The 72,089-nt window shown below is 36.2% G+C and overlaps 3 protein-coding genes across 5 annotated transcripts in view; 2 read left to right on the top strand and 1 right to left on the bottom strand.

The window, feature by feature from the left end:
• Positions 1-1,272, bottom strand: part of LOC116164042 (TWiK family of potassium channels protein 7-like) — a gene marked incomplete at its 5' end in the record, with an annotated part of 25,654 nt that extends 24,382 nt beyond the window's left edge. Inside the window, one exon of the mRNA XM_031478168.1 lies at positions 1,185-1,272. Coding sequence (XP_031334028.1) covers positions 1,185-1,272 — 88 coding nt within the window. The remainder of the gene's footprint in view (positions 1-1,184) is intronic.
• A 30,965-nt stretch (positions 1,273-32,237) lies between these two features.
• LOC116163332 (protein scalloped) lies at positions 32,238-68,264 on the top strand (the record flags this gene model as incomplete). 2 transcript variants are annotated; one of them, XM_031477219.1, is given in 10 exon segments in its annotated part: positions 32,238-32,356; positions 38,834-38,972; positions 64,055-64,185; positions 64,448-64,585; positions 64,891-64,931; positions 64,985-65,168; positions 65,218-65,280; positions 65,336-65,502; positions 65,557-65,791; positions 67,065-68,264. In XM_031477219.1, coding segments are annotated over 10 exon segments (1,331 nt in total), but the record flags the coding sequence as incomplete, so codon positions are not given.
• Positions 68,265-70,892: 2,628 nt separating this feature from the next.
• The window catches only part of LOC116163323 (RUN and FYVE domain-containing protein 2-like), a 13,225-nt gene continuing 12,028 nt past the window's right edge, over positions 70,893-72,089 (top strand). Inside the window, exon 1 of one of the 2 annotated variants that reach the window (XM_031477207.1) lies at positions 70,893-71,107. In XM_031477207.1, the coding sequence (XP_031333067.1) occupies positions 70,918-71,107 (190 nt within the window). In that variant the 5' untranslated portion in view covers positions 70,893-70,917. The remainder of the gene's footprint in view (positions 71,108-72,089) is intronic. The other variant, XM_031477209.1, reaches the window with a different exon arrangement.

The following is a 72,089-nucleotide window of genomic DNA, read 5'->3' as shown; positions in this document are numbered from 1 at the left end:
GAATAAGGAGCAAAAAAAAAGGAAAATGTAATGCTAGTTTATAGAAGTAGTAAAATTTGTTCGTTTCAGAAAAAACTGTAAAGTAAATAAGGTACATTTTTGTAGGGAGGCCAAAAAGGAAGACCACAATAACCCTCCACATTTATTATGATCTTTAGGACATCGTGATTTTCTCATAAAACCTGAAGTTCGATTATTTTTACGTGTCACAACTTATTCTTGGTTCCAAAAGATCGATCTTATTCGTCGCAGTGCAGTAGTTAATACCTACTCGTAGCAACATATTGTCATTTCAACGAGATATGTGATCGCATGGTAATTTAAACGGCTGGCCCACAAACTGGCATACTCCCTAGACACAACTTACTGGGCTGCATTATAAATGTTTACTCACTATCAGATGTAGGGTACATACGCTAAAATGGCAGAATGTCTGAAAATCGATAAAGCTTCCTCAATTATTTATGGCAATAACTTTGACAACCCTTGCAAAATTTCCAACACAAACATTGTTAACACATAAAAGTTTGTAAATTTTAATGTGCAAAAACTGAAAGAAAGTGCGAAAATTTTTTTACTCCAAATCATACAAAATTAAGGGGTACCTAATTTTTCATCATTTGTATTACAAGTTCGTATCAAGTATAGTTTTTATTCGCCAGCGTTGCGGATGGATGAATGTAAATTTCGGGAATGTTTCTGCGGCACGAAATTTTTCGAATAATTTATTACCGAATCCGCCTTTGTTTTTTCTCGCGTTCGTGCTCTAAAGGAAGTCCGCATTTATTGGCTGTCAAATAACTAATTAAAGAGGGAAAGCTGTTTTGTTTCGCTTTGCAATAATTAGCGAATATAGATGTAGGGTTCGGTTCAGTTCTTTGGATGATAATGGTTGCCATGCCATTTGATACATAAATGGGTGCACAGTTCTAAGTGTTTACTTAGAAGTGTGTTTGCCAAAAAACGAGTGTAATATACGGCGCCGTGATTTCTCCGAGTTACGAAAGAATGCCATTTAAAATATTTCTTTTATGGCAATCCCCGCAATAATTTATATACGTTTTTCACAAAGAAAAAGTTTATGATAATTACTTTCGCATATAAAAGAAGCTAGCGCGACTCCGCAGGCTACGCGTGCTTGCCTCTCAGGCTTTATCGAATATTTATAACGGTTCATTCCTTACTACTTAGAGATATGCTGCGCTGACCATAGGCTGGAAACTTTGAATTTGTCAATAAGTTGTTATTCACTGTATCGTCTGAAATGTGTAATTTTTTTCGAAAATGTAATCATTTAGTTAATAGATTCTTTGTTTAGTCTCCGTACAACCACAGATTTAAATATACTACAGATGGATCATGAGATAGGCGATTGTGGAAACACAACAAACGTTCCAGTTGCTAGCGCACCTACATGAATTTTATTAAATCGAAAGTTTTAGTTTGCGTCTCAGCTTAAAATAATCAGCAGGAGTCTGTATATAACGATGGCATAGAAGGTTTTTACTATTGATGGTGCTGAAAAGCAATATGATATGAATTTTTTTCTTCGTAATTAAAACAATGGGTCTTTGTATTGAGTGTTTGTGTTCAATTACGACCTTGTGTGGGCGTATCTGTGACCGTTCTCTCTCCTTTAATTTAAATTAATAAATCCAAGAACAATTTTTTTCTATAGAATGGTAGTTTCAGTTTCAGCCTGAAAATTAAAATTCTGTAATCAAACTACTATCAATGGAAAGTTTTGATATGTCTAATGTCTATACGTTCATTCAAGGCATCGCCAAATGAAATTGAAACCAGGTGTAAAATTCTTGCAGAACAGCTTTTTATAACTACTCGAAAACTTCACTCGTTATCTGTTTGTTTATTTTAATATTGCAGTGGGGTAAAAAATGACCCTTCCCTTTTTTGACGGGAAACATCAAATACATGTTTTGAGGCACCAGGAATCCGAATCAAACAAAAGCTCGATGATGTATACAGGGTGATTTATATAAAAGTTGTATTTTTTTAAATAGAACTCACCTATATTATTGCATATTTCGATTACTTGGTCAATTTTAGGGTGACTTTATTTACACATGAATCATGATAGCTAAAATGAATGGCTGAGCGTCATTATTTCAAAAAATAGATGTCCCGTAAAAATTGAAAACGAAGTTTTCATAAAACTTAGAAGGCCATGACGCTGCAGTATTACTAATCATCACGTGTGCTTATACCTACATACGCCGAACAGTCAAAGTTAAACTTTTTTTGTGCTAAAAGAAATCACTGTCAATTTTCAAAATTTCAATCATAGATAACTTGATTTTTTTAAATGAAACTACCAAGTTTTTTATTGCTTCAAATGTAGGATTTGATTACCTTTCTAACGATATAAGCACGCCGTATTTACCTTTTATACATATTTTTGTAATTCAACCATTTCTAATAATACACAAGGTTTGTCGATTTTTAAAGCCTCTCAGTAATTAATAGGCCGTTAAAAGTTAAAACACCTATTCTAATAATTATAAAACAGGGAGTTATATTTAAAAAAGTGCAACTTTGATTTAAATCACTCTGTATAACAATTGCAATTTCGTTGAAAATATTTTTAGGTTGTAGCCTGAAGAGTCGTTCAATATGCCCCGACAATGAATTTTAAATATTCTTTTCAAATCCTAAGTATTTAGTAACCGCGCACTAAGCTGCTGTATTTCGGAGAATTTCATATATATTTTTTTGTAATAAAACCAAATTTGTGTAGGTTGAACCAAGAAAAATAATCTCTTTCAAATAACTAAATAAAAAATTTAGCGCTACTATGTATTTGAAAAAAAAGTTTATTTGTAATAAAACCTAGCATAATTTGTGTAGGTTGTACACAGAAAAACAAAGTCTTCCGAATAATTTAATAAAAATTTTGCGTTATTGCTATTTAAAAAAAAATAGTATGACGTTTACATCCTTTATGCCTAATCTGCCAACGTATGTACGTACATACGTAGGTACATACGAGTTAAAACAGACAGTAAAAATTTTTATTCTTTAAAAGTTGCTTAAAATGATCTAAAACGTTGACGTTTGATGAAATTTTGATACGTCCAAAAACGGTAATCGCAATATAGCCACCCCGCGCTTTTTGACAACCCGTACGGATTTACTAATATCTCAAAATATATCGAAGTACTTTCTGCACTATTTTGTTCCGCATTATCATGCAGCCTTAGAAATTCATGACTATACCAAGAACAGAACGGTGGTACATATCGTGGAAATTGTAACGTCTACTGCGGTACTTCCCCAATATAGGGTCTCAACTGGGATGCGACATTTTCGATCTCACAGAAATTTGGTATCTGCGTCTCTTTAAGGGAAAAATAACGAAACCAAAATTGTTTTTGAAAATTCGAATTTTAACTGCAATTCTGGACCAGACATAGGCCTACGGTAGTTTTTAGCTCATTTTTGCAAAGTAGGATTGATGTCAAAACTCTAATTGCATCTTCATTTGTTCTTAATAGAAGCTCTTCATATCACTTTGGTCGGCTGACTGGCTGGTTGGATGGCTGCCTGGCTGGCAGCAAATGAGGGCCTGTAGACAATCGCATGTAGAAAGACGAGGAGTGTACGTGTCCATACGGGGTCGTGTAATTAACAACTTTAGGGACGGGGCTACATGATGTGGGGACGGCGACATCTGGGCGCCATCCCCACGCGTGGTTTACTAACGTGATAATTTTTAGTTTTTCCTATCTTCTTCTACAGTTTTGGTCGAGGTCGAATCCATAATCGCACGTCAAGATACAATTTTACAAGTCGTACGACAAAATTGTGTAATGTGAATCTTGAAATATTTGGTTATGGCAACTCGCAAGTCGCAAGAAAAATCGTAATCAAAATCACATAACGTAAATTGCACTTATAAGAATCCCCCATTTACACGCTTCTAACTTGTATTTGAACTGACCACAAATTTTTTTAAAGTTTCGTCAATAAATTACCAGTGGAACTGAGAAGAAAAAATAACTTTTTGTCTCAACCAGCATATATAAGGAATAAAATCATTAATCCGCATGTGGGCAAAGGCGAAGAGTGCATTTTCAAATTTGTTTTTTCGATTTTAACAGCCCTTATGGACATTTCATGCCTTAATGAGAATACAAAAATGAAATAACTTTTCTGATGGAATGACACCAATACCATGTCTGTAAGTGGTGTAGTTCCGGAGCCTTTGTGACTCAGACAGACAGACAGGTAGACATACCAAGAGCGCCAAAGTGTGCACATTTTTTTTTGAAAGTGAAAGTGTACTAAAAACGGAACTGTCACGTTCAAAACGGGACGTTTGGTCACATCTCACATTCGACTCATATTCGCTAACTTGACATAAATTCTCAGAGACGCCTATTGTTAGTTACCTATGTTGTTTCTCACAAAACAGGCCTAACACCTTCTCTGATTAATTAATACAAACTTCGTCTACGTCATAATTGTGCTTTTAGATCGTCTTATCATTAAAAATACTTACTATAAAAATTTAAATACGAGCACGGAACACGCCAAGCTAAATCGCACAAAATACCGTACCTACTTATAATCAAAAATAAATCAATTATACGGTAAACATCCTGCATAATTACAAATCTTGTTGGTTTGACAGAATAAGGTATAATCAGTCGTCGGTTCGCCCTTCCGAGTTCCGATATAAAGGAATGTGTATGTGTAACTAACATAAACGCATGCTAGCAGAAAAATTGCGAGTGTAAATGGGGAAGGTCAGTTACATACAATACAACATTTGTTGGGCTCTGTGTAATCGGATACCCCTGTTTATCGCAACAGTTCTTGTCTTTCTTATTGCAGTTGTAAACCACGCGCAAGTTATTCATTCTACAGCGCTTCCTTGTGGACGAGGAATAACACTAATTTAGTTTGGATTTAACGCACCGTTGCCAGAATTTAACATGGCATGATCCATCTGTAGTATATTTAAATCTGTGGTACAACACACGTTTTCTTTCCCACATTCATATATGCAATAACTTAGCCAGAAACCCAATGAAACTGTCAAACGTAAAGCGGACTTAGAGCCGTATCGATCAAAAACATTAAGGGTACCGATGTTTGTTAGAATCTCGATTACGATAAAGGAGAATTTGGGTCATTTCCGTGTATCGTTTAAGCGCACTCGTTATTCGATTAATCTACATTACTAAGGTGAGTACCTTTACTTGCATTTTATTGTGTGTATGTAATTAGTCTCATCATTCATAAAAGGGCACATTCTTAGAAATGTTATGCATACGAAATATATATGAGATTAGCAGAGTTATTAGTGAAGGTATCCTCTTGTCTTAATTGTTAGAGCATGTTGATCATTAACTTAGGGGTGTGGTGTTGAACTCTATGCCTGCTGAATATGATTTTGTGTGTGTGCAGTTAATTACTACTTTGTCGTTAACTGGAACAGGTTATGGATCCGGCCACGTTGGAAAGTCGTAAGGGGTACATCGGGCACAGGACAGTCTATAGCTGGTGGTCTTGGTCCGGCGTTGTGTTAAACCATTATTTATCTCGCTGGCCCGGTCGACGCTGGAAGGCTCCTTATCACATGGATAACACGTTCGTCCTAAGTAGAGGTGACTAGTCTTTTGTGTGTGTGACGGTTTGGCGTATATGCAGTAAGTGCTCTGGGCCAAGTTAAGGGCGCGTGTTGATCCTTTGATCGCTGTAAATGCTCCGTACTCCAGGATGCGTCGAGCGCTCAGATTGGTGTAAATACTTCCTGCCTGAACCACGCGGACCCACCGTGTTGGGAGACTACTGTTTGCCCTCTTTCATTGTGAAGGTGAATTATCGTACTGAAGGTGCTCTGTAGTATATGGAGAAGAGCCCAGGCACTTTTATTGCGCATGATGTCTAAAATATCATGTTATCCATGTAACAGAGACTTCGCATTAATTCTGGCCAATGAAATTACTAGATTATACTAACTTGTAAAATTTTTACAGGTCAGCTGTCAGTTTTACAAGTCAGTAGCGTTTAAACATGACGTTTACCCGTTTGCGTTTTGTCTTATTAATCAACGTTTACAACTGAGTAACAAATAAAATGGTTTTAATTTCCTAATTTAATATTCGTGTACCTACTTATATTAGGTTTGTGCTGCATATAACAAAAGGTAATGTGCTTAGCTGTAACTGTAATTATAAAGGGTTTTTTAATAGGGACGCTTGAACTTTGACACGCATAGTGGCCATCTTGGTAAAGTGATAGCTGTCAAATTTGGCATGAATACATATTTAGTGCTGTCATTTCACCATGGAACGCTACACGCGAAAATTAATGGAGGGAATCAAATGCTTGGCCAGACGTAGACCACGGGAACCAAAAGTGGCCTCTAGCTGTGAATAAAGTACCACACCACTTCCGTTATCATTAGCGTCTCACTTCAGTGGCGTAGAGATATAATTTTCTTTCCACTAATAGGAATAATAACAAAAAAACGTATAGAAGGAGTAAAATACATGCTCGTGGTAAAGTAAACAAAATAGACAAGGATGGGAAAGTATGCAGATTTAATATAATCATTGATTACAAATCTAAATATACATCGATGTGTTCCAGTAGTATAATTAAGGCCAGTTTACTATAGCCACTACAACTTGACAACTCCCAAATTGTTCCTGTAGTAAATTTGTTATTATTTCAGTATAGATTTCTTATTATCTATAGTTCTTGGCGTTGCTGACGGAGGTCGTGCAGAGTTTCTCTTTAATTTCTTTCGACGAACGCGCTTCTTTTTACAAAGACGAGATTCGATTACTTGCTGAAGAATACACGCAATTACCGTTACTCGACAATATTTGTCAGCCTTTTTGAGATTTTTATTGATGCTGTATCAGTTTAGTGAAGTTTTTCTCTTGTTATTTGGCTTTCGACACTTTGCTGGCTCATTTACGGATATATTTTACAAGATTAAGGCTGTTTTCCGTATGTTAACAAAAATTACGCAGTTACCTTATGACTTTGAATAATCATTTTTAGACTTCTTACTTCTGCTTTACTCTTTTCTTCATTATTACCTATCGGATTGTGCTTTCCACATCGATATTCTTGTGTGGTAACCGTCAAATATTAGATTTTCTCAATATTGCGGAAGTTACATTTGTGAAGGTCCATCACCATCTTATCAATTGAAGAACGCCATAGATGAGTTGAAATTAATTCCGTGATACCGCCATTACTCGTGGCCGACTTCTATCCAAGTTTATACCTTGAGATTTCAGGATATTGCTGTGTTATACCAATATTAGCAACCGTTGCTTTATAAATCAACTTTGGAAGTTACCGAAACTGTATCCAAAGCCGATATCTGCAAGTTTTAGTTACGTTATTTGTTTACTCCGCTTATTTACACTTGTTTAGATTGCACTACTATTGCATAGAAATTTATTTTTTTTGCATCGTAAAGTATTTTTTTCGAATTTAACGTTACGTTTAGGCATATACCTACACTTGGATAACCCGTGGTTGATCAAAATTTTGCTTTTGCTAGTGTAAACTCATTCGACTTATTTATTCTTTCTGAGTATAAATTACAGTTAAATATACGATTACCTCTGTGTCAGACGTTAGCATTGCTATTTTGCAATATATTATGTGCAGCGCGATTCACTACTCCTTTTATTGGTTTGTTTGTGTTGTGATCTGTTACAAATTTGCAGAATGCGCCCTTCTGAATTCAGACGGCCGATACGACTAGAATTCAAAGGTAATTTTTTTATTTCGCCGAGTTCTTGATATAACGTTTAATTACTACTGGTTTCGATACAATCGAATTATATTTATTAAGTTGATATTTACTTAACAATCCGTTATTTTCTGCGGAAGCCTGCTTTGTTAATGTTAATATTTTCTCTGACGACGTGTTGGTCCTCTTTTACTAAAAAATCAATTTAAATTCAAACCTTGACATAGTAGATCTACGAGTATAATGAAGAGGGTTGCTATCCTCTTTATTAACAATTTACAAAAACAAAGATAAATTGACCCAAGCCGGGGGATTCTCATTATTTAATAATAAATTCAATGAAAAAAAACCTAATCGTCGTCTAGGTGAAACCACGATCACGGAAACCCATATAGCCGCTATCCTCTGACCAAAACTAGCACGCGACTGTTATTGTAACAATTATAGATTCATTACATACATGAAGCAAGTAAGAAGGCGCTTAGGACGAGATTCCGTGGAATAGAAAAACTTCATTATTATACGATTTTAGATAAAAGTTCAAATACTGTCACTCAAAATTAGGGGTCTAGGACACTTCACCGAATGCCCACAACGCCGACACGATTTTTTGAAGGTCCATGTCGCCGACTAGGGACACTACGCCGACCGTGCCCACATCGTCGACAAGTGTGCAAGGGACACAACGCCGACCATGCCCACTTCGCCGACGGACACTACGCCGATCGTGCCCACATTGCCGAAACGTGTGCAAGGGACACTAAGCCGAACGTGACCAACAACGCCGACGGTTCGAAAATCCAGGCCCCTCATACTCTGTCCAGTGTATGAGTTTGCATTTTAAAAAGTTTAAAAAACATGTCCTAAACCTACAAATAACCTAATATCCAAAGCTGCTTTGCTTCACACTCCGTCCAGTTTGATTAAGAATTTTCGTATGAGTCTGTAGTTCGAAAAAAGTTAAAAAAAATATTCTGAACCTACAATAACCTAACGTCAAAAGCTACTTGGTGTTGCACACCGTCCAGCTTGATTAAGAAGTGTTGTATGAGTCGACGTTATTATGGTCACGTTCGGCTTAGTGTCCCTTGTTCACTTGTCGGCGATGTGGGCACGGTCGGCGTAGTGTCCGTCGGCGAAGTGGGCATGGTCGGCGTTGTGTCCCTTGCACACTTGTCGACGATATGGACCTTCAAAAAATCGTGTCGGCGTTGTGGGCATTCGGCGAAATGTCCCGGCCTCAAAATTAGATGATCTGATAGTAAATGTCAATAACATATAAAAAAAAATTATTAGCCCACAATCAGCCGCTTCAGACGCGCGGCGATGTACTACATGAAACTCAGTAACTTTATTCTACTAGTTTTTAGGGTCATAGAACTTAATTTCGCCTGTTTAAACACTTCCACTATTCTTCGTATTTACGGTAATAGTTTCCAATTATCTTTGTATATTATAACAGGTTGGCGGCGACTAGCCTATAGATACTTCAAATTCGCCATGCGAGAAAGAATGATTACAAAACTCGTCTGCAGGTGACGCGGGACTTTGGATAATGTTTAGAATCAATTCATTTTTCATGATACGTACGCTCTTGCAATAAAGCGAATGACATTTTGTGGTTGTGATTTTAAGGAAGTATCGAATTCTACTTGCACCGTTTAGTCATCCCAATCAGCCCGTAAACATTTAAAGCCTGGGTGGTCTGGTCATTGAGTGGCAATAAATTAGTACCAGTAATATATACCCAAAAATTTGGAGTCTCACAGAGGCTCCGGTTTACGGATAGCGATTAATCCCAAGACGAGTACCCTACCGAAAGATAAATAGGGAAACCGCCAATATTCGTACGGCTATAGAAAGGGTATATTAATACCTACCCCCATCACGCTACTGGGCGAGTTCAGGGATAGTCGCTTTGTCGTTCGGGTAGTTTCACAGAAGAAGGAGCGCAGTAGTTCGCGTACCCATCATTATCCCTCTCTCCGAGAATTGGGCCTACCTTATCGTTATCACGAAGATCCAACTTCGGGAATCCTACCTACGTGTAGGGGAAGGTTTTGCATGGTATGTTGTGTGCAGAGTTGGACTGGGTAACTGGGTCATCTGGGTCACTAAATTAAACTGGGTCGCTGGGTCACGTCATACTCTTTTCAGTTAGACCCAGTGACCCAGTTTGACCCAGTGACCCAGTTTGACCCAGTGACCCAACTTGAGCCAGTGTGACCCAGTATTAGTTCTCTTGAATGAAATTGGGCTACGTGCTTGTTGCCGAATATTATTGAGGAAGTTTTTTTTAAAATTAAAGTTACTTGAAATTGTTTTGGATGATACCTAACAATAATTTAATTACTGGGCCACCGGGTCAAGACGGGTCACTGAGTAAAGCTGGGTCAAGATGGGTCACTGGGTCAAGCTGGGTCACCGGGTCAAGCTGGGTCACCGGGTCAAACTGGGTCACCGGGTCAAGCTGGGTCACCGGGTCAAGCTGGGCCACCGGGTCAAGCTGGGTCACCGGGTCAAGCTGGATCACCGGGTCAACTGGGTCACCGGGTCACTGGGTCACCGGGTCACTGGGTCAGTAAACTAACTGGGTCACCGGGTCACTGGGTCACTCTATGCTTGACCCAGTCCAACTCTGGTTGTGTGTATGTGTGTTAGTGCATCTTGGGCAGCGTATGCGCGTATGAGTGTTTGTTAGTCGATAAGAAATCTGGTCATATTGTATTCTTGTTTATTTATATTTAAGTACCGGCATTAATTGTAATAAATTCTATCCGCCTTTTGCGTTACGTTAGTGAGTGTCTTCCGGTTACTGGAGTCGTACCCGCTGATATTATATCATAGTTTCGCCGTTCCTCTGTATTGTCCAAACGGCGTGGCGCCCTTATCATTTCCTTATTACTTTGCTACGGGTTGCACCCGATCTTGTTACTTCCGATCAGCAGGTACAATTCGGTGGTATCCACCCCGACTCCCTGAGCTACTGGGCCAGTGACACAAGAGACCGTTACAGTATGGTCAGAAAATCTTTAATTCACGCGTTGTAACGGTTTTAATTCTTCTCACCGTTCATTTTCTCTATGCTACGGATTCTTACAGGCCGATATTAGGTTACGCCACTGGCATATTGCAAATTGGGAATATTTTCTATGTTTTTGCGCATGTGCGTTACTCCACCGACACGTATTAAGCGGTGAATATTTCATTCATTGGTGCTAGCTTTAAAAACGAACAGGTGTGATGGCGTCTTGAAAATTTTCATGGGCATAATATAGTTACATATCGCCGAATTGCGGATTTTCGAGTCCATGAATAATCGATGTTTTGGAGATTGGTTTGTTAGACCATTTTATCCATTTACCGTTACGGGATCTGAATACATTTGCTTGACATAACGCACCTGTTCTTCGCATCACCTAAGCCAGAGCTTTGATTGCCGATAACCTCGAGGCATCTCGTTAATTAACGAGTTTTAAAAAGCCCTCTTTTTAATTAAGAGGGTTTTACTTTTTCCTGTTTTTTTTTTTGTATCGCACGTAATTATCTCATGTCAAACTTGTGGTCACGCATGGTTGGTTTCGCACTGCTGGACCTTATTGTCATCCGATTGTCCACCTAGAGGCCGATTGTAGCGGTTATTACCCGAGCTGAGGGCTCCCGGATATCCTGAGATTTGTAACCACGGGGGTGGACAACCGACACGAGGAATCTTAAGGGGAGCAGGAACACCACGTAGCCGCCACGTTTCCGGAGAACGGTGAAATAAACTTAGCCTTTCGATATTAGTACTATTTGCCATTGCATAGGCACTCCTAATGTTAATCTTAAGCGAAGGGTTACGCTCGCTTCTGGGGCACTTTACCGATCGGAGGTACAAAGTAAGGGGATAGGAATAATTGGTACATTTACGGGTTATGCTGCTGTGGATCCCGTTGAATTTGTAAGCGCATGAGTACTCATACCGCCTTGTTAACTAAGCAACCCCGTACCACGTCATTAAAGTGTTTAGCTTATAATTAATGCCTAGAACTATCAATTTATGCAACACCGTTTAATCCAGGCTGCTTGGCCACTGCCGACCTCATTGGGAAGAAGATGTTTAGCTTAATTTAACCCACGGGCTTCGCATCGGTTGCCGCTCACTAATTTTTGCATGTGATATTACCTGTGGGTTAGTCATTAGTTGATCTACTTTAGTAGTCGATTTTATACATATTTATTGTTACTTGTTATACTGTGTGTTGGGGTACCTTAAATTGATTCTGTGATTATTTGCATGTGTAATTGCAATACTGTTGGTTACAAATTATACTATCACCGTTGAAGTTACCTCCAGTGTTTTGGATTATTGCTCGTTCCTACTGCTGCGGTATCAACCTTCCTTGTTCAGGTTGAACCGAAGACCTTCTCTAGTAGTGAACAAGGTGGCGCCCATTTATTGTTTGAGGTGGTAAGTCAAATCGTTAGTCCAACGCCCTACCCTGAGTATTATAGTTTCGTGTGGTTTAATTTAATTGAGCCGCTAGCTGAGGCATCCCCTTTATTTAACGTGGGGTTTGTAAATCAGCGCCACTCAAACTTAGCGTTACAGCGTTTAAACTTAAACCTCTATAGGTAGTTAACTTAACCCTGTCTCATTTCTCTTCTCTTGGTACAAATATACACCCCACGGTTATCTACAGGAGTCACCGGCAAGTTAGGCATTTACCAACTATCCATTCAAGTGTGTTCATTCACAATTTCAAGTAGTCGTTACCGAAAGTAAATCTTTTCGCTCTTAAAACCGGAATCCCGCTTCCGGTGCTATAGTAGTAAATTAAGTAGGCCTACATAAAATTTTATTAGGCATAAGACTCCTTACACAAAACTGGTGTTTTACCGAGTGTATATGAAGAAATTTCATTTACGAAGCAATAATAAATCCACATCACATTGGCATTTTTTCTTCAGTGTCGTATTGGTTTATTGCCAGACCCAACTATCAATTTTCCTTTAGCTTATATCGTAAATTTAAACCTCGAAAGGAAAACTTATACAATTTAAATGAGACGTAAAGTTGATCTATTGATGATGATAGAAATTTTGGTAGATAAAAATGGAAATATAAAATAGGGGCCTCTTATATACGACGTTGTTTGTTGGCCTCTTAAAAGTCGTAGAAGGCAAATATAATGTTTTCCTTCGCCAAACAAAATTGTTTTTTTTTATGTTAAAAGTGGTAGAAAATGTATCGAGTTGAGGTGTTAGAAGCTTACTTGTTCCCTATACAAAAGTCAACAGAACTCAAACTTTTTATAACACTGAAAGAGCGCTTAATCTTGTTGATAAATTCGTAAGGGAATTCTAAGGGAATTAGGAAGAAATCAGATTGAGAGTTTTCTTACCTTTCCATGCCCTCCAGTTCCCAGTCTTTACCTGGCATAAAACTGCACATGAAGAACAGTAGGTGTACCGTACAAGGAGGCTTCGATAACAAAGAATTTGATTGTAAGTGGACTGTAATTATGAATTACTTCCAAGGCCTTGTTTATGCTGGGAATGAAAGAATATAGACACATAAATAAACGTGTTTATTATCAAAAAATACAAAGTAAATGAATTTCTATTGAATATGGTTGACGTAGGCACGACGGCTACTAGAATATGGTAAAGTTACGAAGGGATAATGTAAACAAAGGAACTTACGTGTTGTTTCGAAGTCCATTAACAACGAAGGCGATGTTGCAATGGCGAAGATTGCTCTATTCTACGAAGTTGTCGAATTTGTCGATTTTGTTACAACGAAATCTTCTAATTGATGTTCGGTGCTTTGACGTTCTGCTTGTTAATAACGATGTTGCGAACTGCACGGCGACATCTTGACCCGTTGGGGATCGATCGAGATCTATATGCGAACGACGAAGGCTAATCGGCCATTGGTTAACGGCGACTTCTCAACGTAGTTGAGTCGATGGCTTCTAAGCGAAGAATCGGACGAATTCTGCGCGACGAGTACACATATTGCGCTTCTGCGGCTCATGCGCGCACACGTAACAAATACGAATATATACAGGCAAGGCAAAACGGTTATGTACAGGGTATTTTCATTAAAGGAAAAAAGTAAGGATATTTTATTCTAGTTTGGGGACGCAACAGTAGGTACTACGCAAATGATACATAAAGTAACTACAAACACACATTTTTAAAGGGAAATTATTTCGTCTTTACCATTATTGACAAACAAGCAAGTTTAACTCAAAGGAATAATGCAGTTCATCTCTATTAATTTCTACGATATGAAGTAAATTCTATCTTCTGTTTCTTCTACTGCCGGAAATACTTTCTCTCGTTAATGTTTATGTCGGTGATATCGTTGTCAGACTGTAGGTCCATACAATAATAAAAACTTACCCCTCCTCTTTAAAATCCCTAAAATTTTTTTGAAAGTTGCTTAAAATGATGTAAAACGTCGACATTTGATGAAATTTTGACATGTCCAAAATGGTGATCGCAATAGCTACCCTAGCTCATGCTAGGAAGCTAAAAATATGAAATATACCTATATGATGTCATTCTTTGACACGCTCCGTTTTGAAAAACTTTAACTCCAATCAGTGTAATTACGCTACAATTAATAACGTTCGCTTAAAGCGTCACCTTTTAATACACAACTTTCTCAAAAATTTGATTTATTATCAGTGTAATTACGCTACTCGCGATAAGCACAACTTAAAGCGGCATATCTTAAAACATGCCACATTTATGGAATGTTACGTGCAGCCTGTGCGACTAGGTATGGCACAAATTGTAAGAAAAATTTAAATCGTCATTTGTTAAAGCCCGATACATCGAAAAATTCCTATTGTTTATTTTGTGGACAGTGTAATTATCTCACGAAAAGTAAGGCTGTTTTAAAGCGTCCTCGACGCAAGGGACTATCGACGAGTTATTGTACAATTGTACGAGTGCGCTAGAAATTGAATGATAAATTGTGATCTTTTTGTAATTAGAAAATTAAGGTGATTGCGTGTTCAAGCTAATTCAAGACAGCCTCGAGTTTTTAAGAAAAAGTAAGGAGTAATATTTTCAAGTCTCTAAAACGGCATGATAAACTCCATGGACTTTAAAATTGGTAGAATTTCACTTACCAACCTGCTAGAATCATACTATGTTTACAACACTCTCCCAACTACATACATACTCCATTTGTAAATTACACCAGCGCCTCTAGTGTTACTCTGAAGAATATAGCCGTTTACGTATACGATCATTGAATTTCTAAATCTTGAATTCAATGATACGGTACATACACTCGTTAGCTGTTAGCACCAAAGATGTCTCTTACGTCACTATACCTTGTGAACAAATTTCAAAAGATGCGAAACGGTTTTTACAGTGTTCGCCAATGACAAGTGTATTAAAAAACTAATCTGGTTTATTTATTTCCTGGGTATCGTAAAAACGACTATACAGGGTGGTGACTTGCGTAACGCATCATAGGGATTTCAATGTAAAATTCATAACATGCGATTATTGGCTCCCCAAATGATTTTAGAGCAAAAATGTATTAAGGTTTTTTGTAGAAAAAAATTTTTTACGCCTATAAACCGTATTAATTTTCAATTTTTTACATAATAAAGACGGAAAATTGGAAAAATAAAACCCGCATCTTTTTCAATAATCTGCGATGCCATGGAATTTTCTAAAACAAAAAGATATCCAGTTGTCAATTAGCAGTAGATCGAAATGGATTTTATGATCCACTTGGTTACTGTCTTGCAGTTACTGGTGACTTATTCGAACATTTATTGTAAATTGTTATGTTAGGAAACAGTTTTTAGTAATTTGGTCTTTCTTTATGTTGAATTCGCTGTTCTAAATATAATACTTTTTGATGGAATTTGACTTGTTTTATAGCAGACATTCCATGGCATGACGGATATTGGCATAGTTTTTGTTATAAAATTCCATATGGCATCGCAGATTATTGCAAAAGATGCGGGTTTTATTTTTCCAATTTTCCGTCTTTATTATGCAAAAAATTGAAAACTAATATGGTTGATTGACGTAATAAATTTCTTTCTACAAAAAACCTTAATACATTTTTGCTCTAAAATAATTTGGGGAGCCAATAATGGCATGTTATAAATTTTACATTGAAATCCCTATGATGCGTGACGCGAATCACCACCCTGTATACTTTGAAGATGTATACCTAACGACGGAAGTACATTGAACTAATCAATAAAAGTGGTCACTTTATCTATAACTTAATAACTGCAATAGAGTCACTTTAGGCTCCTACGAAATTACATAAAGTTTCACGCCGAAGTGTATGATCTAAAGTACATACTAATTGCGCGTTTCAACCTAACCATTAAAGTTTGTTACAGTTTCTGATTTTACGATGCACTTTGAGAAAATTACATACACAGTTCCGCACACCTAGCTATAACTGTTGCGTTATTTCTAATGGTCATTAATACTGGAACTGGAATTGCTTACTTGAGTATGATTTAATCTTCTAAATCTTTGAGCGTAAGTAATAGTAGCAAAATAAGTAACAACCCTCATGTATAAATCCCACTTCTGATTATTTAGAGGACAACCTGTTTGCTTTTGGAAATTCAACTGAAGGCATGGATTCGGCATATCCAGGCGCGTTTATCAATTTAGCGTAATTCTAATTACCGGCATGTTCAAAATGTTATTCATCGATAATTTGATCAACTCTTATAGTTAAAACTTTACTAAATATAATTAATTTAAGAAAACCTTTGTAGTAAAATATTAAACGGGTATTGATCGTACTATTTTTTATTCCCGTCTCGTGCTCTTAGTCTGCAAAACTAAACTCTTCGAATTTTTACGGGACGGTTCTTTCCTTTGCTCTTGTCCGTATAAGAACTAAATCAAACGGGGAGTGACTTTTTTTAATCATATTATGCATTTATTAATTTAAAGAATTTGTGATATACATTGCGTTCGAGATAAGCGGGTCAGTTGGGGAGGTAGGTACGAAACATTTGTGAAATATAATTTTATATTTGACATTACGATCTATCCGATTGCATTTTGAAACTGACGGTATCACTTCCGGCTTAACCGGAAATCCAACTTTTGTTTCTTTGGTTTTTCAGGTGCAATGTCTATGTTTTTTTAGAGATTTGAAAAGACCAATCAATCTGCTGTACGACAAAATAAAATATACCGGCAACTTTAGCCCACGTCTACAGGCACCCCACTGGGCCTGGGTAATCCTACCGCCCGGCGAGGTATATTTAATATCCCTTAGTTTTGTCTGATGTATGTATTGTAATACCAGGGGGAATGGCTCGATTCCATTTTTGGTTACTCATAGCGTGTATGTAGTATGCACTCCGGTTTCGAGAGGGCTCAAAGGTGCTGTACATTAGATGTAGCTGTAGGCTTTGTTCATTATAGGACTACTCCGAATTAGGTTTTCCTGCAGTTTTCCTAATTCGTAAGGTAAATGCCGGAGTAGTATAGAACCACTTAAGGCCTTCTGCAGGGGTGCCGTATTGGTATTAGCTTCAATATAATTTTAATAGCTATTGCTTTTGGTGTTCCTTACCCATAAAACGCCCTCAGTGCCTGCTGAGGACCCATTTATTACACAACGTAGGTGTCCTACATAACGACCACGATCTTAGTGCACTTGGAGTGGCCCCCGAGTGACAGATTCTCGCGGGAAATGTAAGCGAGAATATTCAAATAAGTAGCCATGTTAGTTTGGCATTCCCGCTACTACAGAATATGGTCAAATATCCCGGCGTGACTTGAAGTTGGCGTTAGACCGCCAAGATAGTAGGAGGCTAAGATCATTACAAAATCACATCCACCTGTCAATTAAATTAAGCATTTACATTTGATAACAGATAGAAACCAAACAAAATTTCCGGAAATTCTGCGCTAAATAAAATAAAAATGTAAACAAAAACAACCTTGACCGCTTTCTCGTATGACACAATAATCCCCATGCCGTTACGTAGACCAACGACAAATTAATAAAATTTAATTATAAAGGTTAATTACATAAGCAGACCGCCCTTGTCCATCTTAATTAAGATGTCCGAAAATTTCAACCTGCTAGACGAAAAAACACAGCAACAAATTTTTTGACATCCTTTGGGTAAAAATATTTAGGTCACCAAAAAAACACATGTATCATTTCTTTGTCATTGAGCAGTCGAGTTTGATCTTTTGCCCAACAAAATTGGAGCATAAATAACAACTTTAGCTGATTTAGGACAAAAAAGTGATGAATCCCAAAGTTAATTTTTGATAGTTGCACACCTGCAAATCATAAGCTTTCATATATCGAAATCCCGAAGGCGATACGAGGTCTAGGGACTGAGGTATAACACGGAACGACAGACAGACGGACGGAACATTCGTGAGTTGCGCTAAGAACGAATTTATTTAGCGGGTGATATCTGCGCGGAACACAGCAATTATTATTAATATTTCGCCCGCCCGCTCTGTAGATTTATTTGCCCGTGCATGTAGTTATATTAGTATGCCTCGGCTGCTCGTCGATTAATACCCCCTTCTGGCCGAAAGCAGAAGGGGTAAAGGATTAAACAAAAAGTCAAATATGTTTATTCAAGGTTAACGGAGCTTATTTGCCTTAAGATATCGCATTCACCGTATTGTATCACATTTCAGTAAATGGGGTTGAGGCGAAACAATTGCTGAAAAGGTAAATTCACTCCCAAATCATACTTCGCATTAGTAGGAAAGTGGCAAACTATGTTGATAATCGTATATAAATACTAACTCAATGTCAAATGAATCACCGCCAGGTGCCAAAAGAAAATTATCTCAATAATAAAAAAAGCTATAACGGATAATTCTACAACTGGGTGAGATACGATCGGAAGTACTTCTACAACGGGGTGATTATGACACAGATAGTTTATAAATTGATTGTTCTCGAATACCTCGTTCTCAAAATGCTGCTCGTTGGAGCACTGCTTACGGCTCTATGGAGATGGTATTAAGTTCTCGGCATAATTTTGGGTCTTTGATATATCGTCACGAAGACGATTCGATTAGTATCGCACAATTTGGCTGCGCGAAACGAACTAGCGTAGATTCCCCGCCTGAGAAATTCGTGAAAATATTTCTTTTTCGAGCGTGAATGCACTTGTATTTATACCCTCTCTCTTAGTATCTACTCGTACTGTAATTAAGTTCCGCGTCTCCTACAATGACGAAACATTTATAAGGTTAGCGTAGCTCTTTTAGAAGATTTTGTTAGTTTAGATTTCGTACCGACTAGACTAAACGCATTTGAACAGACTCTCCTTGCAGATATTTCATTATGGTGACTCATTTAATCACCTTACCCTGAATATACATACGTAAAGCAGATTTGATGATCCTATTTATGTACATGTGAAATGAAATTCCATTAATAATCTTAATTTAATAAATAATGCAGACATTGACGTTTATTGAGAAATATTTGAAAAAGATGAAAAGTTCAGAAAAATGCTACATTTTCTACAAAAGACGGTATGAATTTGTAAGTGAGCGTATGCTGTCCAGCACTCCACCGCTAATGTTAATGTAATTGCAACCTAATAGCTGGAGTTACCTATGAATTAACTTTCGCAAAGTTGGAAACATAACCTCGTTTCCCTATAAAGATAGTTAAAAAAGTTTATAAAAGTCCACCGAGCAGAGTAGGGTCAGTTTGTGATATCTGATCTCACAAAAAGAACCAAAAGAAGTACCTAACTGAAACTTAGAAACAAATTAAACTAAGGAACACACCGAAGTTAAGTTTGTAAGCTAAATGAATTGTAATAACCTGGAATAACAGTTGCGTTGTATTCTCGCCATTATCATGCGAATGTATAGAGAAGGTATTTTCATTAAAACACAGAATTTAATCATGGAGGACAAGTTTGCACTTCCGTCAACTCGAAATCAGAATTTTTAAAAATCATTTTCCTTAACTAAATGTTGCCACGGGGTAGAGGCAGGAAATAAGTTGGTACAAGATAAGGTATGCATCTTATGCTTCTGCAGTAGCTTAATCTAGGGAATATGACCAAAGTTTCGGAAATTATGTTCTCTTATCCTTAATATTCTTGCCTGTCTGCACATATTTAGGTTAGCTACTCACGTCTACTTTGTTCTTGTCAGTTCTCAGTAGTTCTTGGGTTACATGAAAAAAAATCTGTTTCAAAATGAACTCTGAGAAAGGATAATACCATTCTTTTGGGACACATTTATAACGAGGTTTATTGCCAAAAAAGGGTTATAAAGGAGATGACAAATAAATCATTTACAAAGAAATCTTATACGCCATTAGCAAGAACCTCTAAACCTTGACTGGGATTAGCAGTACAGCGTTCATAAGTTACCTACATACTGAGTTATGAAAAAGCAATAGGAGATACAAATTTATTAACTTTCATCAACCCCGACCCGATTTTGATTTGACCAGCCGACTCCTATAAATTAATGGTTTCAATATTGTTGCAGATACCCGTGGGGCATCACACCTTAAAAATGTACGTAGAAAATAAAATTTGATCGATTTACACCGGCATCGCAATCGCTTCCGGTCGACCCCATTCAATCCCCCATTTGTTGGGATATCATCAATTCTGGACTGACTGCATTACCGGCTTGTGCAGGGAAAATAAAACACGCTAATTTCTTACTCGAAACGTCACGAAACTTAATGTTGCTTTAAGGTAGAAGAAAATTAAACTACATTTCGGTACATCACGGTTTCGGGTTGTTTGGGGTGACGCCGTGCAATTTAGAACCGCCGTCAAAACTGTTATTAGCTCGTTTGGATGTCATGGCCTGGAAACGTCGCATATCCCAGAAGATAAATTGCTGTAAATACGTAGAATGATGTGAATGGAAAATTGTTACGTAAAATTTGCAGATGAAATTCCGGTTGAACTCGTGGTTAAGTCATCTTACGTTTTATACACACTTTTCGAAACGTGGTTTGCCGGCCCGTGGTTAAGATTTGTTTCCTACGAGTGGCAGTACTGCCTCGGAAATTCCAACCAATGAATTCACAATTTTGGATTGTCTCGCCGCGCGTGGCCCGTTGGTTGCGGTTCCCAGCACCCAGCCGCTCAGCGGACCATTGTTTTGGATTTGGATACGTGATTTGCTCACCTGTGTGGACTTGCCCCCCCCCCCCCCACTTTAGAAAGCAATAATTTTCGTGATTGAAATGGATTGCGCTTCGTTTGCGCACAATTGCATTTTGTTTGCGCGTTGCCGGTTTTAAAATTACGAAGGAACCAAATTCGGGGGGCCCAACTTCAGGACTGCCCCCCAAGTTTACAAATTTGCCAATTTTTTTCTTGTGATCGTTTGCGCTTCGTTTGCGCATGTTTGTGCTCCCAATACCTTCGTTCGCGCCCCCGTCGTTTTTGAGTTATTCCAAATACAAAATTCCATACTGGCCCCTCATTTTTAGCGCATTTCCACAAAAATAAAAAAAAAATGCGCTATTGTGGCCACTTTGTCCGTCCGTCCGTCCGCTAACTTTGCGACGCTACTAGTTTTTTATCTTAAGAGCTATTGTTTATTTGGTTCGTAATGGTGTCGAGTCTTGTACCAAGGAAGGAATTTTTTCTGTACCGCTTACAAAAAAAGTTATTGTAAAAAAAACAAAAAACCGTTTTTTACATGTTCCATAATTTTACACTTTTGCCGTTTATTAACGATCCTAGAGATCGTTTATAATTTTGCATTGCTATCTGTCGCCTGCCGGTTGGTCTCTCCGTCTGTTCCTTTGTCTGTCTGTCCATCTATCTGTCCGTGTGAACGATAACTTTGTTTAGAAATGTTCGATCGCTTTTACATCTCCGTTAGTTATGAACTGAATTGCATGAAATTCAATATGGGCATAGCTTTAGCCATATAATACGCAATGCCAAAAGTTGATCGAATCGATTCAAAATTCACAGTGCCCTTTTCGCATCTCGACCATTTATAAACCGAATTGCAAACTTTTTTACTTATAAAAGTATTTGAATGAAATTTGATACATAGGCACTTGGAATAAAGGAAAATCAAACGCCAATTTCAAAATTTGGTTTTGCGCATGCGCAGTGCCAACTTTTTTATTTATGGAAGAATTTAAACGAAATTTGATACATAGGCACTTGGGATAAAGGAAAATCAAACGCCAATTTCAAAATTTGGTTTTGCGCATGCGCAGTGCCAACTTTTTTATTTATGGAAGAATTTAAACGAAATTTGATACAAAGGCACTTGGGATAAAGGATCATCGAGCGCCAGTCTCAAAATTTTCTTTTGCGCATGCGCAGTGCCAACTTTTTTTATCTATGGCACCATTTAAGTGAAATTTGATACTTATGCGCTTGGAACAAAGGAAAATCTAACATTAGGTTTGCGCATGCGCAGTTCCAACTTTCTTATTTAGAAAAGCATTGAAATGAAATTCTTCTCATAAACTGAAATTGAAGTAGCACGTCAAAAATGAATTGCCCATGTGCAACGCTATCTTTCATATTTGTGGTCGGATTTTTAAGATTTTTTTTAAGTTGCATCTTATAAATGGGAAATGAATGCAAGTGGAAATGCGCTTTATGTAAATCGTTTACGATTACTTTTTAACTTGTTTCTATTCTATGTAAAATATACCATTTGATGAGTTTCTGTCGTGTACCAAAAGTACTGGTCCTATCAAAACAGTCTTGTTCGAGCCGCGAGCAACAGCTGCGCCCTTCTCAGTGGAAGTTTTCGATTCTAAGGGTCGACATGTGCGTCTGTCAAATATTCACGAATTCGAACTCGCGATTGGCGTTGATTTATTTCAAAGTGTTAATGTGATGAAGGTTGGGAAAATATTATAAGAAGCCATTAAGCAGACGAGAAAAAATGATGCACCATGATACCTTAAGGATTCTCTCTGTGTAGAAGAAGGTCCATATCATAGGACGTGCAGCAAGGCGCTTTTGAAACGCGTTCTAAGTGGGAAAACAGATAGATGTATTTAACTGGAGTCTGTAAGAGAAGCATTTGCCAATACATAGAAGAGAATGACGACGAGTGCATCCCACAGATTCTGGAAGATTTCAAAGGGGAGGTTCCAACTACCGCCGAGTCAGACTGGAGAAAAAGTATGTCGATGGGGTCATTTTTGCGAGTATTAAAGGAAAGAGCCGATCATCTGGAAAGACATCAGATGTTGTATTTATGCAAATGATTCCTACTTAGGAGATGCGGTAAAGGACATTTCTGGCACTTTGCATTGCCAGTGCTTTTGATTTATATTGTCACCGCAAGGAAACAACAGAAGTTTCAGTTGAAAACCAGTCACCTCTATTGGTCATTCCGAAACCTCGATTTTTCAGTTCCGACTGGGCTTGGAGCAATAACAAATTTGGATCGAAGACCTTTCTTGAGCTAGTCTTGGGTGCAGTTGCTTGTATAATGATGCCCAAGTGTTTGAGTCATTATGCAGCCACCAGGGGTACTGCAGGACGCATCACTCAGCCAATTTGTGTGGGACAACGTAAATGCCAATATGAATACTCTTGATGGCAATAAAACCTTCAATGCTATAGGGGATCTTCAGTGTATAATCCTTTACTCCGCAGTAAAGTCAGAGACAACCATAAGGCAACTGAACAAGTTACTCTTAGCACTAGAAGCAATCAGTGCATCAAATGCTATACTATTGGTTCCTTTCCAAAAGACCAGACAGCAGGGTCTCAAGTCCATTGTCATCTACGAGTGCATCTCAGGATGATGTGATCAGTGCAGGGGAAAAATTCTGGCAGGGGCACAGTCTCGACTCTTGATGGGCTGCGATACGAGATGTTTACCAAAACTTTCGCAAATGCAACATTTAGCCTCTCATCCCTCCTTACCCAGGTTCTTGCCTCAGCAGCAATAAGGGAACACTTCCTCTTCGGATCCACTAGGTACAGGCCTGATGTGGAAGGAAAAAAACCCTCGATTGGAGGTGCAAAACAACGCGGGCTGGCATTGTCCCAATATCTACCTCAAAAGCACCTGCCCCCACTGAGGTGCTTCACTCCATCTCTTGCCATCGTAGGTTGGGCTGCAGGGGCGGTGCACCTGTGGAAACGTAGGACTTAACTGTTCCACAATCTGCCTGACTTGTAAAGGCCAGACGTGCTTCAACGCTCCTGTTGAGGAGGAAGCATTCACCACCCCTCATTCATTGCAGGAAGAAGGGGAGGACCTCGGCAACCAATTGATGGAGGAGATTGAAGATGACCCAGAAGTTGATGTGGTAGAGCACGATGAGGGTCCAACCACATCAAAGAAACCGAGAAAGTTTGAACATTTCTTAGAATATTCCAAAACTGTTTTTTTGAATTTAGCATGCAAGTATGGTTAAAATCATCTTTGAACTCGTCATTAAATTTTCTACAACTTTGGTTACAAGAATGCTTTGATAGGATCAGTATGCTACAGACGACAGAAAGTCGTCAAATGGTACATTTAAGCGAATATGGGAAAAATTGCCGTCCTTCAGCAGTCAACGCAGAATTTAATGGTTTTGAATTTATTTCTTGGTAGGGTCTTCGCTAGGATCCGTTGTTAAGAAGTTACTAGCGTAGAAAGGCTTTGGGGCACCAAACCTTAACTTCTGGAGGGGTACAAATTTTAAGGTTTTAGAACGATTTATTGCCCCCCCCTCGCCTTTCCCTTCAGATATAATTTTGCTGGACTATTTTCTTCCTTGGGGATTATCTTTTAATGTGGTATTTATTATAGTTCCTATTTAACAATTAATAAAACTGTAAATATTGTAAAATAAATATACAGGGTGATTCCTATAGTACCTGCCACCGTTTGGGAGCGTGTAGGTGGTGCGTAGGGGAGTATTTTGATATAGGACACTTGGGGTCTGAAATCTAAAATAAGGGTGCCAGAGCCAAATTTACCTTCTGGAATTTCGCGCCTGTAGGTAGGCAACCCAACCGGCCGGCGGTGCACACGGAGCGATCTCAGGCGGCGGTGTGTGGCTGACACTTGATCAGAATTTTGTTTAAACCCACGAAATCCCGTCTGCAACGACGCGTATCAAGTGAATAAACACTATGGCAATAGTATAATAATAGTTGGCTAGATGTAGGAAGTGCATTGAGAACAACGGTGGCCACGTTGAACACTTGTAAACGTTATTGCTTTTGATGTCGTTTTCCCTCCTTCCCTCCCATGTCGCTTCCTCGCGCTAACTCGCTCTGCATCGCTCCGCGCGAAACGTCGGTCGGTTGGGTTGCCTACATACAGGCGTGAAAATCCAGAAGATAAATTTGGTTCTGGCGCCCTTATTTTAGATTTCCGACCCCAAGTNTTTCAAAATTTGGTTTTGCGCATGCGCAGTGCCAACTTTTTTATTTATGGAAGAATTTAAACGAAATTTGATACAAAGGCACTTGGGATAAAGGATCATCGAGCGCCAGTCTCAAAATTTTCTTTTGCGCATGCGCAGTGCCAACTTTTTTTATCTATGGCACCATTTAAGTGAAATTTGATACTTATGCGCTTGGAACAAAGGAAAATCTAACATTAGGTTTAAAATTTAGGTTTGCGCAAGTATGGTTAAAATCATCTTTGAACTCGTCATTAAATTTTCTACAACTTTGGTTACAAGAATGCTTTGATAGGATCAGTATGCTACAGACGACAGAAAGTCGTCAAATGGTACATTTAAGCGAATATGGGAAAAATTGCCGTCCTTCAGCAGTCAACGCAGAATTTAATGGTTTTGAATTTATTTCTTGGTAGGGTCTTCGCTAGGATCCGTTGTTAAGAAGTTACTAGCGTAGAAAGGCTTTGGGGCACCAAACCTTAACTTCTGGAGGGGTACAAATTTTAAGGTTTTAGAACGATTTATTGCCCCCCCCTCGCCTTTCCCTTCAGATATAATTTTGCTGGACTATTTTCTTCCTTGGGGATTATCTTTTAATGTGGTATTTATTATAGTTCCTATTTAACAATTAATAAAACTGTAAATATTGTAAAATAAATATACATACATTGTAAATGACTCATCGCCTTAAATCAGCACTATTTATTCATACAAATATCTAATGTAAACTGTAATTTATTAATTAATATAAGCGATAGGTGACACACAACTTCTTTGAATTGAGCATAGGATCTGCATCTAATCTTAAAATATAGGAAGGCACTTTGTCTGTAGTCCACGTTGACATGTTCGAGATTTGTCGTACGAGTTTCATTAATATAAGGAAAATTTGACCAACATCTCCGGTCAATGGCGCTCTTAAAAAAAAGCAGCCAGAAAATTGCCGATTGGACAGACGTGCGAACAAAGCACCCGCAACAGTTAACTTTCCTGGGAAAATGCGGCATAAGAATGGTTCAGTTTTAGTTTACCTTTGCTTTAATTATTTTTATTTTAAGGTTAGGATTTTCATTTTTTTTTTGTTTTTGATATCACCTTCATAGGTGTACCCATTTCCATTAACTCTGTTTTTTTTAATCATTCTCTTTATTCTGTTCTTGCAAAATTAATACAATCTTATCTTCCTTTTCGCAATCTAAATGTTTCTTTTTCTGGTACTGATTTCATGCTTCTCATTTTCTAAAAGAGACCCTTGCATTGCTCCTTTTGAGCAATCTTTTGTCATTTCTCCTAATTCTGGCCATTCTTCCGCGCTCTTTTCAAAAATCTAACCTTTCCCTCCTTATTTTTTATGTTCCTGTACTGATCCTTTTTTTTTAATTTTCGAAGTTGTCTTTTTCGTTTTGATAATCTTGTCATTTTTGTCATTGTGCTCGCGAGGTGTGGAATTATTTTAACCGCGTTATTCAAAGTTATTCATAGAACGAATATTTTATTTGAAAAAAATGGTTTTATATTGTATGACCAGGTTTTTTTAATGTTTTTGCATTATTCTCAAAATTAACACCATAAATGATTAAGGTACGTAGTAAAGGAAGGGGACAAAATAAGCTTTCTAATGATGTATCACATGACCTATGTTGCCATTTAAAGAAATTAAAGATGGTGGGTCGCACTCAAAAACCATGCATCGTGCACAAAGCGAATTTGCTTCAAGGCCAAACGGTTAACTAACCATAGAGGAAATACAATTTACTGTATGCTAACACTTACCGAGATGAAGATGTTCATTAAAGAGTTCGAAAAAGGGGCATGCGAGACCAAACATCAAATAGCATCATAATTCATGGCTATGCGCCTTGTCACACAAGGGACATCGTTTTGGGACACTGAACAACATTCAAAAGGCTATAACCGACCAGCAGTGAAAATGAAAAAAAAACTCACCCTGTATAATACCTTTTTTTTTAAATTTCTGTAGGTATGACAAAAATGTTTAGGCCAAATTTGTCGCCCTAGGCTCCAGCCTACTCTGTACCTACTGTGTATCCTCCACTGGAGACACCCTGTAATTTACTCGATTTTTAGATTTCATGTTAAATTCTAAGACATCTATTGACAATAGATCATATAAATATAAATAAATAAATCATTAAAATTAAGCATAATGTAACGTTTGACAGTAATAAGTAACATATTTATTGGGTGTTATCCGACCCGTACGGGTACGGCCACAGCTTCGCCACTGGTATTCTGCCTTAGAGGGAACTCTACTTTCTAGTGATAGCTTCTTATCCGGGCGTTCATTGGCTTCCGATGTTCCTATCCTTTGGTCTCGTTCCCTTCCCGGTTTTCCCTCGTGTTAGGCCCTTTTTATTGTTGTCCTCTCCCTGCGTTACTTTCTGGCCCCTTTTCCTCCTCCCCTTGGCTTCTTCCTCCACCTCCAGTATTTTTCGGCTTTCTTTCTTCCTTGATGTGTGTCTTTGCTCTTTTCTTCCCATCTTCCCATGGTAATCCCCGAGACCTCTACCGTTTGGTTTATGGTGGTGCTCCATCTGTGGCAGGGTCGGCGTACCTTCCATTCCGAGGCACATAGAATCTTGGCAGCCCGTATGATATGGTCTTTGTTCCTCTTGTTGGTATGTTCAGTATCTCATCTGAATCATCTTCAGTCTCCTGGTAATCGTCTTTCCTTCTAGTAGTTCTCTTCTCTGCTTTCTTGTGAGGTTGCTGTTTTCTTCAGTATCCTGAGTGGCACAGCTTTAATGATAAACTTTACCAAAATTTCATCAATGCTTCAGCGTCTTGTGATAATCGATTTATTTTGAAAATTCAAATTTGCTTTAACAGTATCGGTGTACGACTAGACTAAAATGGTGAAGGCGCTCTTGGTAATTTCCAAATATCTAAATGTGTTTTATCATTTCATTTGAAGGAGTGCAGTGTCACTTTTTTTCCCAAAGGAATTAAAAGTAAATGAGGGACGAAGGGTAATGAATGGTAAGTAATGAAACGTCAAACACAATTTAACAATAAAAGCCAACATTCAAATCTACATTCTGACTCTTTCACCATATATTATAGTCTAATGACTGCTTTTCATATAACGTTTTAGATTTGGGGAATAATATAGTTTTTCAGGCCATAAGATGTCCAGCGGATCTATTTTTGCACAGTCGTTTTGTGCAGAAATTTATTTGACTTTTATTATCTTAACAATCGTAACATGACTCTACAACCAAACAAATTTCGTTCGTTTGAATGCGCATGTTAACATCTTTTTCATTCATTTTTTAAGCGCTGTTTATGAAAACTTCAAAAAGTCATGTTAAAGGTGGACGGTGGTGTAGTTAAGGGGCTTAGGTGAAAGTTGTCCGAATTCTGCACGGGAAATAGGTAATAAATAAACGATCTGACAATTAACCAATATGTTTAAACAAGGAATGTGTAATATACCGACCGCGATACATTAATCTAGACCTGTTTTTTTCAATATTTATTTATATTCGTTATTGAATTGCGACAATCAGCAACATTATTAAACGACGTTTTACTTTTGAAATTCCTTTACTGTAGGTCAGAATATTTTAATTTTTTTGCTATTCTCTTATCGCATCTATATCTATATAATGGTTGTGCAATATTAGAGGCGCATTCCAGGACCGTCAGCGCCATCATTATACGGCAAATTTACAGCTAAGGGTCGAAACGGTCCATCCCATTCAATGCGAGCACAAACACAGATCTTGTCCCCTATATATGAATGGGGCTTGATAAAGTACATATAATTTGAACCTTTCCATTGTTTTATCCCACATTCGAGCGTATACGCGTGATTTAATATTATAAGTAACGCTCGTTTACCTCATTGCCATAGTACATTCTAATTTAGATTCGATCCGGTGACTGAAGTATCAAAAGCATTCTACGAGATAATTTGGGTTTTTTTCAGCCAAAGTAATACAAAACCACCCCTAAGTTCAGTTCTTGTATGTCGAGTATTTGTTTGACTTTAGAGAAGGGAACTTCATTGAAACAGTAGCCGGGGTAGTTTTTTTTTATTGCGCTTTATTTGACGCTTTTCGATTTTTTTTGTCTTACAGATGGGCTTCAATTAAATTAACCTAATTACGAAGGCACGAAGCGTGACGTTTGAAAAAGTTATTTCATAAAAGCAGTTTTAAGTGGTCAGTTGCTATTCATTTGCTTGGTAATTCAAGTTGATAGTTGGTCCTTTACAAGGGGTTGACAGACCTAACACATAGGAGTTTATGGGGTAAATTCACAAAGGGCCAGTATAATTAAATTAGGGTCCGTTTCATATTACTTTAATGCAATTGCTGTTATACAACAACGGAAATAGTTTTTGTTTTTAATAAGATTCTCCTGGAAAAAGTTTGTTGGAACACAACGTTGTGTTTTAATAGAATATTATTGTAAGCGTGCCAAACCAAGCTTGAAAGTTTCGCGACCTGAGTGATTCATCGGATTAAACACTGTGTAATATTAGTCAATCGTAATTATATTCAAATGTCAAATACAAGTGGGGGATTTTAACCGATAACACCACAACACGTATACAAAACTGGCACGCATTTCAATTTTTCAAACCTTCTAGCTAAATAAATTTAAAATACTTCTCTAACTTATGTCAAGGATTTTGTATTAAATTTTCGAAGGTAAATTTAACCATGGGTAGTTTAGTTGTTTAGGATTCGAGAATTGTAAAAATAGGAGTTTATTTATATAAGGCGGCTTTGCGGTCAAGATTACACAAGTGTCTTAAACCACCAATTACTGTACTGCATTTCTGTTTCTAGTTATTTATAGCGAGAACAACTCACACATAAGGACACCTTTTCTATTTAATATCTAAGTGATAACAAATCGGTAAAACCGGTCTAAAATGGTTGTAGTGTAGACAATTTATTATTCTTTTTTTGGGTTAAACAATCGAACCACTCTCAATTATATTTAAAAATGATTGTGATGTACAGGGTGGTCCAAGTTGGACACTTCTTATTGAAACGCCCTTTATTTTAAGAGATAGAAAAAATGAACCCATGTGTCTGGAGCTCAATTTCAAAGAGGAAATCATTGGCGCCAACAGAATTCAACTATCTCTAATCGTTTGGCCACTAGGGGGCGTTTCTCGAATTTAGTCGATTTCTTTAATGCCCCATAACTTTCTTATTAAAGATAATTGATTTTGACAAAATCTTTCTTAGAGCACTTTTTTATGTAGAATCCATCACGATATACAGTTTTTATACTTGGTTTTTCTTATACGACCTTAAACTAGTTTTTGAAACGAGTGTAAAATTTTCTAAATTTTGATGTATCACTCATTCACTTATTAGATTTATTTTAAACATTGTTTCTAATAGTGCATTTTATACATTAATTATACATTCCAGACATCTAGGTTTCCATGGTGAACAAAAGACGGCAGGATTGATTCAAACGACAATTTCTTGATTATCTGCATTATTTATTTATAGGTATATTATTTATTTGTTTTTTTTTTCACATGAGTGTTGTTTTCTGTGTGTTGTTTGAAATTAAAAATATTTGGAACGAATAAAAATTTCCATATAATGTACCTATGTATGTATGTATGTAAATATTGTAATTCTGCATCCGAAATGGTGTTTTACGACATTTTCCGGTGGTTATGACATTTTTTATAGTCAAAAAACCACTCAAAGGTGCCTTAATGCTCCTTCTTGGTTAGAAATCAGCATTTTAGAAAAAAACTGCACTTTCTACATGTAAACACAGCAGAATAATTTACAAATTACGGCTGTGATTACTTGATAATGCATCGTGTTTCGTTTGTTTAATTTTTGAAGGCCTACCTAAAAGTGTAGGGTGCTTTTCTTTCGCGCCATCGACAAATACTGGAAATACGTAAAAAGTAAATTTAAGATACAATTTAAGCATTTTTATTAATTAATTATTAATCTCGTTTTCCCAATATTTGAGGTTAGGAACGAGATTTTGAAAAACGGTTTTCACTGGCCTTTTTGGATGTTATTTGACTATTTTTTTATAAAGAAAGTCATATCATTCCATTTGATTTTTTTAATTTTTTTAGAATTTTAACCCATAGTGTCAAAGCTAGTCCCCTGGCGGAGAAGGATTCAACTAAAATAACTATATTTTGGTTGATTCTCATTGCCCAAATTTGTTAAAATCGGTCAAACGGGTAAGAAGTTAAAGGAGGTTATTGCAAAAACAATTGAACGCCCCGCACCATCTTTGTTTTTGAAATAACTTGAGTTTTTGTTTTTACGAAAATGATACATAAACTGGTTCTCTTTAAAAATGTCAAAAATTTTTTTTAGTTTATTATGCATTATTTAAAGAAAATGCAATTTTAAAATTTAAGATGGCAGTTACGCCCTCTGTTGGTCATTTTTAGAACTTGAAAATATTTTCCAGCGATTCTTCATGACCGATTTCCCCAATAATTTTTTTTACCTCTAAGTCATATGACGAACGGTTCTCGACATATGGCCGAGGAACAGTCTTATTGGGTCACCCGGTACAAAGCCGAAAAGAGTTGTTCTATTTAAATATGGCAAATATTAAGCCACATGTGGGTTACATACAACGCTCGTGGGCCGGTGTTGTCTTACATTTTAAAACCCTTATAAAATTGTATAACAATAACATTAACCTCATGAAAAAGTGCCAGGTCCCGTGCCGCACTCTGATGCTCTACACCTTTATTTCTTACTCTTAAGTTTCTAATTTTTAATTGTGCTAAACTATTTTCACGATAAATTTAGAAAAAGTACGACAGTGTATTACTCTACCATTTGATGGGTAAAACTCCATCTGAGTTTGAAGGGAATTTTCTCTAATATTCTGTATCCTAAGGTCTGAGCATATTATCCCCGAGCTATAATTTGGGAAATGTAATGTTGTTATCAGAAATAAGGAATTGGGCGCTCAAAATGGAATTTCTATGGCGAAATAAACATGTCGAAAACTATTTGAAAATTCACGTTCAAAAAGAATAAATGTAAATGTGTGCATATGGATGAATCTTCAAAAGGGATTTTATATTTATAAAACAGTCTTGAGCAACTTTATGATTGCACCTCTTTTTATTTTCAGGCAGCGTGGTGACAGCTAACACAATTTCGTCGCCGTGGACGCCAGTGGCGGGCCCGCCGGCCGATACAAATGGCCCGGGCCCCGATACGAAAAATCTTGACGTCGGCGACGTTAGTGACGTAAGTAGAATTTTTTTTTTCAAATAGCAACCTAACATTTTGATTAAGTTATTCGAAAGACCTTATTTTTCTGTGTACAACCTACAAATATCGTGCCAGGTTTTGTTACAAAAAAATTGAGAAAAAAAATATAAGCCTATAATTTCGTTGTTTATTAAGTTATCACAAATGCCTTTATTACAAAAATGTTGTATAATCTACCATTTTCAAAGTAAGTTTACGAGATCAAGAAAAAAGGTATCGGGCCTAACTCCATTTTTTTAAATGGAACACCCTGTATATTTTAATCTAAACAGACAGAATACTAAATTCTCTTTTCAAAATTATAGCACGCCATGGATGATTCAAGCGATTCAAAAAGATTCGAAAAAGAATAAAAAGGTTCAAATAAAAAATTTAGAAATAGTCACCGTAAACTTAAGAAATGGTACAAATTTCACACAATTTTAAGTTTTTTACCTGGTCCCGTATACTTATTTTGAACTCAGCAGATTATGCAACAATCATTCCAAAGAAACTTGTGTAATAATCACATTTCCATAACTTAATTAACAAAGAAATTGTAGGCTTTTATCTTAGAATCAAAAGTTTCCAATAACTTAAAAATTAAAACTACCCGGTCATAAAATAAGCCAAGAATTAGCCCCCTCCGTATGTACATCATATTTAGAGACACCCATGCCCACGACCTAAAACAAAATTTGACGGCCCACGGTCCCTACGGCAAATTCCCTAGCGGGAATTGAAGCAGTAAAACAAATTAATTAGTGGAGTCTACAGGAGAGTAAAGCGGAAAAATACTCTCCCTCCCCCATAATTAATTAAACAGGTAGTACCTAAAAAAACCCCTCGTAAATGCAGAACGAATTTTTGCTTTAAGTTTGGACGCTATGGTTACGCAAAAATTAGCTCGATAAATTAACGCACTAAACAACGCATAATTTCAAACTAATAGAAGATATTGAGAAATCGCCCTCAAGTAACCATTTGGGGGGATTCGAAGAGGGAACCAGATGACGTTATGAAGTGAACAACCCCCCCACCCCCCTTACCCCCCAGCCCCTCCTTACTAAAAATCTAAGACTGGCAATCCCATACTTGTGACACATCGTTGGAAGCTACTGAGAATGCTTTCCAGTGGTACCAATAAAGTCAATATTCATGTAGAGACAATTTATAACCAAAATTTTAAATAATTAACAAAAAAACTAAGATGTTGATAATTATTGAGGTTAGGCAATTAGCCAAGAACTTCAACATGATGGCTGCTTCGTTAAGCTTCTTGGTTGATTTCTTTTTAGTCGCATTTTGAAAAAAAAAATACGCTATTATATTCGTTATTGTGCTGGCAGGCCGGCTAGTCCTGCTGTGAGATCTCCACACTACAAAGCTGAGAGAATTCAAATTTTCCACTAAAATATTTCTGCTAATAAGTAGATGTGCAAAAGGCACTAGTCTATTTGGAGTTAGATACTTGTGAGATCGATAATTGAAGAAAATAATGTTTCGATATGGGTTTGGAGGTGCTATTAATTTACCTGTTAAGATGCGCTAACCAGTATAAATAAAAAACTTATTATTTGACTTTGTGAATATGTTTTACAAAATGAAGACGTACCTGCCTCATTGAAAAATAATAATTAATGTATTTTTAACGCAGGCCAAACATTAATCGTGTGAGAAATCGATAATTTTTAAAAACTTCGCGCTAATAAATATGCTGGACAACCTGCATTAACCAAAAATGTGCGTTAATCATGCATTAAATGCGCTGATTTACCAACTTTTTGATTGATACAGACCCCGTTTCTATGAATTCTAGCGACCAAATCTTGAACAAGGCATGGCTTAATTTTATTTCTTTTTGCATAATTAAAATATGTTCTTTCGGACTCATTTTAAGTCAATGCAACTGTGGAATTTGAATTTACCAGATATGAATGAGTGTGAATTTAATGCAACCCATGGCCGAATTTTGACGCTATATTTTGCGCTAGATGTTTGAATCTTAGCTCGAATCTTAGTTTATTTGTTTAAAAACACATTTCGGACTTCGGTGTTGCAACTTTAGCACTATAAACCTCTTTGAGAAACATTAAACGTAAACATGGTTGTAAATGTAACATTTTAGACAAAACTAATCTTTACCTATTCATGTTTTTATTTCACACACGCATTGTATGTATGTATATTTTTGTAATAATTTTTATAAAATTTTATTATTAAAACTTGCACGACTTAGGTTAAGTACTGTTATAATGACAGTTCATAATTAGGTGACAGAGGAAGTTCATAATTATGATAATTTAAGCGTATTAAAAACCTTTTGGTTTCATATTCAAACTGCACTTTCATATTTACGTTATTAACTCGAAAGATGACTTCTACAGGAAAAAACATACAGCTATTCGCATCAGCAAAGAAAAAAAGTCAATAAAAATCCGATACAGTTGACTAGATAACTGTCGGTGATCGGTATTGCGCATATATAAAAAAATAAAGAAGCAGACAGGAATTCGTTTTCAATAAATTGGCATGGCTTTTTAATGATCGCAAATGTATCGAAGCAAATCTGCAGCAATTGACTCTTACACAAATGTTTTTCAATTGAACACGGTCGGAAAAAAATACAGAAAAACGTTATTGGTGGATACCGTTGCGTTTGGTTTTTTTCGTTTTGTTAAGCAAGATTAGCATTTATTTACGTATTCACCCATAAACTATCAATGTTTATTTTATTTATTATTAAGTTTAAGGTCGCGTCGGTTTCTAAGACTGTTGGCGACCAATGTTAGGTTAAATCTTTTCAAACAATTCAATAGTTCTTAAATAATTTGTTACATCTAGTAGTCTGTTGTTTTTTGTTAGTACTGTTTATAGCACAAGTATTTCTTTGTAGTACATATTTTGGACAGGTTATTAGTATGATGTCCAGTTTACACAAATAAAGCGTAATGTGGTATATGATGTAGGTAAGTGAAACTGACTGACGAGGTCTATTCATTCAAATAATGTCGATGAGCAGAAATCAAACTCAGTTTTCCGGTGGCCTTATTCAATCAAAATAGCTTTATACCATTTATACCTTATACCTTCATCACAAGTCGATAAAAATTATTTCTTACATATTTTGTCACTGTATAAAACGCAATCGTCTTGAGCTCGCCTTCATCTTTCAACCGACGTTTCGTACAAAACAAACTGATCCCTCAGGGATGGATTTACGGATAGATACGGTGACAAATTGATCAGAATGGATGAGTACCTATATCAAAACTTATTGATAAAAGTGGTCTTCTTCGAATCTTTTCGTTTTAAAAGTTCCTTTGGGATCTTTCTCGTCATTAGAATCTTCCTCGGAATCTTCTTAACATTTTTATAATCGTAGAACCTTCTTAAGATCATCTTACGATTTTAGAATCATCTTATATCTTCTTAGGGTAAATCTTCGCGAAATGGAATCGTCTCGGAATCTTTGTAGAATCTTCTTAAGGCCAGCTTGGAATCCTCTCACTATTTTTTTTAGTACTCTCTCTTCTTACAAATAATACTTTTAGAATCTTCCTTAAAAAGATTAGAAGCATCTTATACAGAACCTTTTAGGATCTTAGAATTTTCCGAGAGTTTGAAAAAAATTTTCTTGGATTTGTTTAGAATCGTTCTTACTTTCATGTTATGTTTAAACATTTTCTTTTTTCTTACCCCCAGAATAGGAATCTTGGGATAGGAACACATCATTTTTGGTAAAATTGGAAAGGGAATGCTCAAACACATCGGAAAATCTGATCGTCCGTCTATAATGATTTTAGAATCTTTTAATTTACTTAGCATTAAATCTTTCGAATCACTGGAATTTTGGTGGGATGTAAAAATCTCCTTGGAATTTTTTCTAATATTCTGAGAATCGTAATTTTTATAAATCGCTACAAAATCTTTTAGAACTTTTCATCTGAGAACCTTGAGAGCAGTTAGAATCATTAGAATATTGATAGTCATTTTCTTAGAATTTTCTAAAAAGTAAAAAAAAATTTCAACAAAAAAAATGAGGAAACTTATTCTTGTCAGTCGTACGGCATCGATACAATTTTGTATTATATTTACGTAGGTCTACAGATTCTGTAACGGTAGCTGTAAATTTGAATTTATTCCAGTTACGGCTACACATGAACAAAAACAAACCCTTTCGTCGAACTCGACAGGGTTACTAATCCTCTGCTATATCTTATCACGGTTGCAAGTTTAATATTGTAAGCGTCTTGTCATTGCAGAAAATGTTAGGGTGTAACATTTAAGCACGCCAAAAAAAATTGAACGGTAGAGAAAATAAATCCATTTTTTTTTCAAAATAAATCGAGGATTTTTCTCAGCGGATTTACTTATGTCGTAAGATACTTTTTTTTTGCAAAATTGTCGTCGACCTCACAATTTTTTAGAGCTTAGAGCCGACATATCCACCTCCTAATAAATAAAATCAATGAATAAATACCATTGTTAGTACAATCGTAGTAAATGAATTTATCTCGGTCTTGTTTTTCACATGATATAGACAGATAATTCATTCAATCATTGCCGGTTGAGTTGAAGCTAGGCTGCGGTAGTAAGGGTCCCTGGTTCGAATCCGGGTTCGGGAATGGATATTTGTAAGTTGGGTTGATAGAAGAGCCTTGGCTGAAACGCCGCCCACACAAAAATAAAGGCAAAAATAAATAAATAAAATAAACTACTAAAGCTGCGAAATCAAGTAAAGCACTCTAAAGAATTGTTAAAGGAGAAGTGCAAACATTGCCGCTGATCTCACAGATATACGTACGTCTGCGAATTCTATTGAGCAGCAGTAGGTATAAACGTTTTCAATAAAATAACTATTGTGGATTTATGCATTAGATGTCACTGCAAAAAATTTAAAGCGCTAAAGTTTGCACAATTCAAATTTTTTATTATTAGAATAGGAGGCAAGCTGAGCCACCATTGTTTAATTAAACTATTGTAATAATACCAGTAATAAGGAATTGTAATTATACAAATCCATAATCGTCATTTTATTGAAAATGTTTATACTGTAGCTCGTGTAGACGATTCAACCGCCTTTTGAAAGTACTCTCCTTCGAGACTCCGTTCTGCAGATATTTGCACTGCTTTGACATCACCAATAGATGTGTTTCGTCCAGACGTTCCACTTGCCCTTTGTGAGTATTGAGTACTCTCTTCCGACTTTTCGTTTTCGAGATAGTCGTTTCGACCTAACCAATAGATATGTCTCGTTCTGACGATACATTTTTGCTTTGTGAGTACCCTCCTCCAACAAAGCGTTTTCGAGATATTTGATCTTAAAGTTTTGACATCGCCAATCGATATATTTCTTCCAGACGTGCTAATCGCACTTTGTGATCCCAACAATCCGCTCCTGAGAGATCAGTGAGGACTGTGGTGGCTACACATTAATTCTTTTCGATGAGACCCTCTATATGTCAAAGCGTTATTGAGCTACGGTCGGACGGACGGACTACATAATCTGTAATATCCTTTATTCTTACACTACGAATTCATTAAAAATAATATAGGTACTTGTTCTCCGCTGCTTGCGATTCTTGTCACTACTAGTTACATTAATTTTATTTTGAGCACAATTTGCAATTGTTTTCTCTTTCTTTCAGCCAATTTGTTTGGCTGATACCAGTTTTTCAATTTTTGAGCTTTAAAACTGTTTAAAAAGCGGCATGTGTTGTATAACACATAAAACCTATTCACATGTACAAATTAAAGTGCAGGATTGAAGTATTTTTGGTAGTGCTTAAATTACATTAAACAATGATGCAAATGTATGACTCATATTTTATTCATATATTCAAGTAAAATAGTGCAAATGGCATGCCTTCGTTATTTTTACTTTACTCGTTTTTCGAATGTGTTCTTCAGAATGAACTAGACGAAATGTCGTCATTTTGTAATGTTAGTACCTACAATTAACAACGTTCTGGTCAATTGCCAAAACTGTTGTTTACACAATGTACGCAAAAATCGAAATGTAATCGTAAAAAGTCGGCTTCTGCGTTACACTGAAACAATATACAGGGTGATCGAAAATGTTCTCGAACCTGAGTATATTGGAAAAATAACGATTTGAGAACTGAATTTGTCATGTGATGTCTTAAACGTCTAGTAATGAGTTCGAAAAGAATAGAAAATTGATGGTATCCAGGTCATGTAGTGTTGAGAAAAAAGTTCGTAGCATGGATTTAGGACAATAATCAATTCCTTACATTATTCATTTTTCTCGTCATTAATTTGGAAGACATCCCCTTAATTAGGATTCCTTGTACATCTGTAGGAGTCGCAATAAAAAGTGGTTGAGCATATATGAAAGAAATTCTTTATTTTACTACTCATTTAAAATTTTAATATGGTTGTCTTTTACGACTGATATTACACTGCAATTCTAAAAATGAGTAAAAGACTAAAATTAATAAAATGTTTTAGGATGAAAAAGATATGGCAGCTGCAGATGCAGAAGGAGTATGGAGTCCGGATATTGAACAGAGTTTTCAGGAAGCACTGGCAATTTACCCCCCATGTGGACGACGGAAAATCATACTCTCAGACGAAGGAAAGATGTACGGTGAGTAAACGCGGTTTTACTAATTGATGCGACGGCGGTGTTAAATAATTGATCTCCCAAGCACAATGTAACAATAATTTCGTACAACTTTTAAGTGAATTGGCGAGCAAAGGTGTCCAGTTGTCATCAGTTGACCCCTCCTTTAGACTTGGACATCGTGACGGTCAATATCTTTACAGCCTGCGCCTTGCATTCTAAATTGTTGTCCTTTCTCTGTCTTCATATTTTAAATTTAAATTGATGTGAATTGCTTTCTGTAGCTTATACAGTCCTGATGTTTTTCACATTTTATTATTACCAGAAGTACCTAAGCTCAGATTTACTTCATTTATTTTTGATACGACTCGTTTTCAAATACTTTAAAACTGCCCAGCCTAAACACGTTTCACAAAGGGAAATTCAAGAAAATGTTAAGCTATAGAAAAAGTAGCAGACCTTTCGTGCAGCGAAAGCGAGAAATATAAAAACTTTAATATTCGACAGCGACTTCGAAAACTACATTTTACACCAAAAAATGTTACTTTTTTTGAAAATTGCCGTAAACCGATACGTTTTGCTTTCTGAAAAGTGAATAGGTTATATTAATTACACACTGAATATATTTTACTTCCGCTGTTCGCGTACCATAAAAAAAATTGATTATTTGCTGGGTATTTGTTTAGCGAAACTCTCAAATAAGAGGTTGTAACATGTAAAAAATATTCTCTCAAATGAACTAAAAACTAAAGGTACAAAATGGGGGCCATACCCACAAAGTCTCAAAATTTGCCAATCCCAACACATGGCGATGTGGAACTAATGGCTTTACCTAGGATTTTGGCTAGCTAGCTTTTTCTCTCGTACACGCGTTCGTTGTTAAAACTCAATCCAAGCCACGGTGTAGAATTACGCAATAACAAACCAGAGAGGGTGTATTGATAGTGAACCTTTTAAACATAATGAATCAATGAATTAAAAATATTTGATGCGTTGCAGTCGTTGTTAGTGCAATACTGTCTTAAAACTGAGCTTAAAATAATTAATTTTAATTAAATTTAAATAAAAAGTTGGGTTCAAGTGTAGTTTGCAAGTAAACGTAAAAATGAGTACATATTCCACAGAAAAATAGCCAGAATTGTTGTAATAAATAAGTTGTACATTTATATAGTTATGGAAACCTAATTATTCAATCTTGGCAATTTTCTGCAGTAGGTATAAATTATCAGGATTCCTAGAAAATTAGCAAAAATGCTTGCTGAAACAATTAAATTATACGAATTATTAAAGTTCAGCTACACAGAGTATTAGATTTAACTTGTTTAAAAAAAAATTGGGTGATGAAGAAGACTACAACAAAAATTTTTCAAATAAACCGAGGGCCGTAAATAAACTAGCTACCTTTAAAAAGTCCCCAAAATTGCATTTCTGTTTTTTTTTGTTAGAATGATGGCACGTCTGAATAGGATATTGGGAGAGTCCTCTCTGAGTATGACATTTTTTTTCCACAATTATTACCCCAAGTTCGCACAACCCCACACAGGGAATGTTTCCGATTTGGTCATAAAACAGTGATGTAGAGCAATTTGGAGCTGTAATGAAAAATAGTCGTCCACTTTCCGGAAATTTCTCGTATAGTGAAACTCGGAAATTAAAGTACTCGGCCCCTAAAGGGGCCTCGTCCTTCATTATTTCCTCGCTAGTATAGTAATGTGTCATTTTCCTTACTTTTATGTACCTAAATAACTAAAACACAAATATTATATAAATATAAATAGTATCGTGATGATATTTTATTTAAAAAGATGCAAATAGAATTTTACTCTACACAGCGCCATTGTATAATAATTAATAATAAGACCATTGCGTTTTATTCAATGACTATGGTTCCACCATTACTTATACATTTCCAATTTATATACCAACTGTTTCCTTTTAGCATAGTGGTTGCAGTGGTAGTGTTTTCTGATTTAGCATCTCTGAAAGGAATTAAGCTTTCATATGATAGTTTAAGTCTTTCGTGTGATTTAAGCTTTTGCGCGTGATTTGAGCCTTTTTCTGATTTCAGCCAACAATTCACAATTACAATTCCTTTCCTAAATGGACTTAATTACAAATTCTATGATACCAGTACTAAACAAGGCTTAATCCCATTGGATTTAATTCACCAAATAGAATTAAATCGCCATCCATTTTAAATTGGAAAGTTGGGAAGTACTCGATGCGGCATTTTTGTGCGGCGGATCGGTGTGTTATTAGCACAATCATAAATCATAAAATATAATCTGCATGCAAATAATTGTAACACAACAAAGCTAATGCTTCAATCCCGAGCATTCTATGAAGATTCCTACGTGAATTGTACTTAAACAAGTTGTAAATCAGCATATGCATGATTAAAGCGCATTTTTGGTAATGCAGGTCGGTATTTTATTAGCGAAGTTTAAAATTATCGATCTCACGAGTAATTTTGGCTGCGTTAAATAATTAATTTTATTTAATTTCAATTGACGGTACGTCTTCATTTTGTAAAACAAATCACAAAGTAAATAATAAGTTTTTATACTAGTAGCGCTATCTAACGGTAAAATTATAGCACCTCCGAAACCCATATCGAAATTATTTTCTTCAATTATCGATCTCACAAGTAATCTAACTCAAAATACAGGGTGATTCCTATAGTACCTACCACCGTTTGGGAGCGTGTAGGTGGTGCGTAGGGGAGTATTTTGATATAGGACACTTGGGGTCGGAAATCTAAAATAAGGGTGCCAGAGCCAAATTTACCTCTGGAATTTCGCGCCTGTAGGTAGGCAACCCAACCGGCCGGCGGTGCACACGGAGCGATCTCAGGCGGCGATGTGTGGCTGACACTTGATCAGAATTTTGTTTAAACCCACGAAATCCCGTCTGCAACGACGCGTATCAAGTGAATAAACACTATGGCAATAGTATAATAATAGTTGGCTAGATGTAGGAAGTGCATTGAGAACAACGGTGGCCACGTTGAACACTTGTAAACGTTATTGCTTTTGACTGTCGTTTTCCCTCCTTCCCTCCCATGTCGCTTCCTCGCGCTAACTCGCTCTGCATCGCTCCGCGCGAAACGTCGGTCGGTTGGGTTGCCTACATACAGGCGTGAAATTCCAGAAGATAAATTTGGTTCTGGCGCCCTTATTTTAGATTTCCGACCCCAAGTGTCCTATATCAAAATACTCCCCTAGGCACCCCCTATACGCTCCCAAGCGGTGGCAGGTACTATAGGAATCACCCTGTAGACTAGTGCCTGCACATCTACACTATAGCGGAAAGCTTTTAGTGAAAATTTGAAGTCTCTAGCTATTGTAGTTGTGGAGATCTAACGCGGACAGCCGGCCTGCCAGCAATAACGAATATATAGCGTATTTTTTTCAAAAATGCGCTAAAAACCTATGCAGCCGACTGACCAAACAGCCAAAGTGAATATATAAGCGCTACTTTTTTTCAACAACGCGCTAAAAAGTACAGTAACTGTATTAGGACAGGGGCGACAACTTATCATAATCCCCTCTCATCCGCCATATTGGGGCTAACTTAAACAAGGCAGCATAGGAACAATTTACAATTGTAGTCAGCTGCTTGATTGATTTCTGAATCAATTTCAGACACTTTTTCTATAGATTTTGCACACTTGTTACATGTTGCAGTGTTCTAGCGTATGTCCGAAATTGATTAACAAATCAATGACCCAGGGACACAGACTCCTGATTTTTACTTTACCATAAAAACTGCTACTTTCATTAGGGAAAAGTCATATTCGTTGTGCTTCAGCAATAAACGTTTAAAATAATTCTAGCGTATTTATAATCATAATCACAACTAGGCAGCTTAAGCAAAACTTTGGTAATTAATTTCTATGCACTTCAAACTATATCTTTATATACAACCGAATGTCTACACTATACACTTTATCTTAAGCAGCACCTTTATTTACATAAATTTCGCAAAAACACGAAAAAAACCTGTAAACGCCACCACAAAAGTAGCAATTTAGCCCCAATATACCGAACGGAACCAACGACCAATCAAAAAAGAAATACGCCGTTGTCACCACTGTTTTAAATTGAGTCACTGTTTTGAAAAGTACGGTGACTGTATAAACACAGTGTGGCCATGTCGGCCATGTTTTTTCCAATTTATGATTGAGCTGATTGGTTAAACCAAATTAGTAGATTTTGCTATGGTTACAATACTGCTGTCACAATTGTGTCAAATAAATTCATCACCTTGGTTTCCAGGTTAACTTCTACCAATCCGGTGTATTTTTTGGCTCAACATGGAGGATCTCACCGTATGACCACATTGTCTCTATAGAGTAACTGTGTAGAAAGTACAGTGACTTAATTTAGATTAGAAAAGTGCATTGAGCTGACCTCTAGTGGCAAAATAACGAACTACGAAATAATAACTCTACAAACAAAACTATTTACACGAACTTACACGAGAAATACACAGAGGGCGTAAGAATGTCGACATGGAAGTAAAAAATTTTAAATACGTTACATTCTGTCTTTTAACATTTCAGAAAAATCCGTCCACGATAATAAGAATGTTAGCACTGTACAACCTATTCTTTGACACGTCACTTTAATTTGATTTTATAAGCAGCATCTTAGCGTATAGAATTTATAAGCACAATATAAAAGTGTACAATTATGGTACATGAAAAACATTGATTTTTTACTATAACTTTTTAGCACATTTTTTAAAAAAATACGCTATTGTATTCGTTATGGCTGGCTGGCTGGCTGTCCGGCTAAGATTTTAGCAATTACAATAGCTACAGACTTCAAATTTTCACTATAAGCTTTCTGCTATAGTGTGGATGTGCAGACTCTATATTGACTCAGATAGCTAATAAAATACTGATATGTATTACCAAAAATGCGTTTTAATCATGCATATGCTGATTTACAACTTGTTTTATTAAATCTTTGACGTATGAATGATGAACATTGAACATGCTTAACTGCGTGTCCTTTATTGATCAGAACTGCTGTTAAGAATGCAGATTCACAATTTTTTTAAAAATTTAAACATTTTTCACCCTTTCCGCTATAGTGTAAACCATGATTGTTTTTGAATTACCACAAACTTTAACACGCTCAGAAACTTGCTTCCTTGCTTATGCATTATGCACTTGTGTCAGATGCTGACGCAAGCTATCAATTATTTCAACGCCAACTTGATAAACATTTAAAACGGCTCTGCAAATCCATTTGAATCGCGTTGTCTCTGAAACTACTAATCGGATTTGAAAAATAAAAACAGTGCTGAAAACAGAATGAGCATTCCTGTCGAACTAGCCACAGTTTATCGCCCCTTCTTATTTAAAATTTTTGGGGTGCAATTCACTCACTTCTCCGGGTTGAAGTTACGTAAATAACATTATTTAATTTAAATATCCCTTCAAAACTAAAATGTACGTGTTCGAATGTTTCTAGAAAACTAAACTGCACATTTTCGATAACTTAATAAAGAAAGAAGTTACAGGTTTTTATCTAAAAATCGAAAAATGCAACTTTTTGCCGTAACTAAATACAAAAAAATTTGATCATCCTCTACGTGCATTTGTAGCAATTATTCGATGGGGTAAACTTCAAATTCATAGCTGTTTTGTACTAGTTTGAAAATAGTTATTTGTTTCTTTAGTACAAAAAATGTCAGTTTTCGGGACGAGGAAGATAGTTGCTGGACGACGCGTTGGCGGAGTCTAGCAACCTTCCGAGTCCCGAAAACGCATTTTTTGTACGAATAAAACATAAAATTTTTTCTCCAACCCCCTTTACTTCAAATTATATTCGAATTTAGATTCAGTCACAGTTTCACTACTAGTATAAGAACTTCTGCTTTCTTGTCCTCATCTGTCATGCCACTCTAGTTTTTAGGTTAACTTATAACCTATTCGTTCTTACTTCTCACCTCTCGCGACTTTGTAGGGAGCAAATCTTGAGGTAGCATGTTCTGCCGTTTCTATAATCTCTGGCGTAGTGCAATCCATGTCACTATCAGTTTCAGTCATTTCTATTGTATACACAATTAATATTGTTATATTTTGTATTGAAATAAAGAACTTACCATACAGTTTTTTAATTAAAATTAATTGCAATTAACTTTTTCAAATTTTGAATTCAAAATGACAGATAATAGTGCAATGGGTCTGAAGTAGATGGCGTTACGCGCGACGGCGGGTTGTATACGTATTAAAATTACGTTCACGAATATGTAAATTACGTTACACATGGTTTAAATAAAAATAGCGAGCGTAAATCATTTTCAATACATGTACATACGTATAGGTAACATCATTATTTGCATTGAATATGCAAAAATATTTGATTTGTATGTATAGAAATATCTTACAACCTGCAATGTAAAACGATGTCAATGTGACATATCTCCGTGATTGTAATTTTTTAATTGGCCAACTTTCAAGGTCAATTTCTTTTTGGTACTAGGACCAAAAGTATCCACTTTTTGTACAGTTGCCATGGTGAAAGCGATTAATCCGCAAAACGTCAATTTTACGTACCGAACACTGTCACAAAATAGTGTCTTATTCAGGTGGTTGGAGAAAAGATATTTTTCTTGTACGACCAATAGTGACTGACGGATTAGTCCCGAAAACTCTCACTTTAGGTTTAGGTACAAAAAAATATGGCGAAATCAGGTGACTGGAGAAAAAAAAGTTGGATCGGCTTTTCCAATGCGATTTTTGTTATTTTTGTGGGCTTTTCCAAGGTGTTCAGGTTAACTTAGAGAACATCATATTTGTGAGAAAATCGCGTTTCCCCGCTGTTTTTGTTGTAAAAAATATGCAAGTTAAGTGCGGTATTTTTTATTAACATGCAATTTTATGAAATTGTATGTAGTGGTACGTTGGGAACGAACATTGTTTGTTACAGTAAGTATCACACTCACTATCGAGTATACCAGTACGGTAACTAGGTCCTATGTAATTGTTTAATGAATGATTACATATCGTCCGCCTAGTGGCCAGGACATGCAGACTACTACTACTATACGATAGATGATAATTCGTCTATAGATGTAGGCTTTCGTTTCTTTTAATGCTCTGTTTCAAACACGACATTTTACCTGTGAGGTGTTCAATGCAAGTGCGGATCAGCTAATGGATAGAGGTTGAGCTGAAAGATGTAGACGGAAACGAAGATTCCTTAATAGACCGAGAGCCCGCGTAGAAAATACATCGTCATGGGTACAAAAGGTTTGATGTAACCAAGCAGTAGAATGTCACCGTGCGATTCCAAAATCGCCCGTCTGCCGGCCGGCGGCGGTCAACTTAGCGCGGGGGCGAATTTTGAAAACTGTTCCAAATCACATAATACATCGTCATTGGTACACGTATGATTTTTGGCAATCTGATCCGGAAATATGTACCCAATTCGTAGTTGCAACGGCAGACGATGTATCTGGGCAACTTTTCCGAGCAGACGCGATTAAAAACATTAAAAAATTATTAAATACCTCGTCATAAGGTACACGCTCGAATTATAGCTTAAAATAAAGCTCTTTGAATGTAGAATTTGGGAAAACTAACGAAAACGCGGCAGACGGTCGCATAACTATAGCAGACGCCTTTGAAATTTATAACTCGATCTGCGTTTAACGCATTACTCCCCGTGCGATAAAGCGAGAGCGCTGTCACACAAGCACGCTCTGTCGTATAGGTACTTGTAAAAACGGAACTACAGCTGAAAGTAGGTAAAATGTAGGCATGCCCCAAATAATGGGATTTATGAAATTTTCTCAACTGTCACAAAACATGACCAAAAATATGAAAACATATATTTCTACACTAGGTATACATGTAGGTAAATGCAGTATTAATATGTAAATAACGACTAACACAAGCTACAAAACGTTATATAAAAAAGTGTTTGGGAATTGGAATGCAAATATAGAATATAGAAAACGAATCTCATCACCAAAACTAGCAACAAAACAACAAAAAAGAAGAAAATTCATATCTGGGATAGGTATTCTGAAAGATAAATATAGTTCTTATTAATACTATAATACACATGTATTTGGGAATACTTACATCATATTATCGGCTTCACTCGTCTTTATCACTGGAGGATATATACAATCTTTCATCTTCCGGTATATATTCGGCATCGGATGTGTCATTAGTTATGCATATTTCTTCCAGAGTTGAAGGCGTTTGTGGACCTACAAACCACTGAGGATACAATTTGTCATCGAGCAGCACCCAGCCGTGTTCTGTAGGATTGTAGAAACTGATATTCGCGTTGCACTGCACCACAGAGCACAGATTTGGTTAACACGTTTTATTTTACAGTGCAAAACATCTCTGCAAGGAGGCAGTAGACTGCCATCAAACTTTTTGAGACTGTCTAATGGATTAGTATGTTCATGTTTTGGTTTGTAATGATTCAATAATGTGTCAAATCTGGCTTCATTAATATTTTCATAATTGGGTTGATTATACATTTTGCATAAGAAATGTTTAATGCCGCTTATTTGTTCACTGGTCAGTTCCGGTGCATGTATTAATGAAGCCAGATTTGACACATTATTAAATCATTACAAACCAAAACATGAACATACTAATCCATTAGACAGTCTCAAAAAGTTTGATGGCAGTCTACTGCCTCCTTGCAGAGATGTTTTGCACTGTAAAATAAAACGTGTTAACCAAATCTGTGCTCTGTGGTGCAGTGCAACGCGAATATCAGTTTCTACAATCCTACAGAACACGGCTGGGTGCTGCTCGATGACAAATTGTATCCTCAGTGGTTTGTAGGTCCACAAACGCCTTCAACTCTGGAAGAAATATGCATAACTAATGACACATCCGATGCCGAATATATACCGGAAGATGAAAGATTGTATATATCCTCCAGTGATGAAGACGAGTGAAGCCGATAATATGATGTAAGTATTCCCAAATACATGTGTATTATAGTATTAATAAGAACTATATTTATCTTTCAGAATACCTATCCCAGATATGAATTTTCTTCTTTTTTGTTGTTTTGTTGCTAGTTTTGGTGAGATTCGTTTTCTATATTCTATATTTGCATTCCAATTTCCAAACACTTTTTTATATAACGTTTTGTAGCTTGTGTTAGTCGTTATTTACATATTAATACTGCATTTACCTACATGTATACCTAGTGTAGAAATATATGTTTTCATATTTTTGGTCATGTTTTGTGACAGTTGAGAAAATTTCATAAATCCCATTATTTGTGGCATGCCTACATTTTACCTACTTTCAGCTGTAGTTCCGTTTTTGCAAGTACCTATACGACAGAGCGTGCTTGTGTGACAGCGCTCTCGCTTTATCGCACGGGGAGTAATGCGTTAAACGCAGATCGAGCTATAAATTTCAAAGGCGTCTGCTATAGTTATACGACCGTCTGCCGCGTTTTCGTTAGTTTTCCCAAATTCTACATTCAAAGAGCTTTATTTTAAGCTATAATTCGAGCGTGTACCTTATGACGAGGTATTTAATAATTTTTTAATGTTTTTAATCGCGTCTGCTCGGAAAAGTTGCCCAGATACAACGTCTGCCGTTGCAACTACGAATTGGGTACATATTTCCGGATCAGATTGCCAAAAATCATACGTGTACCAATGACGATGTATTATGTGATTTGGAACAGTTTTCAAAATTCGCCCCCGCGCTAAGTTGCCCGCCGCCGGCCGGCAGACGGGCGATTTTGGAATCGCACGGTGACATTCTACTGCTTGGTTACATCAAACCTTTTGTACCCATGACGATGTATTTTCTACGCGGGCTCTCGGTCTATAATTGATTCGATTGCAAACGACGTACCTACTTTTCGTAAAGACTTTTGGCGCGATCCCAAAAAAGAGGAAAAAAAACCGTAAATGTAATTTTCCTCTAGCTTTAGCATCGTGAATACACGGCGGATGTGACACAAATTGCCGATTGAATTCAGACATATCTACAGGTGGCAAGTTAAAAATCTCACTGTGGGTTGCTGATGTGCTTCTCTCCCTGAATAACAAACACCTCCGGCTTTAGACAGTAGTTTCAGAAAGTTTTATATGGCGTGTTTTATAAGGTTCCCTTCCGCACTTCGTATTTCGAATAAATGGGTCACATTTAAAGGCAGATGTCAACTGCTGCGCGTAATTTGTCAACCGTATTTTCTATTTAAATTCACCGTTCAACAATCGAAAAAAGTTTAATTGACGGATCGATTGTTTGATAAGTAAGGATTACATTTCAATTTTAATACGCGAATTGAGGCTAAATGGAACCGTATTCAACAAGTCGTCTACCATACATGCTGTAGGGAATAACTTTATTCACGAAACGTATTGGCACTTAGGCATTATTCAGAATATTGCGTTCGCAACATTCCATCCAGCTCATACGTTTTCATAATAACGGAGTTATTGGTTGTAAAAAAAAAACTAATCCGAAGTTTTTCCACTAATCTGAAATAAAATGTATTTTATCGGATACGTAATCGGTATTAATAACGGTTTGCTATCGTTAATTTTCATTAAAGTGCAAAATTGAGATCAGTTTGAGCAGACTGGCATCGCAAAAAAGATGCGAACTGCTCATGTGGAAATATTGTTTTTGGAATGACTGTCTAAAATTCTACCGACACTTATTGTAATTAATTCTTAAAAGACCTGGATTCATTACTGCTAGATATCATTTTTAACGTACTGTTAATACCTGCAGAAATTTCGTCCGATAAGTGTCAGATTTGGGAGACCACGTATACATATAACTTCTTAACTTCTTTAATAGGTCTTCGCACGTGGTTACTACTGTCTCTTGCGAGTAGTCCCAAGAATACCTGGTTTATCTCTTTTAATTTTTTTTCTTTCTTTGGGGTGTACAAACAAACGTTGTGCTGTAACTGTCAACTAAGCGATTTAGGACAATCGTCTAAGAAGTGGTAGTCATGCTTACAGAAATGACACAACAAGATTTCATATGTGTCAAAAGTGGCGGACGTTAATCGGATATAATTTATAAAACCAAATAAAATGGCAATTTTTTGTACCTTTTTTGTTATTACATTTTAAAATTAGGGAGGTTTTTGTCTTTCAAGAGGTTGGATTTTGATTAATTCTAATGATACGAGCAGTTTCTAGAAAGAATGGAGCGTTTCAGACACTTATATGACAAAACTTTCAGTCTTGGATCGCAGACGGACCAGCCAAACGTTGAGCCCTCAAAGTAGAATGTTTTTACTGTTTCTGCAACAGTGTCCTCGAACTTTCTGCTAGTACCATGAAACGTCTGTATGCATGCGAAAATTGGCCATTCCCCACAACTATTTCGGAATGCGAACTCAGTTTAATCTAGTATATTGAATGTGTTCAATTATGGACTCGCGGAAATGATACCCGGCTTGCTACCGAGCGGTTCGGATTCGATTCTTCGCATGAAAAGTTTTTTTTTACAAAATTCTGCGGTATTTGATTAATTTATAGGTTTACGATTGTCTTCCCAAATTTTTTTGAAATGCAAAGTTGTACAAACATGCCGAGAAGTATTGCGTAGGGATTGCGTAATTTTTTATATTCAATTGCTCAATCTTACTGCAGCTCTTCTTTGGTGTCATTGGCGCATAGGCTATGATTATTTGTTTCTCATATTTCATTATCATATATAGCACATACAATCGTGTATCTTGTGTTAACAAAACAAAAATAAAATATATTTTATTTTTTTTACGCAATTTTTTTCTATTTAATTCATGAAGATATATACTGAATATGCTATGGCCATAGTGTTACACTGTACATTTTCCAACGATTTTCAACGCCATTTAATGTAGAGACGTTTCTTATTTTCTCCTAAATTTCCCACGTTTTTATCAAATTTTTATAGAATTCCTCTCGAGCGCTTTTTCTATCAAGTTGTTTTCAAGTAATCCTGAAGTTTCCAAACATCATGTTTTTCTCAAAGTCCTCTCCTCAAGCAAAGATTATAATATTTGATCTTTGCCTCAATGTTCCGTTAATTTCATTTAAGGTACCTATATCTTTGTTTCTTGCCCGAAATTCCCATCGAATTTGTCTCCTCCAAGGTCTTTTCAAATTACTTTTACCCTACTTTTTCATTTCTTTTTTAGTTGCTCTTTAAGACAAATTCATCTCCAGTACCTCACATTTCCTCTCACTCATAAAATTCTTATCTCCCGTCAAATTCTTGTTGAGTTTTCTTAAAAATCTTGTCATATTTCTTTAATTTCCGACTTTCTCTCATTTTCTTCTTAAGTGCGCGACGAACTTTCGCTGGAAGCTTACCCACCAACGGTAGCTTCGGTTCTCCTTCACATACAAAAATAAACGGTATAATTACAAAAATGAAATTGCATAAAGGCAAGAAAAAGAAAAATCCAGCGGTAATTTACAAGTCAAAATCTGGAAACGGTGACGGCGGAATAATCGACGGAAAGGGAGTGCTTCGGGCGCCACTAGATGTTTTCGGATTTTGCTTCTGGGCAAAATGCGGTCGGCGATGGTAAGCTCCACGTAACTTGAATGGCCTTGGCGGTGGTCTCAGGAATTCTAAAGGCCAAGCGGTGGGCGGCTACTGGTGATTCTAAAACAAACTTAAAGCGCACAGCAATTAGATTTGGTAGCGGTTTCTACGGGAAAGCAAATGCAGGAAAGCGAGACAATATTCCCCCATTTATAATTAATGAAACGGAAAGTAACAAAATGCTAACTATGCAATTAACGGAAATGATTCGAAAGTTATCCATGAAAAAATGGCCCAGTTGTATGGTACTGACCCATCTTTATTTTTAAAATGGATAGAAACGATTTGAATGAGGTAGAGACTTGATTCAGAATGACTGTACATCAACAATACAAGTTGAGGTAAGAATTGAGGAAACTATGGGACTGTCTGATCGACGAATGAAAATTACAGTGCTTACAAAAGAATATAGTATTTAAGATTATACACGAAGATTTGGACATGAGAAAAATGTCTACTCGATGGATTCCTCGGCTGCTTACGTCAGAACGAGGAAAGTAGTTTGTCAAGAGCATTTGGATGCTTTGGCGAACGCCAATTTACTCGGATTGTCGCAGCCGACAAATCATGGATGTTTTAGTGGGCACCTTTTCCAAAACAGGAATTAGTGCGGTTGATTTATAAGGGCTATTTTATTTATTTATAAGGGCGGTTTGCTCATTGAATGCATCACAATAGGGACAAGTCGAGGTGTATGAGAGCACAATTAAATGTTTGAACAAGTCGTTCAAATTAAAATGACTGATCTCATGGGCAACAAAAACTGTGATGTTGTACGACAATTGCAGGGTCCACAAGGCTCGCTATGTTCAAGCCATTACCGCAAATCGTGGCTTCGCAGAATTACAGCATTTACCCTACTACTCAGATTTAGCACCACACGTAACTTGTTCAAACATCTAAAAAAAGACACTCGGGTCCCTTTTTCCTCAATTTATCTTGAGTGTCCACCAAAATTCATTATTCTGCTTTAAATGTTCCCGAAGTTATGATATTTCCCGTAACTCTCCCGTAAGTTTCTCTCAAATCAAATTTCCCTATTATAAAATCCTCGTATTACCCTCTAAGCAGTTGTGAGCAAATTCTACCAAAGGTCGTCTTTAAATGTTTCTCGAAGTTCATATGAAATTACTCCCACTGTTTCTTAAAATTGATTAATTCCTCGCATGTTAATTTGAAGTAACTTTAGGTTTCCGAAAATATAGGGTGTTCTATTTAAAATAAGAAAGTTGCTATCCACAACCGCTAAAACCGGAAGTTGCACAATAATGATAATATTTTCTTTCGATAGATCTGGATAGATCATGAAAAACTATGTTGGTATATATGCAAATTTTTTAGACTTCAATTATTAATGGGAGTCTAAATACTTTTAGGTAACGGTTTGCGTGAAACAGCCTGTATACATCAGAGCTGCTACCTATCGAATTTCAACCACATAGCTAAAACATTGGTGCTTCTGGAAAACCATGATGTAAAATTCGAATAAGACACTATGTAGAAAACCCATAACAGTGGCATTCTTCTCCAATTAGCGTCATTCGGCGTCCCCTACGCCTACTTACTTTTAATATCGCATTATACTTTAACTGTGTTGTTGTCATAATCGTTTAATAAATTAATAAGGGTCGTTGAAATGGACATTTGGTATTTTATTACTTTTTGTGCAGAAAAACATCTCCATATATTTTTCATGACCTTTACGCAAACCATTACTCTCGAGAGAAGTATGAGATTAAAAGATCACCATAGAAAGGAACTAGCAACACGTGATAAATCGAAACCAATTGATACCCAATGCCTAAAAGCAAAAAAAATCGAAATGGGTTGCTTCGCCCAATATTTATCCAATTAACATACATGATATATGGTGCATCGCACGAAATCCCAGAAGTGTATTATGCATGCAAATAAGTTTAAAAGAAGCTCAGTTGTTATTTGATTTTCCTTTGTAAATATTTTCATTTCGGTAAGTTACGTGGCAGTAACATTTCGTGTATTTATACGCATAAAACAATTTTCCCTTTCACGTACAACTTTTTGGACTTTATGTAGGTTAAATAGTTAACCGACTCTACCTACATAATAATCTACCTCAGAAATCTCGGAAAACGTCGTTACTTAAACTTATAATAAATGATCCCAGTTGACAACGAAATGCCTCCCTTAAACCCCACACGCGTGCTTATCTTTTATAAAACCGCAGTCATAATTAACAATATTTATATAAATCATTCAACATGTTTAACGCTATCAGTTAAGGGTGGTGGAGCGTAGAAACGGAAATAGAGGCGTCCCTTGAAGGGGCTGAGGGTGCGGCCCGAAACTATGCCAAGAATGTGCAATTAGTGAACGAGCGCGTTTAGGGGTTGGGGCGACTCGGAAGAAAATATAAGGAAGGGTAGCTTCTCGTGGCGGCGAATGAAGAGCTTGCCAATCTACCGAGATCGCGGCAGTTCTTAAACGGTAGTACTGTTTTATGTAAGCTTATTTGACGAAAGATAAAAGGTGGAACAACGCGGATCAACCCTCTGTTACACCGCAATGATTATACAATGTATATTTTTATAAATCTCGACGTCCTTACCGGTGTAAGGGCAAAGACCCGTTTCAATATAAGGTATGACGACGTGTGTCTCTTTTTAAGGGGTTGACGCTTTATTTCTAGTTTCAATTTCATTATCTTTGTTTTAGTGAATAAATGGGGATCAGTTCGCTTTCCATTTGGAAAATGTGTTTAACTGAAATAAAATTATCACGCACAATACCTTTTCTTCATTGTACGTTGATGATAGATATTGAAACAAAAGTGCGACGCAATTTTTTTACTTTTATATGACGTATTTTTCGAGATATCGCAACTGACATTTCAACTAAATCCCCTGGATCAGTGTATAGTAGAATCACTGCCCTTGTCCATCCTAATTAAGATTTCCGAAAATTTCATCCTATCGGACGAAATAAGCACAGCTATATTATTATACAGGGTGGTGCTTAGCGCGACGCAGCATAGGGATTTCAATGCTAATTTCTTTATAGTCATTTTACTAGCTCCCCTAATTATTTTAGAGCAAAAGTCTAAATACGTTTTTTTCAGAGAAAAAAATACTGCATCTGTTCATACTATTACACATAATTTTCCGTTTTTCAAAACCGTAGAAATCGACAAAATAAAAAGGTTCATTTTACAATAAATCAGATATGCCTTGGAATTACCTAAAAAACACCGATAACTTTTCATTATTTGCCTTTGACGTTTATTAAATTTATACTTGTTTATAAATTAGTTAATCATAAATTCTTGATCATGTATTTAACTGAAGAGAAAGAGGAAATGTTAAAGTTCTTTTATGCCCACCAAGTAACGTCTTTATTTACTGTGAAGTACCTCAATCGACCGATTCCAAGCAGTACCACAGTAAACAGAATTGTGGGCAAGTTTCAAAGAACAGGAAGTGCAATAACGTTCAAAATGTCCGCCAGAACCATCAGGAAAACGACAATACATCCAACGTTTTGGCTGTAGTAGCGGAAAATCCGAATATAAGTTTAAGCACAATTCTTCCTCAAATCTATTTCTTTTTCTTCGATTATGTACCCTGGTTTCGGAAAATGATAAATAAATTTGCATTTTCTAAAAAAAGATTACTCCATAGGTGCTTTTTCTGGCGTCGGTTATTTGAAACAGAATTAAATATGAAAATCGTTCGACGTCAAACAACCATAACTAATATGAGTGATCGTATGAACAGATTTCTTTCTCTAAAAAAAACGTATTTAGACTTTTGCTCTAAAATAATTAGGAGAGCTAGTAATTGGCTATAAAGAAATTACCATTGAAATCTCTATGCTGCGTCGCGCTAGGCACCACAATTTGAGTTTACATGCTAAAGGAGTTAACTAATTCTTACCACAATTACAATTTAGTTCAAAACTGCACTCTTTTCCTAATCTCGCATATGGCATACGGAAGCAACGTGTCGCTTTAATCATGTCCCTTATACGGGGTCGCTGATAATTTTGGAAACGGTCGATTATCGGTTAAAATATACAAGGTATCAACTAAAGTTTTATACAAAAGATTTGAGGTTCTTTAATGTCTATTAGGCAGTAGTAATTTTAATTACAGGCGTGCTACACCAATATTACATTTTTTTAATGGAACACCCTGTATATTATTCGATATTGCAATTCTTCTCTCAATTTTGAGCATAATTTGTAAAAAGCATAATGTACCCAAATGCAATCGTTTCCGAGTTATCGAGTTTTCAAAATAAAAGGTATTGCTTTAAAATGTATTGAATAAAGAACAATAATTAATGGCATCATGAATGTCTTTTGAAAACATTCTGACAACTGACAAGAACCGTTGTGAAGTTTGTTATGATTGTTTGGACTCATTAATTATTGTTTTTTGTTCAATCATCAATTAATTTTAAAATAATAGCGTTTATTTTCAAAACTCGATAACCCGGAAATTATTGAATGTAGGTACATTATGCTTATTACACATTTTGCTTTAAATTGAGAAAAGAGTTAAAATATATGGAATTAATATACAGGGTGTTCTATTTAAAAAACGCATTTTTAGTATGCTGCGCCTTTATGAGCAACCCTGTATAATTAAAATTATTACTACCTAATAGACATTGAAGCACTCCAAAACTTTTGTATAAAACATATTTAGATATCTTGCATATTTTCTTGGATAATCGACCGTTTCCAGACTTATCAGCGACCTTGTATAACTCGCTAGTCATCTTTATGTCGAACTCAATTATTAAAACTCAATAACAAAAGGATTTGTTTAAATTAATAAATTCTTTCCAAATCGAAACGAAAAACAAAACTAAATGAACTCGACCTCGAACTCGAACATGCACTTCAGTGCGTAATACAAACCGAAACCAAGACGCCCAGAAACCTCAATAAACTTTAATAAACCGCTCGCGTCTCGGCACCAAAGCTCATCATCAGCGAACAACTAGCAAAGTTATCGACATTAATGCAAGAGCAATTGACGCAATATTATGAACTCTTTTTTTTGTCACCACCAATTTTTTCAGTGCAAAAACTAATCTGAGGCGATTGGGACTATACAAGTCCGTAAAAAGATGGCAAATAAGCCCGGTTTGAATTCTGTATTAACATATATTGGTGCACAACAGTGTTACAAAAAAAATTGCCCAAACCCCCAAAAAGGGTTTTTGTTATAACTCTTGTTACAAAGAACGTATGAATGTCCGGTTTTCTGTGTTAGTAAATGTTACTTAAACCTCAAACAAGTATGTAGATGAATAAAACAAAATTGCGAATGCGCAACCCAACTTTTATTGTGAAGATCTCGTATATCTGATTTTTGGTCTTATTTTTTGAGTTATTATTATTTAGGGGGGTGCTTTCCTCTTAAAAGGGGTTCCGCTTTAGTGAAGTGTGGATAGTTTGATTACAAATAAATACAGGCGTAAGTGACATTAAAGAATGAATTGAAAAAATCGTTAACCCCAATCGCCAGTATGTAGTAAAAATCGAAATCTGCGCAACATCAACTTTCTTATTTATGGTGATATTTATTTGAAATTTTTATCATAGATGCCTCTAGTAAAGAAAAATATAACACACATAGCTATGGCCTTTTGGGAAGTACCGATCAATGGCATGGAAAATGCGCTGAAGTTACTCACCTTAGGGCGAAGAATTGCAGTTCGAGTTTTTCAGATTTTCACAAACCCCAGGTAGGAGTGTGCCATGTCAGGGTAAGAATTTTGGCAAAATTCAGAAACATTTTAAAAGGAATACCCAAAGCCTTTAATTCCATCCTACGATATGTTACTGAGAAAAACATTAAAATGTACTTGGAAAAACTCGGGTAATTTCTTTGGCATACTTAATTGATACACTCAGGCATTTCGGGCTTCTGCGTATAGCAGCTTCTAGTCACTGTTTGAATTGCAAACCATTGAACAACGAAATTTAAAAACGAATCGCAAAAATTATTTACTGAAAAATAATGTATTTTGACAAACATAGACATCTCGTACAGACCTACTACATTTCCTTTGTAACTATGCTCTTCAAACACCTAGTTCTCGAGATCTGCTTACCTCATCGACAAATATCATATTCAGTCAGACAGAGTACAGGATAGGTTTATGGATCTGATGGCTCAATTAATGGCTTACAACCATAAACAGATATTTACTTGAATTCTGTAGATGCAAACCTTCTAAAAATGGATACACTAATTTTCTCTTGTATAGGATCCATGTTTTTATGGTTCCTGTGAACGGCACTACAGCCGTTTTTGCAGAATTGACTATTAGATCTTTTGTTAAGCACCATTACTTCGTTACTTTTTCTTTTTTTCTGATATCTTCATCACGCCGTTGAGAAGTGTTAGTTCGTCTACTGTTAGGCATTGATAAGTGCAGGTACATATTTAGAAAATTCGCTTTACAAATAGACAAGTGGACACTATTTTGCATTTTGTTTCAAGCTACGCCAGCAAGAAAGTTTTTAGTTCTGCAGTTGTACCTAATTTTTGCCATGTTTAGAAGGAAAATATGAACGCTGGTTTAGTGACTATCGAAAAATAAGTGGTTTAGCGAGAAATCTATTTCAAGGAGCCAAGGAGCGGAAGACGAATTTCCAATTCCTTAAAAGCGGAACTAGGATCGTCCATTTCTTCAGAATATCATGGGTTGTGCAGACTTTGACGGAAGCAGAAAAGGAATGTACTAGAAGACATAAAATGAAACACTGGATTTTTCAGAACATAGATCCTGATGGTCATATGCTACTAGCATGTCAAGTTAGAGCTCGTTCGCAGGAGGAGAAGAGAAAGCACCGAAATCATGTTGATACTGGATTAATGAATGGACATGCCGTGTTGAAGCACTCATATTATACGATATAATAATCTGGTATAAGTTTGCCCATCGAAATTCGAGTTTAATTACACAAGTGTACAGTAGTTGATGTACGGAGTTGTTCTGGGATCCATATATCATATCTAATGAATATTCTTATAGGTAGTGGTTTTTGCACTGCGTTTTGACGGCAGTATAATATCATGTCTGCAAAGCATTAATCAAAAGACGAGCTCTTCGCAAATTAAAATGTTACCCTTGTTTAAGCTAATTTAGTTTAATTATGACTGTTAGCTCGATGAAATGTTGGGGTGCTCAAATGAAAAAGGATATTGTGAATATGTAGATGCGATGCACGCATAGGCACTAATGGCGCCTCACGCAAGTATATATGCCAAAATTGAATTCCGATTATGAACTGGCGCCACTGGCGGTACTCGAAATGCGAATTGAGAAGTTAGTTACATGACGATTGTCATTAAAGTGTGAGATCGACCAATTTAGTACTTGTTGCTAATAAACCGTTACTAATCGAAGTGACGTTAGTACGAGTATTATGTAGTGCGCCTATAAATAAAGGAGGAAAAAAAGTTAACCGATCAAGACTTTAGTTCTTCTTCCTGCGGAAACCGGTTCTCTTGATGTGTATGGTAAAGTTATTGCTTGAAGTTACACTATTCTCATCCCATACATTATCTTGCGATGGTCTACCAGCATCTCTCGTTCAACAGCATGAAATAAACAAGAACTGGAAGCTGGGTCGTGAAGAGCACATTAATTACGGTTGCCGCACCGCAGAAGACTCTTCATACGAGTTGTTTGTAGTGAATGTTACAGCCGCTGTTTTTCCGCGGATTATGCGGCGCGCACTTCTGTTTAAATCGCTAATGGCAATGTTTAGTAATTACGGCCTACGTTCACTTAATTACTGTACCTACCTGAGCCGGGGTCATCTCATTTTTGCGGTCACTGAGATTGGAAAATACAGTTCCTTTCCATAAATATACCTAATCTAGCAATTTAGACGCACGGCAGCGCTACTTTCCGTTTGTATCCAATTTACTGTCACCCTTTGTTGAGTAAATGAAATTGATCGCGAGGAGATATGTTTAAAACAAAGAAATGCTTGATTACAACAGCGCGTATTTATTAATTGTTATATACTCGGAAAGCAGATTTGATTATGAAAGAACTAAAGTTTCTAAGATAGTTACAATTAATTAGCACAGACAAAAGACCCGTGTCGGAAGTGAAGGAATAACAAGCAAACTTTTGCAATTAACTTAAAAAGAATACACAGATATATTGTACTTATCCCAAATACTTGATTTCGCGTCTTAATCAACTTCTCTTCGTGTTAAAAGCATTAATTGTAATAAAGTGCTTCTTCCTAAAGATAATTGTTTCTCTTTTAAATCCGGGGGGAAGTCACTTATACAAATTTTCAAAATGGAGGAAAGAAGCAATATTTGTGACCATTTGATTACGTAGTCAAATTTTTCATTTCTATAACTTAATAAAAGTTCACTTTTGACGCAATGCTGCGTGACGTTCGCACCCCATATTTTGAAAATTGATTTTTTTATGTGACTTAACAAGAACTCCAGAACTTTGGGAGTCGTCTAAGCTCCATGAGATTTTTTCGTTTTCCACATATAATTTCCAAAATACCCACATGTGATTGCGAAGTAACCAACTCAAAACACATAGGTATAGCCTAAGCCGGGGAGTTTTTTTCCACCCTTGTTTGAAAGTTGCCATTATGTAGAAGAATGTTTATATAAACAAATAAAATCCAAAAAGTCCTACTAGAAAGAGCTCGAATTTCATTTTTGTGTATATCAGTGGCAGATTAGCAAGTTCCACAATAAATTGTCTTAGAGACCCAAACAGTTGGGGTCCCTAGGTATAGTCAGCTGTTATAATGACGAAGGCGAATATAACGATCAAAGTGTGGCGTCTGGTGACTTTGAAGTGCCGACTGCCTTAGATTGCTCTGACCCACGTTCATGCGTGTAAACTTGTTGCGCTCACCCCGTACATATTTGAGCAAATTTGCGTGCAAACCTTACGTCAGCGCAAACGTGAGTAATCTGCACTTTTTGCAGAAATTATAGGCCTTTGTCCGCCGTTAATTGCCCGTAATAATGCGATGGATAAATGGTTTGTGTAATAACCTCCTCCATTAGGGGGCTACACTTCATTACAAAGACGCCAAGAGGCGCATAAATAGGGCTTAATTTCTGCGTAAGGGAAATTTCATTTATTTTAGTCCGCGGCTACGTGAAGTTGGCCGGGATAATGCAAACGATAATGGTATTTGCATCAAGCCATTTTCTATTACAGCCCAACATTTTATTCCCTTGGGTCTAAGAGACGCATAATTAAAAAGAAAAACTTCATTAATCAAAAGGTTGCGGCATTAATTTTTATTTTATTAAGGATGCAAAATGTCATGTACCTAAACTGCGCTTAATTTGCGCCTAAATTATGCATTCGATCAAACCAAATTGATTGAAAATGATCCGCCTGTCTTCACACATCTTGAAAAAAAAGGAATTGGAAGCAACTTTTGTTTTTTAAATGTAAAATTTATTGTCCCTCTCTTGTTTTGGGCCCTCAACAGGCTTTCGTCCAATTACAGTCACCGCGCATCCTGACAGCACACGGCCTGCTAGATTTCATGGTTTCTAAATATTGAATTCCGAATTTCTTAATTTTTGTGTATGTCACCATATGCAATTATTAGTCCGGTCATTGTTATCTAGAAAAATGATCCTTATACTGGTTTTCGTAAAAATTGCCATTCATAAGATATCGTCGTTCTAAAAGTTAAAAGATTTCCATTCTAGATGATGTGCATAGGCACACAAATGCCACGTAACGTACCTAGTCAAGCACTTAGTAATAAGTAGTGTATAAGTACGCTGTACGTTCGTCTGTGTTTCCTTCTACCCATGTATTCTGTTAAATATACACTGGAAATTATGCTATTAATCTGAATGGTTGAAGAGATTGACGTTCAAGAAACAATTTCTGTCCGTCTTTTTCTCCATCCATTCATACCTTCACTTAACTGCTCTTTTTTTGTTAGGAGTTGCTAGCGTACTTGTATTGCTCTATTGGCCCTTCCTATGCTTTAGGTTTCACTTAACTTTGTACCAAACTGATCACTAAATTGACATTTTGTAAAAATGTTCCTTTTTTAACTGCGTAGCATAATATCCCGTTGGTGTTCTGGAAGATAGGCATATTTTAAAAGGAGTCCGACCGTTTGCGCTTCTATGTTTCCAGTCCTTTATCTATTTGAAATCTACTAAGATTTCTTTTTGAATTAAATTTCATTTTTACTTATATTAAGTGCCTGACTGTACATATATACCTGGCATTTGTGTGCCTGATGTGCATATCAAGATATCATTTAGAATGTAAATCCTTCAACGTTTAGATTCTTGAGAATGGTGATTCTTAGAGAAAAGTATAAGCACGTACCTTTTTTTTTGTAATTTTATTATCTACAATTTTTGTCTGAGCTAATGTTTGATAAAGCTTACATTTTTGAGAAAAATCCAAAGAAAACGAAAATGTTGACCTTTGACCTCCACCACAATTCGGTTCTGTCGGAGGTTTTTTCAGCGGACTCTATGCATATTTTATGTTGTCATACAGCAAATTGATTCAAAGATCTAAGAAACTAATGGGCAGTGTATTTGAAAAACAAAAATCGATTTCCGGTTTTAACCGGAAGTGATATCGAAAATTTCAATATGCCATCAGATAGATCGGGAAGTTGCATACAAAATTAAATTTGATCATTTTTCGAATTTCACCAAATAAACGAAATATTAAAGTGACCCTATTATCTCGAACACGCTGTATTTTACTCACCTATTACATCTCGTATTTACAGGATTGCATTTAATTTCATGCCTCTTTGTGGCCCAACGTAAGACCTTCAACCCCTCAAGCTCCACTGTCTCCTCAGGTATATTCTTCACCGCAACATTATTGTCAACAAAACTCGCACTGTAATATTCATATCTAAGAAGAAAGGGAGACTGGCTCCCAAAATTTTGCGCATGATAGCTCGAGAGCGAGTTTTCTTCGGGAGGCATTCATTTTGGGAGGTTTTCTTAGAGAATATGGTTCTGGAAACCATGGAATTAATTATGGCAAAATAGACTGCATTGAATTAATTAAATTAAAACACGTCTTCATGTATTTAACAACTCTTCCCGCTCTTTTTTATGTCCATTTCCACTTCTTTATCAATTTGTTAAAATACCCACAATTCCTATCTAAATCGTCGCACCTGCGACCACAATATACGTTCCTTCGTTATCACACCACTAGACCACATTGTTACGGTTACGAAATTGTTGGTGAAATTTGAATAGGGTGCAGACAAATATCGTCAGGCGAACTGAAATTTGTCTGGATGCAGAGTCGTAATTCAATAAAATTTTAAATATAGCAATCTCTTGTCATCTTCTTGTCTACATATTTTGGATTTGATATAGCATACCTATACGATTTGTCATGTTAGTACCTATTTAAACTTGTCCCCTTAATAATCTCTCCACTTCAAAGTTGGAAGGTTTGAATAACCCTGTATAAACAAAAGAAGTTGCATATAATCTTCCCTATTTGCGATTGTGGTGTAAATATAAATTTGAATTATACAAAAAATTAAAGGGACTGTCTTCATAAACGAACGCCAAATCAAAATGAGATATTAATCATCAAAACACCACCTACTGTTTCATACTTGGTAGTTTCAATAATTGCATGAAGTCATCTGGATCTCCTTCGCAAATTACTACATCGCCTAAAGCTTGCAGAGTAATAAAAAAAAAACCTATTGTATATTGCATTGAATAAACCATATACCAGGTGTAGTTATGAGGAACCGAAAACAGTCATGTTGTTAAGATTTTTCAAACTTGGTTACTTTGAATTGACAATGTGTTCATAGAGAAATTGTTTTCATTGTACAAGTAGCACAATTGGCAATCCGTTTGAAAACCATCAATAACAAGCAATTAGAATTACAGCAAAATGAATATTGTGTAATATTACTCTGATCAGCTACATGCTACATTATTAACACATGATATCAAAGCGGCAATATAAAAAGACTTTAACAAACAACAATTCAGATCGGTAGACAAACGGCTTTAGTAACAACGTTCTATTTTCTACCAATAATAACCAACCTTTGATATTTGGTCTAAGAACAGAACACGATTAAATTGCAACAGTGCAATCTTCTGCCTGTTTTTTTGAGTGGTTGTGAGAGGTGCCTTGGATGCTTGTCTTTATTTCGGAAATGCATATGTACTGACCACCTAAAGACATTCTGAAAATAAATTCCCGAAATGTGTAGTTTTTGAAAGTATCATAAAATATTCTTGATCTCAAAAAATTAAATTGATTTATTCCAGGATTGTTAGGTGTTGTAATTTAAATACAAAACTAATCTAAGTAGTTATGATTAAGGATATATGAAGTGCTTCTGAAATTTAACGTTGTTAGTTTGTATAAAATGCAGAGATTTGTTCCTCACTTGTGTAAATAGAAGAATTGTCATTGAAAGATCATTATAGTAAATATTGATTACTGGAAGTTGAAGATGCCTCAATTAACGTGGGTTCTCTTTACAGGTAGAAACGAACTGATTGCCCGATATATTAAGCTTAGGACTGGAAAAACGCGAACCCGAAAGCAAGTTAGTTCTCACATACAAGTTCTGGCGAGGAGAAAACTTAGAGAAATCCAAGCAAAGCTAAAAGTTGTAAGCATTCTTTATTTATGAGTGTATGAGGATGATGCGTGTTTTAATGCGTGTATGATAGTAGTGGTAAATGGTCTTTTTGATTATTAACAACAACAGTTTCTTAGTAGGTATGTTTGATAATTGTTGAAATACAAAGCGATTTGTGGGAGTATGGTTAAAAAAGTTTTTGTTCAAAATAATTCCACAAATTTAATTAAAAGTTAAATCTAACATTGCAACTTGGGGTTATATTTGGTGGTGACGGTATGTGGTTTGGTAGGATCATGCGACCAAGGAGAAGGCACTACAAACTATGTCCAGCATGTCAAGTGCGCAGATTGTGTCTGCAACGGCAATGCACAGCAAGTCTACAGGTCTTGGTCTCGGTATTACTCCTCCCGCATCCTATCCCGGACCGGTAAGTTAATCCTGCCGCCAAATCCTGCTTACCCATTCGCCTCTGTTCTCATGTCCCGTGTCTTCGCCCTTCCGAATAAAGCTTGTTTGCTTTCTATGCTAACGGTTATTAGTTTGTGACAAAATTGCTATATAGTTAAACAGATGCGCTTACTTGCTGTGTATTGTCGGCTAATAATACATCACTCCCCTTTGTATTGCTTTCTTCCGCTTATGGGGCTTTTGTTTTTGAATGGGCGCACATTGTGTATGTTCTGCTTAAACTTTTTGTATTGTTGTAATTTCACGAATTATTCTTCGTTATAGCAATTTTGGCAACCTGGATTGCAACCGGGAACATCTCAAGAGTAAGTAACTTACTAGTCTTTGTTTGGTTTATATTACTATTCCTTCTCCTTAGCGTAAAACCCTTTCAACAACCTCCATATCCTGGAAAACCAGCAACCGCTGTATCATCAGGTGAAGTAGGACCATTACAAGCTCCACCTCCACCTCCGTGGGAAGGAAGAGCGATCGCAACTCATAAACTTAGGCTTGTAGAATTTTCCGCGTTTATGGAACAACATAGAGATACCGATAACACGGTGAGGTCACAATCTTTTATGTGAAGAGCTAATTTGAACGCTATTACAGTACCACAAACACTTATTCGTACACATAGGAGGCACAGCAACATATGCAGATCCGTTATTAGAGGTTTGTACATACTTAATGTCGTATTTTTCGATAATATATCTTTATTTTTTTGTAGGCTGTTGACGTAAGGCAGATCTATGACAAATTTCCAGAGAAGAAAGGAGGCTTGAAGGAATTATATGATAAGGGACCTCAGTCTGCATTCTTTCTAGTAAAATTTTGGGCAGATCTTAATACGAATATTCAAGATGAAGCGGGAGCATTTTATGGCGTTACGAGCCAGTAAGATCATTTTAATTTTGTTGTTTAATAGCTTTTACACCTCATTTTCCTTAGATACGAGAGCAATGAAAATATGACTATAACGTGTTCGACGAAGGTGTGTTCGTTTGGAAAACAGGTGGTTGAGAAAGTAGAAACAGAGTACGCTCGATATGAAAATGGAAGGTTTATTTACCGAATTCATAGGAGCCCGATGTGTGAATATATGATTAACTTTATTCATAAACTTAAGCATCTTCCTGAAAAGTACATGATGAACAGTGTATTAGAAAACTTTACCATATTACAAGTAAGTAGATTGTTTTGAACTGGGTGCTTATTCCTTTGTATAGTGCGTTTCATTTAATGTTGAAGAAAATCGGTTGGAATTTCCAAACTTGTACCAAAGAGTATCCAAAGTATGGGTACTCTTTGCTTGTACCTACTCATTAGATTCAATGCTCATAAAAAATTTAAGTATTTACCCACCTAAAATTTATCACTAATCTGAAAGCCATGGTTGCCAGAATTTAGGTATATGAATTATGTAAAAAATTGAACATTGTGCTTGGATTGGGGTGTTTGGAGAGGCTGTTACGAAGGCATAAGCGAGTTATATTTTATTTTGTACTCACACTCTGACTACACTATTTAAAGTCAAATTCTGAGTTTGAACCTAAATTTTTATTTAATGTCTGAAGTCCTTTTTTAAAGAAAATGGCCAGGCCAATGAGAGGGTTGTACATGAATTTGAAATTTTTATCAAAATACATCAGATGCTTCACCCAGACGCTTCGTTAACGCGTACTTCCTTATGCTGTTTAATTTTTCCAAATGTAGGGACTTTGACTTACACCATTGTATTTATACCTTACAATGCTTACACTTACTTTGAACGTGTCCCTTCTTTAAGACAATCTCTATGCTTCACGAATTGTTTAATTTTTGAAATGGAGTGAATGGCATGAGTCATTGAAAGGGGTTCCGCATTTTAGCGTCAACATTTTTGAAAATTGTAAGGAAATGAAGAAACTTCAGAGCAATCCAATATAATCCACATTTATGTATCAATGTATTCCCTCTCATGAAATGCAAAACATTTAAATTTTTTTTACCACAATGGCATAGGATTAACCTTCATTTCTTTGTTAACCTGGCTCTAGAAAGGGCTTATAAATCTCTGATAGAGACCTCCATGGCTCGGGAAAGGTTCTAATTCTCTAAAAGAGGCCTTGAAAGCTTTATTGAAAGGGCGACGAATGCCCTGGAAAGCCTTCTATGACGCTGGAAAGTGTTTCTAGGGCTTTCCAGACCATTATACGGCACTCCAGATCTTTGCAATACACTCCATGGGCTCATTAGACTATTTGCAGCTTTTGTGATATATCTTTGTTGTGTGTTCAGAGCTCGCGCGCCTACAAAGCTCTGGTAGGAACCATAAAGCTCTGGACAAGATCTAGATTCTTTGTAAAATCCGAGAGATGTAGACTCTTTTAGTGATAAATTAAAAAACATATCAAACTGTGTTGCAATATTGCATTGTGTAATACTTTTAGTTTAATTACATTATCCTTTTTTCGCAGGTTGTAAGTAACAGAGATACACAAGAAACTCTTCTTTGTACAGCGTACGTATTTGAAGTATCGACGTCGGAGCATGGGGCGCAACACCACATCTACAGGCTTGTAAAAGATTAGCGGGTTTGTGCAACCCAATTTCACTTCAGTGCCTACACACTCACAATACTAGTATTATTATCGGTTACATATATTAGTAAATAGATAGGTAAATTAAAAACGGAATTGCCATTTAATATTTGAGATAGAAGGTTTCGCTCTTTTGCTTCTCTATTTTGTTTATCAAAGTGAATAATAAAGTGGGTACTTTTACAAAATCAAAACCATATTAATATTAACGATTGGTCCATTCTGTCTAAAATTGTTATTCGTACAAGTTTGAAACACACATATCAATACTTTCACACTGTTACATAGTAAAAGAATGTACTTTATTATTTTCCTTATTGTTTTTATTTATATATTATTTTGATATTTAATTATACAACGTGGCATCGTACTTTAGGTTTAATAGTGATATCTTCAAACTGTAAACTTCACCACATGATGTTCAAAAATATATTTACAAAAATCTTACCCCAAAAACATATTTATTTTTTAAATAAAGATGTTATAGTCAAAACATTATGTGGCTCAATATCTCTGATAGCAATTATATATTATTAGGTTAATTTCGTAGATTATGAGATGTCTATTGTAAGATTAAGTTTATGTGATCCTATCTTTAGTGTTTTATATAGATTTTTATTAGATTTGTATGTCTATATTACCCAGTATTTATCAGAGGTTTTGCTAACCCCCTTCATTTAGTACGTACTTTATTATTGTCAAAATTTACTATCTCCACAAATACTTTTTACATAACACAGACGATTAGATCATTAAATGGTCTTTTGCCAAGCAATTATATTATGTTGTCGATTACAATAGGTCATGTTTATTAACACATTCAAAACTATGTTTTGAGGTCAAATTTTTCATTTTAAATATGTATCGCAATATTTTGTGGAGATATAAAAATTTTTTGTGTTCTTTTGGCAGCCTTTGCTTTAGAGTAATATGCGAATGTTTTCATATTTTGTGCGATAATCGCTTGGTGCAATTGAAAATTAATAGAAAGACATTTTATTTATTTTATTTAAAACAAGTGGCAATGGTTTTGATCTCTATTTGTGTTTTTTTAACTATTTAATTTTTGCAAAGAAATGAACAGTTGTAAATTAGTATAAATACTGTACTTGTAACACTGGCACAAATTCGAAAACATATCTTCTGTGAAGATGAACTCTTCTTATTTGTTCCGTTAGAGGCTGCTTAATTTTTATATACCTTATTTGATACTTAATTTGCCGAGTAGACATTAACCGAATTTACAAATACTCTAGGACTAAGAAAGATGATCAGATGAACAATAATTATTATAAATATTAGTAACAAATCAAATGTTTGTACTCTATTGAAATGATCTATATATTTTAAATTTATCGTGTCAGTGTAAAAAGTAAAAAAACAAATGTATATATTTCTAATCAAATATGGCGGCTATACATATTTTTATCGTACTACTTACAAAATGCAAAATGTGTTATATAAAGTGTGCTATAATTGAGATTTTTTTATCCATATCTGGAATGCCATATCAAGATAAATCTTGAAAGTTTTAATATTTTTGCTCTGTATGTGTGTACAGTATTTTAAATCATGTTTATAATTTGTATGAAAAATACATTGATATAATTATTACATTTGCGATGTATCTTATTTATTCCTACAGTTGTATAGGTTTCACTTTTCACTCGTGGATATGGAACATTTTGCCTTGTCTTTGATTAGCTGTGGTTTATATTGTGTATAATTCAATGTTTTCAGGCGGGAAGAGCTTTGGGGTAGATGAGAACTTAAAATGTTTAGCTTTTTCCTTATCTCTAAGCAACCTTTAAAAAAGTCTAAACTCTAAAACTTTTATGGAGGCAACTTCTTTCCCCCAAGGAATCTGTTTTGAGGTGTTATACAACGGCACAAAATATGTAGCAGTGTTTTTTTCTCTTCTCCTACGCAGTGAACCTGCTTTAATTTTGTGGAGATATTGTTGCTTCAATGGTGACCGGTGGCGGTTTATTTGGTCTCGGTTTACTTTCATCAGGCAATCAGGTAGTCCTGGGAGCATTCCTAGGTATCGAGGGTGCATTTAACAGCACCATGTTCGATTCCATTAGTGAATTCACTGAAGGGTTTGGCATTGATGGGTTAATCATACGATAGATACACATCCTGCTTGGAGCTCTTTGGTTACTAGAGGATGTTCGTATGGCGGAGTGTGTTCTCCACTGCTGTGGTGCCTTGTGCTAGATGGGCTTCTCCACACTCTCAACAAGGACGGAGTGTATACACGGGGGTACGCGGAAGATCAATCACTGTGAAAGAGATGATGCAGGGGGGCTCTTGAACAGTTGGATAAGTGGATCTGGGAGACCCTCAGATACGCTCTCCTGCTCCTCCTCGCAAGAGTGGATGTAATCCGAGCTTTCTTACTAAGACCAAAAAGTGGTAAAGTCATTCTTACGGACAGGGAGTAGTGACTGAACTCGAATTGCCCATTCTTTTCATTCATTTCTTTTTTCTTAAGAGATAGGTATGTAGTTTAAATTTGGCAAAGTTCCGCATTTTGATGCTTAACAAAATGCCGTTATGAAATTGAAAAAAATCTGACTACTTTAGGAGATATCCAGAAAAAAACCAAATATTGCAAAATCGTTTTTATTTTTGACCGTTTAAGTTATTTATTATTTATTATGAGCACTTTTTTCCTTTTTTTTCTTATGGAAGTCATTTTACTTCTTATGTCATTTAATTTAATTAATATAGCATTTTTTCTGATTTCAAAAATTTGAACATCACTATTTTTAGCGCATTTTTGAAAAAAATACGCTATTATATTCGTTATGGCTGGCAGGCCGGCTGTCCGCGTGAGATCTCCACAACTACAATAGCTAGAGAATTCAAAATTTCACTAAAAGCTTTCTGCTATAGTGTAGATGTGCAGGCACTAGTTTATTTTAAGTTAGATTACTTGTGAGATCGATAATTGAAGAAAATAATTTCGATATGGGTTTCGGAGGTGCTATAATTTTACCGTTAGATAGCGCTACCAGTATAAAAACATTATTTACTTTCTGATTTGTTTTACAAAATGAAGACGTACCTACCGTCAATTGAAATTAAATAAAATTAATTATTTAACGCAGCCAAAATTACTCGTGAGGTCGATAATTTTAAACTTCGCTAATAAAATACTGACCTGCATTACCAAAAATGCGCTTTAATCATGCATATGCTGATTTACAGCTTGTTTAAATATTGTTAGAATATCTTTTGTGTCTTGGGTAGTGTATATGTTCGTAGTTTACGAATTAATGGCGCCATTTCTTATTAAAGGTACGCTTAGTATTATACTTGGTATTATGCTATTATCAATACTTGTCTCGGATCTCTGACCAATGTAATGGTGGGTTTAGGGTTATTATACAATCGTTATCATCACTGTCATGAGATCATTACCAATAATAACAAATAATCAATAGAAAACTAGCCAAGGAAGCTGTAACTTTGTTTCTATTGGCTATTTCTATTTGGCAATGATCTAATTATAGTGAACTAATGACAATATTGACAATGATTGCCATAAAGCATAGATAAAAGCATTGTACGTAAAATCATTGAATGGTATGTACAATGTAATTTATAAAAAAGTGTACTCTGGTGTCGATGTATATGCTGCTTTAGATCTCGGCCAAAGTCGGGGCTGTGTAACCGGGGCATTATATTGTTGTCGAAAGTGAACTTCAAAACTAGTTCAAAAATGGCTGCTGCAAGTAGTGAAGGTTTGCCAATAACTCCAAATACGCCTACAATTTTAAATTCCATTCATTCTGCAATTAATTCAGAGAGAAGCTCCAGATCGCCATCATTATCATCAACAGTAGAAGAGTTCCAATGGACTTCCTTATTAGTGTCAAATTCCAAAAAGAAAAAACCAAAAATTCAAAAAGGTACTCTTTAAAACTGCTTTTAGTAAGTTTTAATGTACTTAAACTTAAGTAGTTAGGTAAAACAAAAGAGTAGGTTTCAATGACAGATAGGCAATTGTTTCTTCTGTTTAATGCTGTTAGTATGGTGTAGGTGCTTATTCCATACACAACCCCGATTCTGTCCAGTAAAACATCCCTCTACTTCCAAATTAAAAGTCATTGCCTTACGCATAGAATGTTGCATATTAATTGAATAAAATTTTATGTTGACACAAAAAGATTGTGGTATATTGACCTGTTCTAGTAACGTGCATTCGCTACTTGCTACAATATGCCATTAAGAAAAACCACTAAATATGTTTGTTTACTAATGGTTGTAGTGTGAATCATCGTAAACAAAATCGTTTTATCTGTCAGTCAGACTATCCGACTTCCAGTTCCAGTCGAACTGGAGATAATAAGAATAAGAGATATGCAGATTTGTCTCGAGATTTGTTTAATTGGTGCCTATTCAGAATTAAGTACTTATTCATGTGCACAAGGTAATAGAACAAACTAGGAAACCAGTAAATACAAATATTGCTTGAATTCACTGTTGCCACTAAATGGCCGTATGAATAAAATGAAGCATATGCTTATACTTGCAAAATTCAAAGTAAATACTCGGAAGTGCCCCTTCATACTGGGCTGTTTAGCAGCGCTGCACTGCGTCCTGTCCCGCTGCTCAGCAGCGCTGTTAAGTCGCCCAGAGTGAAGGATCACTTCCGAGTATTTACTTTGATTTTGCAAGTACCTATAACCATATGCTTCATTTTATTCATACGGGCCAATGAAGTGGTTACATTGATTAGGTTGCATTTATTAGAAACTTGCCATCAGCGCAGAAGGCCTTATGCCTTATGTTTTTCATATAGTTAATTTAACAAGTAAAAAGGTTTTCGCCCTACGACGAGTAACTTCATCGCATTTTCCATAAATTGATCAATACTTCCCCAAAGGTCAT

This window comes from Photinus pyralis, unplaced genomic scaffold, assembly GCF_008802855.1.
Source record: "Photinus pyralis isolate 1611_PpyrPB1 unplaced genomic scaffold, Ppyr1.3 Ppyr1.4_LG2, whole genome shotgun sequence".
NCBI lineage: Eukaryota > Metazoa > Arthropoda > Insecta > Coleoptera > Lampyridae > Photinus > Photinus pyralis.
Note: the sequence above shows the minus strand (reverse complement) of the source record. Positions and strands in the feature narration are given on the sequence as shown.